The sequence below is a fragment of the Tenrec ecaudatus genome, chromosome 9, assembly GCF_050624435.1.
Source record: "Tenrec ecaudatus isolate mTenEca1 chromosome 9, mTenEca1.hap1, whole genome shotgun sequence".
NCBI lineage: Eukaryota > Metazoa > Chordata > Mammalia > Afrosoricida > Tenrecidae > Tenrec > Tenrec ecaudatus.
The window spans coordinates 37,321,305-37,393,393 of record NC_134538.1 but is presented as its reverse complement, the minus strand read 5'-3'; the positions used below and the strand labels follow the sequence as shown (position 1 = coordinate 37,393,393).

Sequence of the window (72,089 nt, the reverse complement as noted above, 5' to 3'; positions counted from 1 at the left end):
CCAAAGGCTGGATATTGATCCAGGTGAGCTTTTTGAGAGAAGTTTCAGGTTTACACAGGCCCCTCAGGGCCCCTCACGGGGCACAGCCTACCTAGAAGCTGCTGGAGAGAAAGTCACTCAGTGGGCTCCGGGATCCTTCCTTTTCTTTCTTTCTTTCTTTCTTTCTTTCTTTCTTTCTTTCTTTCTTTCTTTCTTTCTTCTTTTTATTTAGTCATTTTATTAGGGGCTCATACTACTCTTATCACAATCCATATATACATCAATTGTGTAAAGCACATTTGTACACTCACTGTCCTCATTATTCTCAAAACATTTGCTCTCCACTTAAGCCCCTGGCATCAAATCCTCACTTTCCCCCTCCCTTCCCGCTTCCCCATCCCTCATAAACCCTTGATAATTTGTGAGTGGTGATGCTGGGAGGGTAGAGGGAGGGTGGATTGGAAAGAGAGAACCGATTACAAGTATCTACATGTGACCTCTTCCCTGGGGGACGGACAACAAAAAAGTGGGTGAAGGGAGACATCGGAGAGGTCCAGATCCTGCCTTTTCAATTCCTCCATAGGGAGGCATGGTTGATGGTCCTGGTCAACCCCATTGGCTGGATTGAATTTACCTGGCCCAGATGGGCCAATCCAGGTGTAACGCCCACCTAGGTGTACCACCCCTTCCTGGCCGGACTTTTGAACCTGAGGATATGTAATGGATGACCCAGTCCTTATGCTAAGCTACCTAACAGTATTTGCAAGATGCCAAGAACCATTTTAATATTTTTGTAAATACTAATTCAATTATTCCACTCAACAGGTCTATGTGTGGACTCTATTCTTGCCTCATTTTACAGATGAAAAATCAGTGGCACAGGATGATAAAGTCATGAGCCTATGACCACACAGTGAGGAAGTGGGAAGGAGAGATTTAGACCCGGGCTGCAGAGCCCATGCCTTGGGTGCCTACAGCTGCCATGTAGGACACAGAAAAGCATGGAGCAGACTCGGCGTAAGACATTAGGGAGTTGGGAGGACTGTAGCATGAATGTATGTGCTATGACTTCATGAGAGTAGCTGCTACTCAGATCCAGAAGAAAATACAAGCCTTTTGCAAAAATTATTTTTGCCAAGAGAGAGTGGAAAACTGCATCTTGTGTGAAATCCCCCAACCTGCACATGTGCATAGCTACTTCAGAAGGTTCCAAACAATGTGTGCTGTGCAGCAAACCAAACTGAGCTCAGGGGGAGCTGGTCTGTGGGTTATGTTAGCCAGAAGGTGAGCAGTTTGAACTCACCAGCCACCACTCCAAGGGAGAGAGAGGAGGCTTTCTGCTCCCATGGACGTACAGTGCTCAAAGTGCGAGGGAGCAGTTCCATGCAGCCTATGATTAGGATCTAGGAGGGTGAGGGTGGAGTTGGTTGAGACCTGGCTTCAGGGCATTTCCCAGAAGGGCTTCCTCCAGTGGGTCTGCCTTCAGGAATGTCTGGTGACCCTGAGGGCAGCAAAGTCCTAAACACACTCAGGCAGTGGTTCTCAACCTTCCTGATACAGGTCCTCTTGTTGTGGTGACCTCCGACCATTAAATGATTTTCTTGCTACTTCATCACTGTAATTTTGCTACAGTTATGAATTGGGTGAGCCCTGTGAAAGGGTCATATGACTCCCAAAGGGGTTGCAACCCACCGGTTGAGAACCACTGCACTAAGGGTTCCCCTCCCGGGCAGCTCTACCAGTGTCTGGGGCGCATAGTTCTGTGAGGTGAGAGAAATGAACTTAGTGTCTGCTTCTGGTGACAGTTGTGGGTGGGCTTTCTCCCTATGTCAAGTCCCTCTCAAGCCATTTGTCACCACAACAGAGAGGGCCATGCACATAAAGCAAGAAGAGGAGGCAGCACAGCAGGACAGCAAGCAGAACAAAGACTGAATAAGCACAATTCACTTCAATCATGAATCGGGTCCCCTTGAGATGTGAGGAAGACCCCAGTCTAGTGACATTAGATCAGGTTTAGGGATCGAGTGAAGGGGCCCTCTTGGCTCCCCTCAGCCCCTATCGTGCTTTCCCATTGACCCTGACCCTTACATCATGATTGGTCCTTATTCCAGCATGATGGCTGGTTTCATAACCACGGCATATGGGAATGTGTTAGTCGACAGGTTATACAGGCACAGCCTCTGGAATGGGTAAGTGAGGAGGCTATTTGGGCTCACTCATGCAGACCTCTAGTTGCCCTTGACATCACTGGTAGAATGGATCATGTGAAGTGTTTTGAGATCGGTGTTCACACCTGATAGGTCATCTGGGCCTCTAGCTGATCCTGGCAGTACCCTAGTTCAAGGAAACAGAATGTTTGGCGTTTAAGTCGTATTTGAGCTTAAATTTTGAGCTATAGGCTGTGGCTCACAGTGACAGTCTATGTGGAGACCCTACATCCATTTTGAGGGGCCACAGATTCAGCCGCCATTGAGTTCTTTCCTACTGCTGACTGGCAGTGGAAAGCTTGGCCCTCAGGCAGTGTGCTTGCGTCCACTCCCCGGGCCAGACTCAACGATATACGGTAGTGTGCACATCCCAATGAAGGTCCCGCTCATGCTCTCACAGGCCCTCCTGAAACTCCATGAATTGATCTGTCTTCAGTCACAATTTTGTGACAAAGTTGTTTGTTTTCTATGTCTTATTTAAGTTTTCAGGAGCCCAGGTGGTAATGCTGGATAGTGTTGGACTGTTAAGAGCAAGGTCGCTGGTTCAAAGCCACTAGTCATTCCACAGGAAAAAGATGAGGTTATTGCTTCCTGTAAAGGTAGCAACTTCAGGATCCCTACACAGAGTCACTATGAGTCAGAGTCAGCAGGACAGAATGGGTGTCATTTTATTTATGTAACTATGGCTGTGGGTCCTTCTGACACCATTGTGGCCTCATGCAGATGCTCTCCTTCATCCAGAATATCGGTTTTTGCCTTTTTCTTGTGCAAAACATAGCAAGGAGTTCCTAATAAAATATAGTTGAAGGGTGGATGATACTTCAGGACCAAGGGTGTGAGGGACGATGCTGGGAAAGTGGAGGGTGAGTGGGTTGGAAAGGGGGAACTGATTACAAGGATCCACATGTGACCTCTTCCCTGGGAGAGGGACAGCAGAGAAGGGGGGAAGGGAGACTCCGGATAGGGCAAGATATGACAAAATAACGATGTATAAATTACCAAGGGCACATGAGGGGGGGGAAGGGGAGGGAGGGGAAAAAAAAGAGGACCTGATGCAAGGGGCTTAAGTGGAGAGCAGATGCCTTGAGAATGATTGGGGCAGGGAATGTATGGATGTGCTTTATGCAATTGATGTATGTATATGTATGGATTGTGATAAGAGTTGTATGAGTCCCTAATAAAATGTAAAAAAAAGAAAAGAGGAGGAAAAAAATGATTAGGGCAAAGACTGTACAGATGTGCTTTACACAACTGATGTATGTATATGTATGGATTGTGATAAGAGTTGTATGGGTCCCTAATAAAATGTAAAAAAAAGAAGAGGAGGAAAAAATGTTTAGGGCAAGGACTGTACAGATGTGCTTCATACAATTGATGTATGTATATGTATGAACTGTGATAAGAATTGTATGAGCCCCAATAAATTGTTAAAAAATAAAAATATAGTTGAATTGGGAGTCTTTTTCCCCTAAAACAAAGTAAATACATAGAAATGAGACTATGGTGCTAATAACCAGTTGGAGTTGAGAGAGCTGAACTCTCAATCCTGATAGAAGCCATTGTGACTTTGAGCACCTGCTCAAGGTCATCCACAGCCTATGAGGTTGAGTTGAGCAGACACAAAACAGATGTGTTGGGGAGGAATTGTGTACATTTAGTAAACAATTTATCTTTCTAAAGATTCTGTCTAAAACTTACTTTAAATAGTAAGTTTTCCCCTGGGCTAGGGAAAGGTCAGAGAGCTTAACCCCCTAGTATCCACCCCCTCTCAGCATTCATCGTGTTAGGCCAGAGGAGCCAAATCACACTCACTACCCAGGGAGCACTGTTTCCAAAAGCACATTGCCTGTGCTGTGGCAGAGGCCAGGTACCCGGACCAGAAATGCTCACGGAGTGGAACCAGAGAGCTCAACCCCCAGCTTCCCCAGGGAGCAGCTGTGGTCTTTCACTTCTGGATGAATGTGTTTGAGCAAATGCCAATGCATGACTTGGGCAGCATGAAAAGCAGATGTGCGGAGGTTATTTCCTGCATTCCAGAAGTTCACACACTCCCCAGAGGCTCCTTGGCTCAATGGCAGGAAGTCATTGGTGGCTTCCACCTTCAATCCCAAAAGGCCGCTGCCATCCAGTAGATTCCAACCACAGTGACCCTATATGGAGTTTTCAAGACTGTAAATCTTCATGGGAGCCAGCAGTCTCATTGTCCCCCTTGGGACAGGGAGCTAGCAGCCCGTTTCGCCGCCAGGGCTCCTTCCTCTCTACTTCTGGATCCAGTCCCCCAAAATATCCTGCCCTGCCCTTTTCTAGGCTTCTTAAATGCTTATGTTAGTCTGGGTACATTAGGGAAACAAATCCACAGAAACTCGTATGTATAAGAGAGAGTTGTATGTAAAGGGTGAGTGCACATCAAGAAAACATGCCCGCTTTTGCTTATGCACCCGCTTTGTCTTCAGTGATCATGTCGGGGCAGGCTGGTGTGCTTCTTCCATGTGGGCTTTGTTGATTCTTAGGTAGATGGCCCCTTGTTTATCTTCCAGCCTTAAAGACCCCAGATGCTAAATCTTTTGATAGCCGGGCACCATGGTGTTTAACTACTACACTCCCAGGGTTCATTAGCATGTGACTTATCTCCTGCCATTCACACTAGATGCTCCAAATAGCAGGAAACCAGGTTTCTCCTTTGTGGCCACAGCAGGTACTGACAGAACCAAGAACAGAGACACGCTTAGTTATATATCTTGACTATCATTTGCATATTATATGCCAGACAATCTGTAAGCCTTCGCTCCCCTGACCTCTCACAACCTCGGTAAAATGAAGCTAATAAGAGTAGTGATCTCACAAGCTTAGTAGGAGATTAAACAACTCACGTAAGGCTACACAACCCATCAACCAGGAGGCGAGATGAGGCAGTGTGCGGCTGCTGAACCCACACCCTTCACAACACCTCCATTAAAATGACTGAGGGCTATGGGGAATCAGACAGAAGCAGGTGCACACCCCAGATTTAGTCAATTAAACTGCCTATTGTGCCTGACCCTTCTATCTCCAATCTTAGAAATGGGGTTCACAACAACAAAACACTATAGAAGAAATGTCCAGCAGGTGCCAGGCACACAATTAAAAAACAAAAAATAAATCACTTAAGTTGACATTCTAACTCCTGGAAACCCCTCACATGCGTGCAGAGAAGGATTGAGCCCCATATGGTGTTTCCAGTCTCCCCGCCCTTCCCACCTCAAATGAGCAGTTGATATGGTAATGCCTGGATTGTTCCAAGCCCAAGACTGTGGAGAACTGAAGGAAAACCCAGCATTGTGAACCTTTGAGCACAGCCCTGCTGGGAAACCGCCCTGCAGCCACTTACTGTTGATGACTGGAGGAGGGACAGGGGTTGGGAGAAGAACGGGGACTGAATGTGACACATAAGCAGGGATGGCCTACATTCCATAAAGGAAAAAACGCAAGGTCTGCTTTTCTGGTGCCGGAAAGTTAGAACCCTTTCAGTGCAGTTGAAAAGGGGGTGGGTGGGTGGGCGATGAGTCAAAAGGATGAGCTCCATCTGCAATTGTGTCACCAACTGCTTTCCCCTGCTAGCCACACGATATTTGTGGCTGGCCTGCCCGGCTTTTATTATCAAGCCCAGAGAGGGCAAGAGACTAGCTCTAAGTCACACTGCAAGTTGGCAGCAGAGTCAGGCCTAGAACTCGGGATGCTTAGAAAGCTTCGCACAGACCTGAGAAAGTACCAAGGGAAGACCTGTTTGCTAACTGGGCAGCCCTCACTGCATACCAGCGCTGCTCCAGTGCCCCAGTCAGGGCACTGCTCCCTGTGTCTGTGTGTCTTCAGTGATGCACACAGGTGACGGATTGGCTTTTAATAGCATGCTTGGAAGGTTGAGTCCACCCAGCGGCACCTCGAAAGAAAGGCCTGCCAATCTACTTCAGACCAAGCAGCCTTTCAAGATCGTGGGGAGCACAGTTCTGCTCGGACACACAAGGGGGCTAGGAGTTGAAGTTGATTCCATGATGTAGTCGATTCCACGGTTACTGGTTGTAGCTATACCTAGAGTCACATCCACATTCATGTTTATATCTCTTCACTCCATGGGGTGCTCATGGCTGCAACTCTTCTGAAACAGACCACCAGGATTATTTTTAAGGGGCCTCAGGATAGGTTTGAACTGCCAACCTTTTGGTTTGTAGCTGAGTGCTAAACAAGCTGTGATATGCAGGGTGCTAAGCTCAGAAACTCAGTCGGTGCTTGATGATCTCAGGTGGAATTATAGAGAGGGTCAGTGATGACCCATTGACTGCTGGGTAATTGTTGATGTAGTCTCTCTGTGCAGACATGTAAAGTACCTGAAAACTTAAAATCCAGCTCATCGAGTGCATTATCCTGCCTTGCTCCAGCCCAGCAGCGTGCTCTGCAGGGGACAGTTGGCCATGCCTGGAGACATTCTGCAGAAGGGAGTCCCACTGCCATCTAGTGGCTTGAGACCAGGGATGCTCGCTTAGCATCCCGGTGGAGAGAACAAGACGGCCCCACAGCAATGATGTTGCCCAAAATGTCAGCAGTGCTGCCACTGGGAAAATGGTCTAGTCCAAGCCCTGACCTTCGTAGAGGAAGAAAGCCGATCCAGAGCAGCTAAGTGACGTGCTGTGGGTTGCACAGTCTGATTCCAAGCGCAGTACTCCACCCAAAGCTGTTACCACGTCCAAAATTAAACAGCAATACCTGCCCAAAGGCCTCTTCGTTTGAGGACCAAGTAAGACATTAATGAGAAAGCCCTTTGACAAAAGTGGCATGCTGCACAAACATGAGCTTTTATTACCCAGGATCTTTTAATATCTGTAAATGGATATTGTACCAGGTCAGTTAATTTTCTAACTGCTCTATCTGAGCTTTCAGATGGCAGCACCTCTGTCCAACCCAGTAAAGGTCTCCTGTGCAGGCTGAGCCACCCTGGAAAGCCTCATGCCTGGCTTCTCCACCCCTCAGCTAATCTCCAAGTGATTAATAAGGACTCTCACTATGCTGTGCCTCCCAGCTAACAGATGCTAGGCTATCAATGCATTCATATCACCTCCTTGATGCCTGAGAAGTAATATAGTTTAATGTGTAAGAGAAGCCACGAATATCTCCTTCTCACAACTGTGCAGCAAACGAGATCTCCCAATCTGATTTTCAGCCCTCCGGTCTTTCCAAGTGAAGTGGATGGTCCATTTCATGTTGTCTCACGTCTCTGCACATTGCATGCCAACATTGCGATACAGGGTGCGGCTGTGGGTCTTAGTAGACAAAGCCCCCACCAGGACCCCTGCCCCCAAAGCTCCTTGGTCACCCTGCACAGCGCAGGTCCAGGCCGGGCTCCACACTGCAAGGCGATCAACCCTGACCCTCCAGTGTGGCCGTCCTCACACCCTGCTCCCACATCCACCTAGAAGGACTGGAGATGAGAGATTTCAGGAGCTCCCTGCCTCATCTGCCTCCATCCTGAATGACAGAGCAGCTGTAACTGATGAGGCAGGATGCAGCCTCGTTCCCAGTCCCCACCCTCTCTGGGAGAGCAGGGCTGTGTGGCACCTCATCCAAGGCCTTTCCCCTGTGATCTCATTACTGAGGAGCTGCTCTTCTACCGCCCACCTCCATCACCTCATCTAAATACGGGGGAGATGACTATGTCTTATTTGCTGCTCCTTCCCTGACTCCATCCCAGGAGCTCCCTGAACAGATCATCAGTCACTTCTCATTACACCTGCAGCAGCCTTCAGATACTGCTGAAAAGAGACAGGCGAACCTCCCCTGCTGCTGCCAGGCTCCAGTGCACATGTGCACACACATTGTACAGGCACACTCACATGTACACACGTGTGCACAAACTTTGTTCAGAGGTGGGGATTCTACCCATTTTGCCTCTAATATTGCAATCAGAGAGTGGTAGAACAATGAAAGATGCAGGTGGATGAAGGAAGATCTATTTATTCCCTTACTTGTAACATAAACCATTCAGGGCTCTTTTTTTTTTTCGTACAAAAACACCACCACCACCATCAACAATGATCAAGTAGCTGTCATGTATGCAGTGCTGCCCTATTCAAGGCGGTGCTGAGTATGTGAGGAGGGTTCTCTCTAAAACACAGCTCTGAGGAAATCTGTCTCCTTCGCCCTTTTACACACGCAGGGAGAGGAGCCTGCAGGAGGCTCCGTGAGTTGGGTGAAACCACACGATGAGTGAGGAGACCGAGTGTGAAGCCAGGGGAGTGAGAGCCCAGAGTTCACCACTTCACCACCATGCTGGTGTGCACAATTATCGAAAGGGGGCTACCAACAGCAGGACAGGAAAAAAAACAACTAAAGCATGTAACTTGTGGTTTTAGCTCTGGCTTACTTCCAAAAGGAATATTTTTGTTGTTCTAGAGAGCTTTATACCTCTATAAAAACAAAAGGCTACTGCTGTCAAGCACCTTCAGACTCAAGACAGAGGAGAGCAGTCCCAGTGGACTTCCAAAGTTGTAAATCTGCACAGAAACAGAATACCTCCTGTGGAGTGGCTGGATGGTTCAAGCCAGCAACCTGGCAGTTAACAAGTACTTCCCTTGTACCTGTAATACCTGTATAAAGGGTATTAAATATGAACTACTCCTGGTGTGTGATTTTTTAATTGAATTAATGGGCCTGGAACTTTTTTTAATAGCTAAGAATGGTGAAATCAGACTCCTTTAGATGTTATGATAAGAATACACACTGCACAGGGCTTGGACCCAACCCATTTCAATTCAAAGGAAGACAGATTTATTTTCTTCTTCTTCCCAGAAGGTTCCTTAGCAGAACGTGTGTTAAACAAAATTGTTCAGATATGGAAAAGAGCAACCTCTTCTTGGGAAGGTTCTGGCAGAAAGGGGCTTCGGTTAGATATCCAGCTCAACCCAGCCCCAGAGGCCTCATCATGTTTTATTTTGTTTTGTCCTTGACACTGATTGTCTTGGGAACTTTGGCCCCCGAGCAATGGCCAAGAAGTCAGGTCTTCTTGATGTAAATCCACTAATATCCCCTACTATGATTTTCAGTGCCAATGGTAAGTCCCACCCAGTGGCTGCCACATGCCCCTGAGCAGACACGTCAGAGCAGATGAGAGCATGAGACAGCATTTAAGAGAATAGTAGGCTGATCCTTGACGTAGCTGTTTGGCCTCTCCTCAGAAATCATTAGTGACACTGACTGGCTGCAGTCATGGGTTTCATTAAGAACAAGTCTATCTTTACCAAAGAAAACTGCAAGGTAAGAGGACTTTCAGCTCCAGCTACATATGGCCCCAAACTTACGTACCTATTGTCCTGTTTTCAGAAGAAAAAAAAAATTTGCTCAGTGCCTCCCTGGCAAATAAAAACTTTGGTACTACAACCCACAATCCCAGATAAAGTGTAGGTATCTGCTTTGGCAGCTCCCCTGGATCAAGCTGCTCCAGTAGCTCTTCACAACAACCCTGTGAAGAGATGATCAGTCAGGATAGCCTAGTCTGTTCTGCAGAAAGAAGCTATCCCTGAAACCTCAGTGGCTTAAAATCTAGAAGTTTATTTCTTGTTCATGCAAATTCTGATGCTGGAAGGGCAGTTCCACAGGGTGTTTGTCCCGCACACAGTCACTCAGTGATTCGGGCTGCTTCACATATATGGTGCCACCAGATCAAAAGGTGGATTCCAGGTCATCACAGCAGAGGAAGAGAGAAGTGGGGGTTGTAGATCAGTCTTTGCATGCTTTGACACTTTAGTTGACATAGGTCGCTGGATACTGCTGCTTATATAAAGGTTATCAGTTCAAACCCACCTAGCTGTACCACGAAAGGAAGGGGTCATCTGCTTTCATAAAGGGTACAGTATAGACAACCTCATGCAACAATTGTACTCTGTACCACAAGGGGCGAGCATGAGTCAGAACTGACTTGAAGGCAACAGGCTTTTTGTTTGTTTGTTTGTTTGGTTGGTTGGTTGATTGGTTGGTTGGTTCATTGGTTGGTTTGGTTTGGTTTGCTGGTGGGAGGTGGTTCTACCTACAGCGTATTAATCTGAACTAGTCACTTTAGTTTTTTTGTTTGTTTGTTTTTTGAGAGATGTGGAAAAGCTCATTGGCTTTAATGGAGAGTTAACTCTGTCACAGACGGCCTCCTCAAAATCCCCCCCCCCTTCAGAAACTAGCAGAGATTTTCAATGAAGGAGCCCTGCTGGCACCCGCTGCACATCTCCCTGCAAGGTCAGTCCTTTGGAGCCACTGGGGGGAAGAAAAATGAGACTTTCTATTCCTGTAAAGAACTCCAGCCTCAGAAACCCTCAGGGGGCAATTCTACCCTGTCCTCTCGGGTCGCTGTGAGTCAGACTTGAATTTATGGCTATGAGTTGAGTTTTAATTCCATTCACTTACTGCTATTGACAGGTTTCTAGATTAGGACTTGTCATCCCAAATGCCAACACTAAATGAAAATGAGCTGTCCAGGCCACACTAAAGGGGTTGGAAATAAAGCAGGCACACTAATTAGACACCTATGGCAAAATTCAGAACTGAGCATGCCCTGACCCAAGTCATCTAGGCCCAGGTAGAAGGCACACAGAATATGACATCACACACATGCGCCTAAATCAGCCAGTAAGATCGACCAATGCCCTCCAGTGGTGCTGGGAGATGATCCAAGCAGGCCTGGGCTCTTTGTCGCCCTCCCTTGTTCACGTGCTCTGCAAGTGGAGGGTGAGGCCCTTGGGGGTTCCTGCCGGGGCTCCTCAGCTGGTTCTGCACTCCTGCTCAGGTATTCCTCCCATGGAACCACCATATTCAGCTGCAAACTTTCCCCACCCCTGCCATGCAGCCTAGCGTGCTTGTGGGAGAGAGCGGGTACTTTTTGAGACTGTGATACCTGAAACTTTCCTTCATAAAATTCACTTGGATTTACAAAAGTGCTTCTGCCATGTGAATTCTTTCAGTGTTGCTAAGCAAGAACTGAGGGCAACCACCCCAGAAACCTAAAACTATCAAGTCGATTCTGACATATCAATCGAGGGGATCCTCAAACTATGGCCACGGGCCACATGGCCCTCCGAGGACATTTAGCCGGCGCGCCGGGTGTTTTGCCCCGTTTTGTTTTTTACTTCAAAATAAGGTATGTGCAGTGCACATAGGAATTTGTGCGTACTTTTATTTTTAAACTATAATCCGGCCCTCTAACAGGTCTGAGGGACAATGAAATGGCCTCCTGTTTAAAAAGTCTGAGGACCCCTGAAAGGACTGTTAGGCAGCTTAGCCTAGGGAATTGGGAAGTCCATTTACGCATGCCCAGGAGAGCCAGCAAAGGACAAAGCTGGATTTTCCCGCCAGTGGGCGCAGATGGGCGTTACACCTGGAGCAGCCCACCTGGGCCAGGTGACTGCAATTCAGCCAATGGGATCAACCTCAGGTCGTTCACCACGCCTCCCCCGGGAATCCTTGAAAAGGCAGGGACCGGAAGGGAGAGGGGCTGGTCTGGTCGTCTTCGTGGGAGGAGAGAGATCCTTGCGTGACCCGGAGCAGTCTCTGCCAGGCCGCATGGTCAAAGGAATCCTATGGGTGCCGCGTAAAACCTGAAGTTTCTTTTAATTCTCATTAAATTCAATTGGATCAAACCAGCCTGGCTTCGGCGTGAAATCTTTCTCGTGTGGAGCCAAGGACTGAGGTTGGAATCTAGCCAGGAGAGAGACACCTTACAGGACAACGTAGAACTGTGCCTGTAGGCTCCCAAGGTCATAAGTCTTTACAGGAGCTGAGAACCTCACCTTTCTCTGTGCGCCACCAGCGATTCCAACTGGCTGGGCTCATGGTCACACACATTCCACCAGGCTCCTTGAGCCTTAACTTGATAATTTAATGAAACGACACTTCTCCCAGTCACATCGTATCATTGTCTATAATCTTGCTATTCTAATATCAAATTTAAAATAAGGAATATATTTAAGCAATCAGATCATTAAATCTCTTTGAACGCTTACTTAAAAAACGAAAAAACTCTGTCCAATTATTTTCAGCACAGAAAAGATTCCAGTGTTTACAGCTTAGTATTTAATTGCTTTTTCTTGTTTTCTTTTGCATTGGTGAATCATTTTGAGCTTATAATAATTTCAAAAATAAATATTTTTCAGAGCCTCCAGCCATTCAATGTGCAATGATCATTTAAAAGATTTCTTGGTTAGAGGGTTCTCAAAAGAATAAAAAGCTTGTCCGCATGCCTGGTCATTTCTGTATTCAAAAGATGAAATTGCTCATTAAATGCTATGAGTCAATTTCTTCCTTCAGCCAAACTGCCCATTTTAGCAAAGATTCCATCACTGAATTAAGCAAATGGTTCTACATTTCAAAGTCAACAACGATACTCTTTTCCCTTTAACATGAGCATCTTAAATAGCTCCAAAAGTAGTCAAGCTCTTTATTTTGCCTTTTCCTGAGAAAGCTGTTTTGTTGTTTGTTTTATTTATTCATTTAGACTTTCATTTTAAGATTTGTGTATTTTAAGTTCTGCTAGTCAGGACATTTTAAATGGAGCCAGATATTTTTTTTGCACCTTGTCTTTTAAAATATAACGAGGCTGATCAGTACATTCCATAATGAAATATAAAGTCTTCCTGTTTCTGTTTGTTTGTAATTTCCCTAAGGATAACTGTTAATGTAGTAAAACCAACCCCCCCCCCCTAATGAACTACATTTGGTCTACCGAGGGTTGTGGCCAACCTTTTGATAGAAAAGCCCAGTGACCCCCTTCTGCATCTCCTTTCCCAACCAAACCCCGGTGGCTGGAAGCTGGAAGGAAGAAAGAGGCTGGGCTGCTAGGGCAGGGTGAAGAAGGTATGACCTTGCAGATTATTTCAAATTCTACCCTGAAGGCAGAAAGTTTTCCAAACGCGATAGCTAGAGATTCACTTCCTTAGAAAAAGATTAAAATGTATTTGTCCCTTAGAAAAGCCAAAGGAAAAAGTTGTTATTAATTTAGGCAATTAAAGAACTTTGAAAGCTGTGTCTAGTACAAAAAAAAAATCTGTCCCTAGAGCCCATCGGCCTAGGAAAACGGAATTTTTATATCACGTAAAATAAAGAAAGGTTATTTCTTAGACTTGCTCAACAGAAGACTGTCATTTAAAAACGGTTATTGTAATGAGAAGCTGGGTTTTCTTGAGTCAGTTTGAAATGAAATTAGAGGTGCATGTTCTGCCCATGGCGGCATATCCGGAGGAGTCTGTGTTCCCGTGACTCTTGCTCTGTCTCGTGCCTTCTGGGAAACTCACAGCTTGGTGCCCACATCTAGTCTCTTGGACTTTCTTGCCAGCTTTGGAAAGGTGTTGAGTCTGTTGGATCTGCTGCACAGAGACAGCATGCATGTGGACCCTTCCCAGATTCCTCATAGAGCAGCCCCCCAGTGTAAAGCTGTGGGTGAGGTTTGATGACCTTTGCGCCTTCTATAAACCCTATATTCTTTGACAGACCCAAGCGCTCCCCCGAGGCATTACCGGAGAAGCAGCTACCCCATAGTTTCCAGATGGTGGGTATCAGCCTGTGTGCTCATTGGGATCGCCAGAGAGCTTTCCAAGAGATATCTTTGTCCCATCTCCATGGAGTCTGATTTTATTGGCCTGGAATGCAGCCCAGGTGCTTGGATTTTTTTCTCTCTCTCTTAAGTTTTTATTGTGAATTGGGTGAAGGTTTACCAAGATCATCAGTTTTCTATTCAACAGTTCATACACATTGTGTTTTATGCCACTTAATGCAATCTCCACAATATAATATCACTTGTTCCACTTCCTACTTGTGCCTTCCATTTCCATTCCTCCTCCCTTCCTACCCTTCTGAACTTGGGCCTTGGATTAATCCTGCCCTTTTGAGATCAAATGGTTTGCTGTTTTAAGGTTTGTGTACCTCACTTGTGTTATTGCTCCCATTGTAGACCGATCTATTCTTTGGCTGAATATTGAACCACAGGTATGGGTTCATTTTCAGACTTAGTGAATAAGGACCATCGTTTCAGAGGTTCTGTTAGTCCCTATCCAGCCAATAAACCTGGTCTCTTTTGTGACTGTGAATTTTGCTTCACTATCTAGGACCTTTTGATGTGATCTCTTTCAAAGAAGTTGGAATTGATAGTTGGAGATCATCTAGTTATTCTGTGCTCAGAGTCATGAAGTCTACTGTTCATGTGGCCCATTCACCGCTCTTCTTTCCTCCAGGGTGAGAGTGACAATACTTGCCCACTAATGGCCACTTGTGAGCTTCTAAGATCCAGCTGCTACTCACCAGCGTGGATGTCGAACATTGTCTTTACCGTCTAGATTATGACAATTGACCTTGGTGTCCCTTACAACTATAATCCCCAGCCCCCAAGCCCAGTAAAGCACTCCCTCCAGTTGTTTGGTTATGCTTAAGGAGTTTTTATGTCTTTATCCTCTGTGTGCTCCGGAATATTCAATTCCCTGCATGATCAGAATGCTCAGTCAGGGCTCAGAATCTTGGTGGTAAGGCTCCTGGTGAGATCCTGGTACATCAGACACAAAGTAGAGGGTGTGAGGCTAGAGGATGAGCAGAAGGGATCATACTGGGTCTAACAAGGAAAGAAAAGGAAATGAAGGGTATAAGTAATTAAAACCAAGAGCATAAATAGATACAAATACACAGATGTCCCTTGCAACATCATTCCCAATCTCGCAAATGTGTAAACAGTCTAAATACCCATCAGTAGATGAATGGATAAGTAAAACATGTTGCCTACGGTATATACAATGGACTGCTACTCAGCCATAAAGAGAAATGAAGTCCTGACACAGGCTACAAGAGGAATGAATCTCATAAACATTATGCTGAGTGAAATAAATCAGCTTAAAAAGGGACAGATTTTGTTTAATTCCACTTACATGAAATATCTAGACTAGGAAAATGAATAGAGACAAACATCTATCAATTGCTTCCAGGGATAGGTAGGAAGGTAAATATGGTTGTTACATAATTTCATGTCAATTGGATAAATAAGTGGGGTGGAGTCTTCCTTACACCTATATGAGTGTCCTTGGATTTATTTCTCTAGTCAACCCAGCCTAACCCAGTAGGGCCTGGAGGGGAAGTGCCAGCCCTGAGACGATACTGAGCTTCCATAAGGGTGATGGCATAATTTTGGAATGGGTAAGGATGATATTTGAACAACTTGCAGAATGCCACTTAATTATAATCTTGTAGAGTGTGGAAGTGTCAAGTGTTTTGATTCATGTATATTTACTACAATTTTTAAAGAGTGTATGCAAAAGAGCAATATGGCAAGTCTGCGTTACCATTTGCTGCTGCTCAGCTAAAAGCGATTCGGGCCTAGGTAGTCCAATGGGAACCGCAGAGGCTCAGGAGGAAAGCTGGTACCATCTGGAAACTAAGGCTTGTCTGACCAAATGCAGAGTCTCCCTTCAAGTAACTGACAGGTCAGAGGCAGCTCATCTCTGCTGCAGAAGCAACGATTTGTCTTAATTCCTAGACCACTGCCACAACCATGCCTTGTTGCCCTCGGTGCCCTCCTTCCCCACCACAATAAGTCACTAGAATGTTGTGCTTCATTGAAAAACAAACAAACACCTTCTGTCTCCATCCTGGCACTGTTTCCACTTATTTAACATCATAACATATGTCACCTGTTTCCGTAAACAATCTAACATGGACATGGCATGATGGGACTGATGATTTAGGCAAATGAGAAAGAGCCTGCCCTGCGAACACACACGACGGCATTTGATTTGCTGTCAGTAGATGCTATCGTGTTTCTGCTCCTCTTTCCTGGAAAATAAATACAGAAAAGAAAGAGGACATGGAAAGGGCTGCAAGATGTTTAGCTCTGGTCCTTCTAGAAAGTCTAGAAAAAGTATGTGAACCCTGCCTGCCTTTAGATGCCCCACTCATCTGGCAAACAAGGATTGCGCATTGACATCTGGATCTGGGGGGAGGATATGACAATTGCCCCCACCAGCAAAGAGCTTCTAGATTTACGGGAGAGCACAGGCCAGGGAGCAGCTCATAAAAAGAACAAGATTAATCACATAGGAGGGTGTGCTCCAGCACCACTTCGTCCAGCTGCAGACACATGAAGGAAAAGCTTCCTTTGCTTTGAGTCAAGTTTATGATTCCCACTGCATCCTTACCAACACCTTCACAAAGATCTAGGTTCTTGGGTTGTTTCAGTCCAGGGCTGACATCTCCTTGGTAAAGCCACACTTTATGGACAGGGCATGGTCCAAGAATTCCACTTATATGTTCTGAAAGGGGCCACGCTAAAACCCCTGGCTCAGACTTTCAGGACTGGGCACAACACAGCAAGCCCACCATGGGGACAGCGGGATTTGGTAACACTCTCATCTCCATCACAACCTGGAACTGGCAAACCTATTTTCTTCCACTCACCATCTTTCAATCAATAGTTACTCAGCTATTAATTGCTCCCAGCCTCAACATCAGAAAAGTGTTCAGACATTACCAAATTGTCCATCTAATGGTAGAGGTCTGTACAGAGATATGAGAGCAAGAGGCTCAAAGATGATCAGTGGGTAATGAGAGAAGGATTTGCCTTTGAAAGAAAGCCCCTGAGCTTTAGTCACATTGGCAGACTTTCCCTGGAGCAAGCAAATAAAGCTGCTCCTGGCTCAGCTCCATTCCTGATCTGATCTTGCCATGAGACTATCCAACCCCAACCCCACGTACTGGAAACCACAAGTGGAAGGAGGTGGGTCTTGGGGATACCATTGAAAAGAATGGGAATTACAGAACACTTCATTGTACTGATATGGAGCTTACACATAGACCAAGAGATAGGACAAGGTGAGACTGTGAACGGGACAAGGTGATACTGCATGGTTTAAAATCAGAAAAGGTGTGCATCAGGGCTGTATCCTTTCACTGTTCTTATTCCATCCGTATGCTGAGTAATTAATACAAGAAGCTGGTCTATGTGAAAAAGAACATGGCATCAGGATTAGAGGAAGGCGTATTTAATAACTTGTGATATTCAGATGACACCACCTCGCTTGCTAAAAGCAAGGATGACTTGAATTCATTTCTGATGACAACCAAAGATTGCAGCCTTCAGTGTAAAGAACACCAATATGCTCGCAACTCCATTTCAAGAATAGCACAATCCACAGAAAATAGGGAACATCATGACAGATGGAGAAAGATTACAGTTGTCAAGGCGTCCATTTGTCTCACATCCACAATGATGTTCATGCACATGTTATACAAAATATTGCATTGGGTAACTCTGTTGCGTATGACCTCGTCAAAGTGTCGAGGGCCAAGAACAGCACCTTGAAGACTAAAGTGGACCTGACTCAAGCCATGGCATTTCAATCACCTCGTGTACATGTGAAAGTTGGTTAATGAGTCAGGGAGATTGAGGAAGAATTTATGTAGTTGAACTCCGGCGTTGATAAAGAATCTTGAAAAGTACTGTGGACTGCCAGCAAAACAAATAAATCTCTCTTGGAAGACATGCATTTAGCATGCTGCTTAGAGGCCAAGAATGGAAACACTTCATCGCACCTACTTTGGGCATGTTATCAGGTGAGCGCACTCCTTGGACAAGGACATCGAGCTTGTTAAAGTGGAGGGGCTTGAAAAAGAGGAAGACTCTTACGGAGATGGATGAACAAAGTGGCTGCTTCAATGGGCTAAACCCAACCCAATTCTGAGGACGGCACCGTACTAGGCAGTGTTTGGCTCTGTTGCGCATAGGTTCACTAGGCGTCAGAACTTAATAACATGCACTTGTTGGACTAGCAGGGATCAGCAAATGCAGCCCAAAGACGTATGCAGCACTTTGAGCATGTACAGGTGGCTCTGAAGTAAAATGAAAATTTCTAAAGGATGTTATTCAGATAACGAGGATTTCATTTGTCTAGAAAAAAATATATTTATGGCTCCAGAATTCTTTTTAAATGCTTGTTAGGGACAGGATTAGCTCTTCCATCTCAAAGGCTTGCCAACCCCTGGTCTTGCCTAATGCTTCTCCCCTGCTCCAGGTCCTTAGTCATTCATTCCCACCGAAATATTCACTACTTGGTTCTTGTAGACCCCAAATTCCTCTACAGTCCCGAGACCCATACTCAGTAAATGTTTAAGGGTGCTTTTCCATTCTCTCGGGGGGAAGAAAAGATTGAACATAAAAATTGTCACTGTTCATGTTATTCTCAAATAAGTTCTCCATTTCTCAGAAACATGCAACGTTATGATGCAAAGTCTCTCACCATAAACGGTACAGGTCTCGGCTGTGTGTTCCACTAAAAGAGGAGAAAGCTGGAAAACAATTGGGCTCAGACTCGGGCAGATGGACAAAATCAGGGACAGTGAACACTGATCACAAGAAGACAGACTGTAGCCTAAAAACTTTGGAACAGAGTGCTCAGGCACAGAATGAATCGACATGGAAGGTGGTGATCTCCTTGGCCCAGGGGACATGCAAACAGCTAATAGATCATAAATGGGTGAAAAAACTATAAAAGGAATTGAAAGAAGACGAAGAACTTTGCTCCAGTGTCAATTACGTGTCAGGCACTCCGTTTGAACTTTGTATCTGTTACTTCATTTAATACCCACCATAGTGCTGAGGAAGATCTTGTCATTTGCACTGTGCCCACGAAGCAACTATAGCTGGAAGAAGGGGGACAACATTAAAATGCTATAACTGGTGAGTGGGCCTGATGCAAAAGCTCATCATTTTTCTATTGGAACATGCTGCCTCCTTAGCAGGGACCAGGGACAGTGTACAAGATTCATTTGTTCATATATACAAATATCTGGGAGTTTCCACAGACTGGAGTGGACCTGGGGACACAGGGAAGAGTGCCCGTGACACCAGGATCCTGGAAGGCAGTTCCAGCAGCTGCTGAGCTCACCACAAGAAGGACTTGCCAGGCCAACACTCCTTCTCCTTCTGTGTATGTTTAGATCATGATTAGAGCTGTATGAGCCCCCAGCAAAATTAGATTTCTTTTTAAAACCCAAACCATTTTATTAGGAACTAATCTAGATATCATACCATTCTATAGTTCAATAATATCAAGCAGTACTGTACAATTACTACCACAATCTATTTTAAAACATTTTCTCCCTTCTTGAACTCCTTGATATCAGTTCCCCTTTATCCCTACCCACCACCTCCCCTACTGCACCTCCCAGGGACCCTGATTCTAGTTGTCTCTGTAGGTTCATCAATCCTGGGTTTCATATACTGAAAAACATAGAAAAACAAAAAACGAGTCAAAGTTACCCACAATGTCAAAAGACAACAGAGATAAACCCCAATATGAAAAAATAGAGAGAAAATATTAAACATCAGATCAAGTCCAAAGTGTATCAGAGGGAAAATCAAGAGGAAAGGTTCTAACCATTAAAGTCAGATTTATCATTTTAATCTACTATATATAGTCTTTTTGTCTCCTAGTCTCTCTGTCTGATAACCAAGTGATTCCCAGGCCTCAGTTATGGTTCGAGAAATTACTGGATGAGGTTTATTTCCTGTGTAGATCCTGAAAATGTATTTTGGGATTCCACTGTCGTCCATAACCTCCGCACATCAGAATCTCACAATTTAAGCTCTGATACTATTCCCTCCTTCAGATTTGGATTTATAATCCTTGAATCATGGATGTTGCTGTGCTTCTTCCATGTGCCCTTAGTTGACATCTCACTTAAATGGCTGCTTGTTTACAAACAAGCCTTTAAGATCTCGTGCATTATTTTATCTGATAGCTGCCATCATCTAATTTTTTCACCACACTTGGCTATAGCACTCATTAGGAGGGTTTCCATCATGAGGGTGAGTATCAAGTACTAATGCTCCTTTTGACCAGCCTACTGACAAAAGCATACAAAAAATATGCCCCCTCCCCAATAAAAAAACAAACCCACTGCCATCAAGTCAATTATGACTCACAGCACTCCTGGGTGGCTGGTAGAACTTCTCCAGAACGTTTCTGAAACCATAAATCTATATAGGAGCAAAAAACTTCATCATCCTCTCCTGGAGCATTGATCTTGTGATTACAGCCACATATTTAACCCACTGTACAGCCAAGGTTCCTTGTGTCTAAACAGGGTTACCCAAGGGTGAATGTTCCATTCTTTTTCCAATTCATTCACCTAGAAGCAGTATTTCCCAAAGCAAGTCCCCAGAACAAGAGCCATAGTCTGCTGCTTAGACTAAGATGATGGGTCCAGGTGGTGAGCTTGCCTGCAGGTTGCTTTTGCCACTGGAAGGTATCAGTAAATGCTGGTCCCTAGCAGAACTTCTTAAACATTTTCCATTCTCCACCCCTTCTTGCCTGAGCAAATTATATTCAATCTCAGGTATATAGGTATGTAAAACAGGTAGACAAATCAAATGCTTGTAGTAGTTGTTGTGTGCCATGAAATTGGTTCCAACCCATAGTGACCCCAAGCACAACAGAGGGAAACATTGCCCAGTCCTGCATCATCCTCACAAGTGTCCCTGTGCTTGAGCCCATTGTTGCAACTATTCTGTCAATCCATCTCCTTGAGGGACTTCTTCACTGACCTGCTGCTTGATCAAACATGATGGCCTCCTCCAGGATCTGGTTTCTCCTGACAACATGGCCAAAGTATGTAGAAGGAAGTCTCCCAATCTTGCCTCTCAGGAGCACTCTGACCTTACTTCTTCCAACACAGGTCTGTTTGTCAATTTAGTAGTCCATAGTACTTTCCATAGTCTTCTTCAGCATCCAAATTCAGATGCATTGGTTCTCCTGTTTTCTTTCCAACTTTCATATGTATATGAGGCGATTGAAAATACCATGGCTTGGGTCACCTACACCTTAGTCTTCACAGTAACATCCTTGCTTTTCAGTACTCTAAATAAGTCTTGTGCGGTAGATTTACCTAATGCAAGTCTTCTTTTGATCTTTTTTTTTTTTGATTGCTGCTTCCATGAACATTGATTGTGGATCCAAGCAAGACAAACTCCTTGACAACTTCAACCTTTTCTCCATTTAGCATGATGTTACCTATTGATCCATTTGTAAGGATTTTGGTTGTTTTTACATTGAGCTATAATCCATAATGAAGACTGTCATCCTTGGTCTACATCAGCAAGTACTTCAAGGAATCCTCCCTTTTCTTGCACAGTGTTTGGAGCAAAATATTGAATGATGAGGAAGCATCCAAAGAAGCTGGAAAGAATACACAGATTCACTGTTCCAAAAAGAACTCGTCAACACTCAGTGAAATGCCTTGGCATAGTCAACGAAACCCAAGTAGACATCTTTTGGGTATTATCTGCTTTGAGCCAAGGTATGATATCAGCAGTGATATCCCTTGTTCCATGTCCTTTTATGAATCCAGACTGAATCTCTGGTAGTTCCCTGTTAATGTACTACTGTAACTATTGTTGATTGATCTTCAGCAACATTTTACTGCCATGTGGTATCAGTGATATTGTTTTATAATTTGAGCATTCTACTGGGTCTCCTTTCTTTGAAATGGGCACAGATATGGATCTCTTCCATTCAGTTAGCCAAGTATCTTCCAAATTTTCTGGCATAGATGAATCCTCATTCAAGTTTTTAATCAACTTAATGAAATATTTGGATTGGTATTCCATCAATTCCTGGAGCCTGTTTTTGGCTAATACTTTCAGTGCAGCTTGAACTTCTTCCTTTAGCACCATGGGGTCTTACTGGTATGCTACCTCCTGAAAATGATAGAAGGTTGACTAGTTCTTTGGGGTACAATGTCTCTGGTGCATTTTTCCATCCTCTTTTAACACCCACATTCATTCCACATCATTCAATATTTTATCCATAGAATCTTTCAACATTGCAATTTGAGGCTTAAATTTTTTTCTTGAGGTCTTTCAGTTTAAGATATGCTAAGACTGTTCTTCCCTTTTGGTTTTCTAATCCTAGGTCTTGTACATTTTAATATACTATTTATCTTTGTCTTCCCAAGTTACCCTTTGAAATTTTTTGTTCAGTTCCTTGGCTTCATTCTTTCTTCCATTTGCCTCAGCTATTCTATGATTAAAAACAAGTTTCAGAGTCTTCTGACATCCACTCTGATCTTTGCTTTAATGCTTGCCTTTTTAATGACCCTTTGCTTTCTTCATGAATGACCATCTTGATGTCCTCCCACAGTTCATCAGGTCTTATGTCATTATTGTTCAATGCAGTAAATCTGTTCTTGAGATGTTCTCAAAATTCAGGCGGGATAGACTAAATGTTGTATGTTGGATCCATGGTTTTGTTTTAATTTTCTTCAGCTTTATCCTGAACCTACATATGAGCAATTGATGGTATGTTCCAAACTCAGCCCCTAGCCTGATTTTAGCTGCTGATATTGAACTTCTCCATCATCTCTTCTCACAGATGTAGTTAATTTGATTTCTATGTACTCCATCTGTAGAAGTACATGTGTGTAGTCGCCTTTTGCATTGTTGAATACAGGTATTTGCTATGAGCAAGTTGTTGGTTTTGCAAAATTCTATTATGTGATTTCCAGTTATGTTTCTATCCCCAAGTCCATCTTTTCCAACTAATGTAATGTTCCTTCTGTTTTGTTTCTATATTTTGCATTCCAATCACCAATAATTACTAATGCATCTTGATTGTATGTTTGATCAGTTTCTGACGGAAATCATTGGTAGAATTCTTCAGTTTCTTCATCACTTACTTTTGTGGTTGGTGCATAAATTTGAATAATAGTTGTATTGATTGGATTTTCTTGAATGTGGATAGATAAAATTCTATCACAGATACTTCATGATGGATTTTGCATGTCCTTTTTTTTAAACATTTTATTAGGGGCTCATACAACTCTTATCACAATCCACACATATACATACATCAATTGTATAAAGCACATCCGTACATTCTTTGCCCTAAACACTCTCAAAGCATTTGCTCTCCACTTAAGCCCTCTGCATCAGGTCCTCTTTTTTCCCCCCTCCCTCCCCATTCCCCTCTCCCTCATGAGCCCTTAATAATCTACAGATTGTTATTTTGTCATATCTTGCCCTATCCGGAGTCTCCCTTCCCCCACTTCTCTGCCGTCCATCTCCCAGGGAGGAGGTCACATGTGGATCCTTGTAATCAGTTCCCCCTTTCCAACCCACTCACCCTCCACTCTCCCAGCCTCGCCCCGCACACCCCTGCTCCTGAAGGTATCGTCCACCCTGGATTCTCTGTGCCTCCAGCTCCCATATTGCATGTCCTTTTTGACAATGAATGTCACACCATTCCTCTTGATTGGATTATTCCCGACATAGTAAACCACACACTTTTCTGATTTAAAATGATGAATACCCACCCATCCACATCAGCTAACTACTGCCTAGCATATCGACCATTATGCCTTCCATTCAATTTTTGACCACCTCCAATTTCCCTAAACTTCACACATTTCAAGTTCTGATCATTAGCAAATGTTTACACCTGTTTCTCCTTGCCCTGAGTCGTGCCTTTTCAGAAATGAAGATCCTGAAAACTCCACTCACACAGCCTTTACTCAACCGAGGTCGCCCTGGAAAATGACTCTGAGAAAGCAGCTCTTCCTCAGTGACCTTTCTAATGCCTCTGACCTGCGGGACACATTCCCCAACAATCTCCCATAATGCTCTGCTTCCATTCACTACGCCTTCACTCTCTGACAATGTTTCTAAGCTGTGTACTAGATTTTCAGTGGCTCCTTCCTCTGACATGGGGAAATGAGTCCTTCTTTGTTGTTTGTTCTTGGTCTGGAAGTTCTGCTGAAACCTGTTCACTTTGGGTGACCCTGCAGGTCTTTGAAATATCAGTCACATAGCTTTCAGCATCACAGCAATACACTTAATTAATAATAAGTCCGAAATAAATGTATTCTAAAACATTCTTTGGTATACATATTATTTTACTATTTATTAAAGACTAAATTTTTCATAGTAATGAGATGTATGTGCTTGTTTATTTTTACATATAGAATTTAATCTTGGTGGATTATTTGATATTGCAGGGCACAGAGCATCTCTAACACTTTTCAGTTTAGCAATATTTTTATTTTATTATCATCAATGCTGAGAACAACATATAAATATGTAGTACAAAATTGCAGAAGTATGTTTAGGGCTATTTCAAAAATTGTTAGAAATTCTGTTATAGTCACAAGCCAGAATTTATTTAACAATTCTTTTAGGGAACTCCAGTTTTAAACCCGTGTCTCTTAATAATTTGGCAAATTCTTCATGAACTTTTAATGACCGATGATTGGCATTGTTTTATTATTTCAACTGAGTATGGTTAATGAACCCAATTTATTTTTTTAGAATCAAAATTTGAAGTCAAGTATTCTGAAACTGTATCTCCAGGGACTTCTAATGATCAATTTAACTCTTACAATTAAATATTTGGGAAGGTTATTTTCAATTTTAAAATAATCTGTAGCTGTAAACATTTCTGAAGGACTATTTTCCACCTTATTCTTCTAAATGCTAACTCTTTTAGTCAAATTTTCAATTTTTATCCTTTAACATAAACATGCTATACTTTTTTCTTCAAAGAAACATGTCATTGAGTTTTTCAAAAATAATTAACAGATAATATAGTTTGGAAAGTCATAATTCATTATAAAAATTAACAAATTCTTATTTATGCTCCATCAAAAATATAATTAGCTTCTCTAATCTGTTTAACCTTTGCCCTCTTGAGAGCCACCTTACTTCTACATGCAGTAAGAAGACTCGTAATTGGAGTCCATGGCTTTGCATAAGTTTAAAAACAAACAACTGTTAAGGATACTTAATGAAGTTAATAATCTTGATAGTAGCTTGAAGTACAACATCTAAGTCTGGTGATTAATTTTTATTTCAAATGCCTCCTGTTGGATTATGTGGTGAGTAAAAGTATGTTCATTGCCATGACCTTTAACTGTTGCTACAAGTCCAACATTCTCACGCATCGTGCTTCAGCACTGTACAGACTCCCATGCAAGTTTTCCAATGTAAACCCTTTATTTGTGGAAAATTCCTCGACTTTAAGATATATTTATATATATTCTTTTCTTGTGTGCCCTTTCAAAGGGCAGCCAGACAGTAATTCTTCGTGTATGCTTTCTTCAGAGACATATCTTACATAAAGTAATAGCTGTGCTATATTAGTTGTTTCATCTCACTGAATTGCAAATTTTGGCTTCCCTTAAACCTGATAAGAAGCTGACACAATTGGTCATCACTAATTTCAGAAATCCTTTTGGAAATAGTATCATTCAATAAAGGAATTTCATTAATTTCTTCCCATACATTTTCCCATGAACTATTTCTGACATTTTAATTGCAGCAGGTAACACAATATTTTCTTCTATCATATAGGTTTTTTAAAATAGAAATTAAATAAGAAGTTCCATTATGAAAGTAAATAGTTTCCATTAACATTAACAAAATTTTGACACATTATTTTTCTTTAATTTTTAAGGCATTTTAAATATTCCTTTGGTTTATTGTAGTGTGCTGCATAATTGCTATTAAAAGGTAATTTTCATTTTGCTGGTTTCATGCTCTCCACAGCTAAAATTTCACTACAAATTAAACAAAGAGGCTTCTCCACACCATCACTATCATTAGAAGTAAATTCATATTGCAAAAAGGCTGCTACCTGTTTCCTTTCTCTTCTTAATTTGGGTGCACTCGACCCACTAGTGAAGACTTAGCTGCCGTATCATCAGTATTTTTCCATCTTCTGTCTAAATTTAGCCACTTACCCATAATAAAAATATTTTATCTTAAGATATAGCTAAATATTGCTAATGCTTTCTACCAACAGAAATGCACTTGCTTACTCCAAAATGTGCATAGTCCCCTTCCCCTGTCTTGACTTGACTTTCCCCTCAGCATCACTTATCTTTCTGGTAGGAGTGTCTGTTCATTTCGGGTGACCTTAGCATAATTTTGTTTGTCAGCAATTAAAGGTCATCTCCCACTCGCCCAATCTTGCACATCTGACCCCAGCTGAAGTGAGGCCTCCTCTGTCAAAGTGATTTTTGAGAAATGCATACAAAGAGGATGCTGCATTCCAACACGATGCAATCCAGGGATACACTCTACTCATATGATATGTATATGCTGAGGAGTGACAGTAGAAAAAAATTAAAAGTCTGTCTGTCTGTTATTAAACTATTATGTCTCTGCAAGAAACCTTGCAATACACAACACAAAACTGTCTCGACTCTGAGTCGAGGTGCCTGTAGCAGCGCTTGGTGGCATTGCCTGGCGCGAGGGCACAACACGTGCAAAGTGAACGTGCTGTGTGCTCAGAACCAGGGCTGCAGTGTAGCCCGCAATACAACATGGATTAGCACTGCCTAAAACAGCTCAGACCCATTACGTGTTTGATTTTGGATTAAGTTTGGGTCATGGTGCATTCAGAAACTTTATATTGTTGCCAAATTTTCGTGACCCACGGGTTGAGATGTTTTCGACTACCTTGGGCCAGCCCCTGTGAAGGCTCAAGCTCATTTCCAACCCGGATCCTGAGAGGGTTCACTGCTCTCTTTATAACAATTGCTTCCCAGGACAGATGATCCCTTCAGGACCGGGGCTGAGAGTGGCGATACTGGGAGGCAGGTGTGGAAAGGGGGAGCCGATAACAAGGATCTACATATAACCTCCTCCCTGGGGGACAGACACCAGAAAAGTGGGTGAAGGGAGACATTGGACAGTGTAAGACATGACAAAATAATAATAATTTATAAATTATCAAGGGTTTATGAGAGAGGGGGGAGCGGTGAGGGAAGGGGGGAAATGAGGAACTGATACCAAGGGTTTAAGTAGAGAGCAAATATTTTGAGAATGATGAGGGCAACAAATGTACAAATGTGCTTGACACAATTGAGGTATGTGTGGACTGTGATAAGAGTTGTATGAGCCCCCAATAAAATGATTTTTAATTGCTTTCAAATTTATTTGACTGTGGCATTTTATATTCAGCCCTACGCAAATCACGCCACTAAAGCCAATGTATAATGAAACAATACTTATCATTATTGTGTGGGGCAAGTGCAAATAGTTTCTGTCCTGTTTTCTTTTTACCATGGCTCAAGACCTTCTAAATCAATTCATGACACCATGGTTTGAAAAAACTGATCTAGAAACCATCTTGATTTCTAGGTAAGCTGACCCCACTCTAAATCAGAGGGTCAAAGAAAAGGTCACAGAACTAAGAATCGAGAGACTGAGACTCCAGCCCCAGCATCCCTGCTTCCTGGCAGCAAGACCTCAATCCAGGGGCTTCTCCTCCCTGAAACCCTGATCACTTCCATCCATGCTGGTACAACCTGGAATCAGACAGGAAGTAGATAAGGTTCTCAAGGAGAATTGAAGGGACATAAGCATTAGTCGCTGGGTCAAACCCACCTGCCACTCCTCAGGAGAAAGTTGAGGTTATCTGTTCCTGTGAGGACCCGATATAAGCCAACATAAGTAAGAACAGATGGTAGGATGGCGGTCAGAGAGTCCAGAGATGAGAAGAGGAAGCATATGCGGGAACCTGGAGGGAGAGCTGTAGGAGGACCCCCCACAGAGCACAGCCAGTACCCTTTAAGATGTATCCATTGCTGGATGGATCAGATATCACATCTGATGAAGCAGAGGCAGTGTTGAGAGGGGGAGACCCCCTGTGAGGGGAATTAGCGAAAGAACTACAGCAATGACCTGGACATGATAACAGACTGAGCAGCATTTCTTTCTTGTACCCAAGGTCACCAGAGCCGGGCAACCTGAAGGCAGCCGACAACAACCCAGTTTCCATGGTGGTTGTCTCTGGGGGTCTTTGAATGGAAGGTACTGCAATAAATAAGGGATGAATTCCATAGCAGGGCTCCATCCATGGGGCGGACCCTCTAGGACTGGACAGAGGCAGTGGCCATCCACTTCTGGCAGTCAGGGGATCTTAGCAGAACCATGAAAGTTCAAGGTCCTGGGCCTGTTTCTATAGAGGAAAGCACTGGGATTTTCCAGAGGAACATAAAGAAAGGGTTGCTAACTTTTGGAATTCAGACTCTTGGAAGGATTTTATTTTAAGCAGGGAAAATGACACAGCAAAAGCTTTCTTTTTTAAAATCCCCCGAAGGGGTGTACCGTTCCTGAAAGTACTGCAATGCCAGGTCGATGCGTGGAGTGGACGGAGCAAGCTCCTATTCCAACTCCCTGCTCCAAAAATCCATTTAATCTATTGTCCTCAGATAGAGGACGTATCAGATATTAAACAGATAAGAACAGATACTACACTTGATCTTAGCCAAAAGGCTGAGAAGCGATTTAAAAAGGCTTTTTTAAAAAGAAAGAATTCCATCTGGCAGCTCTGTGGAGGATAGAAGGGAGAGAGATGCTGGAGTCTGTGAGAAGGGATTAAATTGGAATGCCCTGACCACTTCAGTTCCCTGCTGGACTGTAGGTAGCAGGGCTTGGGGGATAGAGAAGTGTTTTCACCTTCAATTTCTGCAAATTTAACGAGCTCCCTTTCAGCAATAGTGAAAGAATCTAAACATCACCAGTTTCCAGATTGGTTTGTGGGGCTCAGAATGGAACTACGAATCTCCTTGCCCTTGGCCAAAAGCACACAAAGGAAAGTGTTTGAGAACAGATGAGATGGCTGCTTTAAAAAACATCACACACAGGTGTCTGCAGAGGAAATTCATCCAATGTTTGTGGATTAAATTCCCCATCAGTCATCGAAGATTTAATTTTAATTAATGGAACAGACTGGTAGAATACCTTTGGTTTCACTAGGGGAAAGTATCTGAGTCTAGATTTGTTCAAGATGTGAGTATTTGCTTGGTGCAAAAGACCTAAGGAAGATGAGAAGCTCAAAGCTAGCTAAGTGTGAGTGTTGACCGACTCCCAGATTGCAATGTTTTATTGAACAATATTTAGTTCATTTGCCATTTGGGTGGAAAGCTTTTCATTCCAGCAGTACTCCCAATCAGCCCTCAGAAGGTACTCTGAACACCTTAATTAGCACCTATGAAAAGTGGCCCAAACTTGAACTACAAAAAGTGAAATAATAATTGGGGGATTTGCCATACTTCAAAGCAAAGCCCTTCCCTATCCCTAGTTGGCAAGGATGTCTGCTGGGTTTCATGAATGCTGCATGCCATGTGTAATTATGTTGAGTAATCACAGCTCTCCCAAGCTCCATGCCTGATGACAAATGGGCTGTGGCAGGCTCTTGTGGCAGGCTCTATTTCTGATCTTCGGGTGCAATTATTCAGTAAGTAGACTTTATGCTGTTTGGGCACATAAACATACATATTTATCACAACCCTTTGCAAATCTGACACCATATACTTGAAGACACTGTCCTATCTGTGGGTAACCAGTACTTCATGAATATTAGATTTCTGTCTTAATTTCACTACCGTGACTTTTTTCTTGGCAGGGAAAAGTCAAGACTCAATCATGTTCATGCCACTAGCAAGCAGCAGAACAAACTCCTGTTCCGGGCAGAAAGATGTTATCATGGAGGAGGTGAATTAGATCTTTCATCTACCTCTTTACCCTGACAGTCTCCTAGGTTCTCAATGAAACTCGCTAACACCTCGCCTCCCAGTCTCATTGTCCAAGACAAAAGCTACCAAGTCAACCTCAAGTCCCGGTGGCTCCATTGTGTGTCGAAGTAGACCCGTGCTCCACAAGGTTTGCTTTGGCAGCTTCTTTTAAAAGTAGATCACCAGCCCTTTCTCCCCAGGAGTCTCTGGATGGACTCAAATCACACTTTCCATTAAGAGCCGAGTGTCATCTGCCAACAACTGTAAGACACACTAACAAACTCATCACCATGGAGTCGATTCTAACTCATAGCGACTCTGTAGGTCCGAGTAGAACTGCCCCTTTGGGATTTCCAAGACTTTACATCTTTCCATGAACAGACAGCCTCATTTTTCTCCCACAGAGCACCTGGTGGGTGCAAATTACTGACCATGTACTGAGCAGGTCAGGGCTCTTTGCCCCACCCAGAGAGCAGTAAGTGATTCTTACTGAATGACACAGCAAAGATGTGCCAATGGCACGATGACTGGAGAATAAAAAACGATAAGGAAGTGGTGCATTGTCCAAAGGGCCCTGCATGGCAGCCCAGCTGCAGTTCCTAAAGACACCAAACCCACTGAGAGATGTCTCTGTTGCCAAGATGGCTCCAAGAATGTTTTCTTACAACTAACAGACACTCAAATCTTCCCCCTAAATCAGGCACCTTCAACAGATAGAAAAGGAGACAGAATTTTTTTTAATTTAACAATTTATTAGGGGCTCATACAATTCTTATCACAGTTCATACATATACATACATCGATTGTATAAAGCACATCTGTACAGTCCCTGCCCTAATCATTTTTTTCTCCTCTTTTCTTTTTGTACATTTTATTAGGGACCCATACAACTCTTATCACCATCCATACATATACATACATCAATTGTATAAAGCACATCCATACATACCCTGCCCCAATCATTCTCAAAGCATTTGCTCTCCACTTAAGCCCCTTGCATCAGGTCCTCTTTTTTTTCCCCTCCCTCCCCTTTCCCCACTCCCTCATGTGCCCTTGGTAATTTATACCTCGTTATTTTGTCATATCTTGCCCTATCCGGAGTCTCCCTTCCCCCCTTCTCTGCTGTCCCTCTCCCAGGGAAGAGGTCACATGTGGATCCTTGTAATCAGTTCCCCCCTTCCAACCCACTCACCCTCCACTCTCCCAGCATCGCCCCTCACACCCTTGGTCCTGAAGGTATCATCCACCCTGGATTCCCTGTACCTCCAGCCCTCATATGGACCAGTGTACAGCCTCTGCCCTATCCAGTCCTGCAAGGTAGAATTCGGATCATGGTAGTTGGGGGGAGGAAGCATCCAGGATCTGGGGGAAAGCTGTGTTCTTCATCGGTACTACCTCGCACCCTAATTAACCCATCTCCTCTCCTAAACCCCTCTATGAGGGGATCTCCATTGGCCGACACTTGGGCCTTGGGTCTCCACTCTGCACTTCCCCCTTCATTTAATATGGTGTATATATATACATATACATATACACATATATACACACACTTATATCGTTGTTGGTTTTTTTTTTGCATGATGCCTTATACCTGGTCCCTTGGCACCTTGTGATAGCACTGGCCGGTGTGCTTCTTCCATGTGGGCTTTTTTGCTTCTGAGCTAGATGGCCGCTTGTTCACCTTCAAGCCTTTAAGACCCCAGACACTATCTCTTTTGATAGCCGGGCACCATCAGCTTTCTTCACCACATTTGCTTATGCACCCATTTGTCTTCAGCGATCCTATCATGGAGGTGTGCAGTCAATGATATGATTTTTTGTTCTTTGATGCCTGGTAACTGATCCCTTTGGGACCACTCGATCACACAGGCTGGTGTGTTCTTCCATGTGGACTTTGTTGCTTCTGAGCTAGATGGCCGCTTGTTTATCTTCAAGCCTTTAAGACCCCAGTCACTATCTCTTTTGATAGCCGGGCACCATCAGCTTTCTTCACCACATTTACTTGTTCACACACTTTGGCTCCAGCCGTTGTGTCGGGAGAGTGAGCATCATAGAATTCCAATTTAATAAAAGAAGGTATTCATGCATTGAGGGAGTGTTTGAGTAGAGGCCCAAGGTCCTTCCGCCACCTTAATACTTGACCTATAAATATAGACACATAGATCTATTTCCCCATCTTCCTATATATATTTGCATGTACATGTCTTTGTCTAGACCTCCATGAATGCCCTTTGACTCCTAGCTCTTTCCTCCATCTCCCTTGACTTTCCTCCTGCCCTACTACCATGCTTCATTGCCACCTGGGCTAGAGTATACCTCTTCTCTAAGCAACCTTACCCTTGATCATTTCCCACCATGCCTGCCACTCCCCCTTCTCTACCATTTGGGGTCCCATGTTTTTCCCTTGTCCCTGGGTTTGTTAACACCACTTCCTTACCCCCCTACCCCCCCACCCCAAGTCCCCCCGGACAGAATTTTTTAAAGAAAAAGAAACATTGAGGGAATTAAGCAGTTGAACTCTGGGAGATGGTCCAGGGCTAGGCTAGGCCCTGATAGCTCCATCACTGTCTTCTGAAAAACTTCTACCCCATCAGGTAGCCTTGAATTCATTCGGTTCCCATTAGATGAGCACTGCCTATCTACCAAGCATGGCGTTAAACACTGACAAACAAAGATGAATTAGACGATCTGTCAGCCTGTGAGTCATTCATTTTATAATCATTAATTTACTGGTCTTCTCCTGGGTGACAAACACGGCCATGTTCTGGGTTTACAGTGAAGAACAAACCAGATGCGGACCTATACCCATGATGCTGAAAGTTTGTGTGGGTAGATGTGTGATTGTGTTTTTATTTGTTTGGTGACTAATTAAAAATTTTGCTAAGTATTATCAAATCAAGGAACTATATTTCACAGCAAGAATAACAGGAAAGATCTGATCTAGCCTGAAACATCAGAAAAGGTCATTGTGAAGAAGTGGCACTTGAACTGAGATGTAAAGAGTGGGATGAACATTCTACGCACTAGGGAAAGAGGTATAAAGACTTTGACATAGCAAGAGTTTGACATGTCCAAGGAGGCACTGCCAGAAGGACTCTGCTGGGGCAGAGGCCATGAGGAAGGGTGGCAAGAGATGGAATGGGAAGGTGGTAGAGCCTGACTAAGGAGGGTAAGCTGGAATTCAAAGACCCCACCGAGAATGGCTTTCATGGAAAGAAGCCATTGAGTCTGTAACCTTCCATGGGAATTTTTAAGAAGTGATGTGTCAGTTCTCTGGCTTCACAACTCAAGTCTGAACTCATTGCCATCAAGTTGATCCCAACCATAGCAACCCTGTAGAACGTCTCCCTATTTCTGAGGCTGTAAATCTTTTATTTTTATTATTTTCTTAAATTTTAATAAATCATTTTATTGAGGGCTCTTACAGCTCTTATAACATTCCATGCATCAATTGTGTCAAGCACATTTGTACATAGGTTCCCATCATCATTTCCAAACATTTTCTTTCTACTTGAGCCCTTGGTATCAACTCCTTTTTTGACTGCTTCCTCCCCCGATCCCTCCCACCCTCTTGAATCCTTGATAACTTACAAATTATTTTCATGTTCATATTTTATACCATCCACTGTCTCCCTTCACCCATGTTTCTGTTGTTCATCCTGCTGGGCGGGGCAGGGGGCAGTTGTTGTATGTCCATCATTGTGATCAATTCCTCCTTTCTCCCCTTCTCTCCCAGCTTCCCCCTGCCCTCATTGTATCGCTACTTTTATTTTTTGACCTGAGCGATTTATCTGTCCTGGATTCTATGTATTCGGAGCTCTTATCTGTACCGGTGTACATTCTCTGGTCTAGCCAGATTTGTAAGGTAGATCTGGGGTCATGATAGTGGGGGGAGGAAGCATTAAAGAATTAGAGGCATGTTGTATATTTTGCTGGTGCTGTACTGCATCCTGGCTGGCTCATCCCTTCCATGTGACCCTTCTGTGAGGGGATGTCCAATTGTCTACAGATGGGCTTTGAATCTCCAGTCCAACTCCCCTCATTCACATAGAAATGGTTGTTTATTTGGGGTCTTCTGATGCCTGATACCTAATCCCATCAATACCTTGTGATCAAACAGGCTGATGTGTTTCTTCCATGTGGCTTTGTTGATTCCCTGATAGATGGCCGCTTGTTTAAGTTCAAGTCTCTACGACCCCAATGCTATATCTTGTAATAGCCAGGCACCATAACATTCTTCACCACATTAGCTCATACCCCCATTTTGTCTTCATCAATCATGTTGGAAAGGTGAGCATCACAGAATGCCAGGTGATTAGGACAAAGTGTTCTTGCATTGAAGGACAACTAATACCTAACCTATAAATATATGTACATAGACCTATACCCCTGTCGTTATATATTAATAAATTTATACATGTACATGCCTATGTTTATACCTCTATAAATATCTTTTGCCTGCTAGTTCTTTCCTCTATTTCCTTTTACTTTCCTCCTGTCTCACTATCATGTTCGACCTTCATTCAGCTCTCTGTACTTCAAGGCTATAAATCTTCATAGGAGTAAAAAGCCTCATGATTTTCCCTTGGACTAACTGGTGGGTTTGAACTGCTGATCTTGTGCTTAGCAGCCCAAAATATAACCCACTACACCACCAAGACCCCTCTGGCTTCACAACTCACTGCCATCCTGTCAATTCCGACTGAAGGCAATGCTGTGGGACAAAGTAGAACTGGCCCTGTTCATTTCTGAGACTGTACATCTTTATGGAAGTAGAACGTTTCATCCCTCTCTGGTGGCTTCACAGAGGGGATGGAGAATCACCGCCATCCGCATCACCTGCTATAAGCCGGCTTCTAGGAGGCCGGGGTCTGACATGCCTCCGCCCTCCAACTGTCCTTGTCATTTCGAATACCAGCCATCCCTCCCACAGCACTCTCTAGCCTCTGTGCTGGTCATTCCCTGTCATGGCCACACAGAGCTCACAGACAACATTCAAGATTATGGGAGTTGTTAATAGGCTACAAATGCTCAGGATACAATTATTTAGCAGGGACTGCCTGCAGGCAGGCCTCTCTCTGGTCTTTGGTCTCTCAGCTACAGGGTCCCTTAGCCTCTACCCTGCTCATGCAATGTGACAAAGTTCTTCAGGGATGACAATAAATGCAAAAGGGCATGCCACTCCACTGCAAGCCTCAGTTCAAAGCCACTCAGCTCTAGCTCTGAGAATCAGCAAACCTAGCTCCTCTAATTATATGCTTGGCGAAATCTCATTCCACTAGGCAACCAATGGCACTCAGCTTGATTTCCTCCATGGGCTGGGAAGTCCACTGCCATGTCTCATTCTTTGACTCTTGATTCTGCTGCATCATTCCTCTGTCACTCATTGACTGCCCCTCCTGGATCAAGGAGTTTCAATACACAGGGATCTCAAGGTCCAAAGGACTCGTTTCTGGCTCTTTTCAATGGACAGAGGTTAATAAGATCCTCCCCCAACACCTTCTTATTCTGAGATGGTTCATTTTATACCCAACAAGATGGCAGTCACAATCAGCAGTCACTCATAACTGAATCCTATCAGCATCTCCCCACACATGGTCCCTTGGTCTCTACCCTGACTGAGACCCATCAGGAAGAGGTTTGGTGGGAATAACAAAGACCATGGCTAGAAATGCCGTGTTAAATAATTCACTGTGCTGAAGAAAATGGTCATGATGTTCTCTAACGTCTAACTGAAATGAAGTTGTCTCTGTGACTTTGCCATCAATAGAAACCACAGGTGTTTTCGAGTCACATTACAGTTGCTGCAAATTTAGTGCGATATCATTTATACCCACTACTACATTGAAATTAGCACAATGACCATAACCGCACCCATATCCTTTCTGTAGTGTGGTGCCAAAGAAAGACAGGAAGACATTGAATTGGCTCCCAGATCTTGGACACCAAAAGTGAAAGCATGACTGCGGACCCCTGTCAAATACGATTCATGACCAGACAAAGGAGGCGAGGCAATGTGCTCTGCTAAAGGAAATGAGGTTTGGAAGGGAGCCAAACCAAATGAGTCTGAATGAGAATCCTGGATTGGTGGAGGAAGAAGGGGCAATTGAGCAGGGTCACCAGGGCACCGCAGAGCCTTACAAGCCCCAGACAATGTCACCACCCCCTGTGTCTCTCGTAAGCCTTCATTGAAGAGGAGTTTTTCCAAAAAAGGTATTATCATGTGACACAGGTCAAAGCCTCTAGAAAGGTTTGTGGGAGTGATGCTTGGATCCAAAGGGGAGCCAGAGGTATCCAACACAGCAGATGCATCAACTGTAAGCCTACACAGCAGGTGCTTTCTCGGTACCACCTCTTACTACTGCTCCTGGACTGAGTGCAGTAAAGTTTCCCCAATGTCACTGAAGGAAATGGGTACACAGGTTGCTACTTGGAACAGTTTTGCATCTAGGCCTATGGTCCTTCTTGAACCCTCAAGCCATATGAAGATTCCTCGAACGGGACTCCAGGCTACTCCTTTCCACTAGACAGTGCAGAGAAAGTTGGAACAGAGAACTAGAGAGTGATCCAGTTGCTTGTTCATATGGTGGAAGTATTAGACACCTTGGTCTCTACCACACATTCTTTCGGCCTTCCTGAAAGCTTTACCCACCCAAACAGATCAGGAAACAGAGTCTTAAGAAGGTAAATACCATGTCTATAAACTTAGACAATGCATCGTCTCATGTGCAGCAGGCCTCATGACCCTCCAGAGGGCTGCGTTTGATCTCTTGGGAGGGTTGAGTCAGAGGACTAGAGTCCCTGTGAATGTTCCTGCTTTTAGTAACTGCACACTACCTACCCGCATCTTATTCTAGCCTTTCTTCTCAGCCAGAGGGACACAAAAGAAGAGGCAGTGCTTCAGAAAGCAGACATCCTAACCCAAGCCCTCCAAGTTCTCTACCTGTTGAACAGAGCTGATGAAGATACGAAGTTGTTCAGTAGATGGTCTGTCAAAAAGCACATCAGCGAATTTAGGAAGGGCCGCAGGTTGGGAGACAAGGCTAGATGAGGATGAGGTTTCTGATGACAGTGATGAAGTTTGTGACAACCTCGCCCTTTCTCAGATGACTGGATCATGAAGAGAAGCCTTCATTTTTTCTGAGCATAGTGACAGATGGAAGTGCAAGGAACTAAAATGATGGAGGATAGAGTAAAGGTCCTAAGTTGAAATGCTACGTGTCCTGGAAGATAGAAGAGATGAGACAGAAGGGAGGGGACCAATATGCCTGTGGAGCCCACCCCATTTAGGAGAGAGGGTCATGGTGTAGGTTTCTCAGAGGGGTTCCCCCTGTTCCTGCTTCTCAATGCTGAAAGAATTCACGGGGCAGAAGCATTTTTGTAAATCTAAGTAACTTTTAGGAGGGAAAGGGAAGTTTCAGGTAATACACTACAATCTGAATGTGCTACATGCAGATACACATGCTATCTCTAGAAAGTATGGAAGGCCTCATGGTGTGCGGGGAGAGTTCACAACTGAACATGGCCGCTTTGGAGGAGTTTGAAAAACCACGTGGGAAAATGGCTGGTTAAGAGGAGGCCCAGAACCCCAGCGAGAAGTGCTGGGACCCAAGGAGAGCGCCTGCCGAAAGAGAGCAAGCTGTGGAACTGGACAGGGGGCGAGGACGTGTGCATGCGTGCTTCACCTAAGGGAGAGACCCGGCCCTCCAAACTGAAAGAGAGGGCACCTGTCCTCCATTTCTGCTTCTTATCCCCTCCTACCTATACATGGCAGTGAAGACCCAATGTGACCAGCTTTCTGATTTTTAAAAAAGACCTGAGAGATCTGTTCATTCATGTGATAGCTCCTGGTTTTTGAATGCTGGCAATGAATTCCAATTATAAAACAAACAAACCCTATGCAAGGTGTGTGTGTTTGCACCTGAGAGCTGGATGTAGAGGCCACCATGGGGTCACCTGTGAGACTGGACTCATTCCCAAAGGGATTCCTGGTACGTTGGGCCCAGTGTCAGGATCCAGAGCCTCTTTTTGGGGAAAAGGCGCCCAGGTTCAGACTTGTTTTTAAAAGCTGATTGTAAATGAGCTGGAAAAGAGAGGAATAAAAACAATTACGGTCACTCTAAGAAAGCATTTCTAGTCCATGGATCATTTACTATTGATCATCGAAACACATGCAAGTGTGCATGCCCTATGGCTGACTTTCAAACCTCTGTATCTTTGGAGTTTTTGATTTACTTAGAAGCACTATAATAAGCAGCACATGACAATTACTCCCTTCAGTACTCCCTGTAATCAAGATAAATTATCTTGCTATTGATGCAAATGGGATAGGAAAACCTAGAGTTCTCTAGAGGAGGATAAACTCCACATTATGCTCACCACATTTGAATTTTGCAGCAAAATCATTTTGGGGTCAATCAAAAACTTATTCTCCCAAACTTTTATTGTCATTCATCCTAAGTCACCTCCAGAAATAATTAACAAACCATACCAACAAGTTAGTGTTTAGCCTAGCAGTGAATTGTTTTGCTTTTATCACTTACCCCTTATAGAGCACTATGCCCTCAGACCAGGGGCATCATTTGACACTCACAGGTGTATTATTACAAACACATTTACATATTGTTCATATTGATTTACAATTCCTTTCCTTCCACTGCCAAACCAAAATGGAAAGTACAATTAACCATATAGGAGTTTTTGTAAACCCAGTCAATTCAATTTGCATTCTCTCCCCTTTTATTTCTCCCTCTTCTTTTTTTTAAATACTTTTATAGGGGGCTCTTAGATCTCTTATCACAATCCATACATTCATCCAGCGTGTCAAACACATTTGCATATATGCCACCATCATCATTTTCAAAGCATTCTCTTCCCACTTGAGCCCCTGATATCAATCCCCCCCATTTATTCCCTCTCCCTACCCGACCCACACTCCCTCACGAACCCTTGATAAGTTACGGATTATTATTTTCATATCTTACATTGTCCTCCATAGCCCCTCATCTACTTTTCTGTTATTCATCCCCCTGGGAGGGGGTTCTAGATTGATCCTTGTGATCAATTCCCCCTTTCTCCCCCCACCCTCCCCTAATCCTCTTGGTATCTCTGCTCTCCTTGTTTGTCCTGAGGGGTTTATCTGTCCTGGATTCCCTGTGTTTCAGGCTCGTATCTGTAGCAGTGTGCATTCTCTGGTCTAATCTGATTTGTAAAGTAGAATTGAGGTCATGATAGTGGGAGGAAGGAAGCATTAAAGAGACAGAGGAAAGTTTGTATTTCATCCGTGCTGTACTGGCTCATGTCTTCCCTGGGACCTCTCTGTGAGGGGATGGCCAGGTGCTTTGCATTTCCTAGCTAATGTCTCTTTCCCCAGAAAGGGGCCTTCCACGGTGGTCCTTGTTCTTCCTGCCCTCCGCCCAAGCTTTCTGCAGGCCAGTGGGGCGCCCCCAGGGCAGACCCCTCCAGGCAACCTTGAAGCTTTTCGTGTACCTAACTTCTCCTGTGCTGCTGCGGTTTAATTTGTTTTCTTCTTACTCCACATCTTCATTACAAAAGCTCCTTCTTTTCAGCCATCTTTCAGTCATATCTTCCCAAGTGACTTCTCAGTTTCAGTTCACCCAATCCTCCCCCTGCCAAGAAGAAAGGCTGCGGGGAGGAAGGAGGAGAGGAGACCGGAGAGCGAGGGAGCAGCTTCATCAGCTAACACTCCCTTGAAATCACAGTGGTGAGCCCTGTGCGGTAGGAGTGTGAGTGATCTTATTTTATTGTGTTCTCTGTTTTTGGGGATTTTACCACTTGTTGTCAGTGAAGATATGCGCTTGGTCAGTGTCCCTAGAAAAAAAGAGTGCAGCAAAAGTTTGTTTCTTCGCACTTGACTGGAGGAGCATTCCCGGGAAAGCGAAAGTGCGTGTAGAAATCCAGACCCATTGCCATCAGTTGGAGGCTGTGGCAGGGAAGGTTGGGTGGAAATGGAAAGCTAATAACGGTGAGTGCCAGAATGAAGACAATGCACCTCCCCCCAAACTATCATGATCCCAGTTCTACCTTACAAATCCGGCCAGACCAGAGCATGTACACTGGTACAGATAGCAACTGAAAACACAGGGAATCCAGGGCACTCTGGACCCCTCAGGATCAGTGGTGAGAGTGGCGATACCAGGAGGGTGGAGCGAAGGTGGGATAGAAAGGGGGAACTGATTACAAGGATCTACATATAACCTCCTCCCTGGGGGATAGAAAACAGAAAAATGGGTGAAGGGCGATGTTGGACAATGTAAGATATGACAAAATAATAAATTATCAAGGGTTCATGAGGGAGTGGGGAGCTGGGAGGGAGGAGGAAAAATTAGGAGCTGATGCCAGGGGCTTAAGTGGAGAGCAAATATTTTGTGAATGATGAGGTCACCGAATGTACAAATGTGCTTTAAACAATGGATGTATGGATTATGATGAGCTGTATGGGCCCCAAATAAAATGATTTTTAAATGAAGAAAATGTTCTAGAACTGACTGTAGTGATGATTGTACAACTCTTCTTGATATGAGTAAATTATTGAATTGTGTGATTTTTTAATTATTTGCCAATAAAACTGTTTAAAAAATTGATCGGCTCATAGAGACCCCAGAGAATAGCCTAGCACTTCCCCACAGGGCTTTCCAGACAACCATATTTACAAAAGCAAACAGCACATCATTCTCCTACAGCGTAGCTGCACCGCCAGGGCCCCATAAACATATCCCAAATGGTGCGAGCTGTTCCCAGCTTCACCAGAAAACGTGCCTGATTACTCGCACACTTTCCTCACTCTTAACTGCTTCTCACCCGAGAAATTTGCAACGCTGGCTGCCACGCACTGCCAGAAACCCCTCACCTTCATTACAAGTTTGATTTTGAATTAATTTTTGGTCGTGGCATATTCAGAAGCCTTTTACTCTCGCCAAATTGTTCACAACCCCGCATCCAGTTAGGGGATCCCCAGATGGGGTTGCAGCCCACAGCTTAAGAAGCTTTGACTTGGAACATATCCAGAATGGCCACCGGGAACGATGTCACTTGCTGGTGCCTTTGTCTCTCCTGTTGGCTTGCTAACTGCCCCACAGGTGCAGCTCATGCTACCCAGCTCCTTGGGCAGCCCCTGGAGAAGCCCGGGCGTCTTCCATGCGCGGGCCCATGTGGTGCCCAAGGGAAGCCAGCCCTCCTTCTCTCCCTGCCATGCACAGGGACCCTCGGCCTGCAGAGCTGACAGTGGGAGCAGAAGCAGGAGCCAGGGCTTTGTGAGCACACTCGTAGCCTGAGCTATTTCCAGGGTTGCTCCAGCCAGGAAACAAGGCACACAGCCAAAGCCCACTGATCACATTTACTTCTATCTAAAACAGGTCATTACACTGGAGATCCCCTCATAGAGGAGTTTAGGAGAGGAGATGGGTCCGTCAGGCTGCGATGTAGTCTGATGAAGAACACAGCTTTCCCCTAGATCCTGGATGCTTCCTTCCCCCAACTACCATGATCCGAATGCTACCTTGCAGGACTGGATAGGGCAGAGGTTGTACACTGGTGCATATGGGAGCTGGAGGCAGAGGGACTCCAGGGTGGACGATACCTTCAGGACCAGGGGTGTGAGGGGCGAGGCTGGGAGAGTGGAGGGTGAGTGGGTTGGAAAGGGGGAACTGATTACAAGGATCCACATGTGACCTCTTCCCTAGGAGATGGACGGCAGAGAAGGGGGGAAGGGAGACTCCATATAGGGCAAGATATGACAAAATAACAATCTATAAATTATCAAGGGCTCATGAGGGAGGGGGGAGCAGGAGGGAGGGGAAAAAAGAGAGGACCTGATGCAAAGGGCTTAAGTGGAGAGCAAATGCTTTGAGAATGATTGGGGCAGGGAATGTACGGATGTGCTTTATACAATTGATGTATGTATATGTATGGATTGTGATGAGAGTTGTATGAGTCCCTAATAAAATGTAAAAAAAAAAAAAAAGAAAATGATTAGGGCAAAGAATGTACAGATGTGCTTTATACAACTGATATATGTATAGGTATGGATTGTGATAAGAGTTGTATGAGCCCCTAATAAAATGATTTTTAAAAAACAGGCCATTAAATTTAAATGTATCGATCCCTTTAGTCTTTTCTTATTGTTGGTCTGTTCCAACTCCTTTACATCCCAGGTCCAAACTAGACACAGTGCTTTGAGACAGAGGTTGTAAACCGCAAAGCCCACAGGGGCCAGACCAGTAGCATCAATAGCGACACGCGCTCAGAGGCAGCCATGCCAAGTGCAAGGGCTGTGGCATGTGGATTCGTTCATAGCTGCTCGGCTCCAGCCTAGCACTGTCACAGCTCATGTCTACTCTCCAAAGATTTTAAATTGAAAATCAAGACTGGTCTAGATTATCTTTTATTTTATGGTTGAGATCAAATAAAAGTGCCTGGTTCAAATATTTTGGATCAAATAAAGCACGTCAGTTGACACTAGATTTTTATCTAGCTGACCATCAACCTGTGACATTTGTTTTTAAAAGGACACTGTCAAACGTAGAATAACTTCACTTGTCCAGGCTTTGCATTGCCCCTAAATACTATTTCATACTTACTAAGCATGTTGCATGTACATAACATTATTCAATGTAATGCATGGATATCCTTCTTAATTTTCAGTACACTATTATTCTATATTGATCACATTGCTCATGTCAGGTCATCTTGGCTCAAAGCAGAGAATACCAGAAAGATGCTTACTTGCATTCCATTGACTATGAAAAGGCATTTGACTTCATGGATCATAATAAGCTGCGGAAAACCTTGAAAACAATGGGAATTCTAAAACACTTCATTGGGCTCATGTGGAACTTGTACGTGGATCAAGAGGCAGTGTGAAAACAGGTCAAGGGGATATTGCATGGTTTAAAATCAGGACAGTTGTGCAGCGGGGTTGCCTCTCCTCACCGTACTTGTTCAATCTACATGCTGAGCAAATATCCGGAGAGCTGAACTTTATGAAGAAGAGTGCAGCATCACAATTGGGGGAAGGCTTACTAAGAACCTGGATAAGCAGATGACACACGTTTACTTGCTGAAAGTGAGGAGGAACTGAAGCACTTGCTGATGAAGATCAAGGATTGCAGCCTTCAGTATGGATTGCAACTCAGTGTAAAGAAGGCCAAAATCCTCACAACTGTACCAGGAGGTGACATCTTGATAAATGGAGTAAAGGTTGAAATTGTCAAGGATTTTGTCTTACTTGGAACAACAATAAATGCTCGTGGAAGCAGCAGCAAGAGATAAATGCGATGTATTACAGTAGTTAAATCAGCTGCACAAAACCTTGCTACAGTACTGAAGAGCAAGGATGTTTCTTTAAGGACTAAGGTGCCTGACCCAAGCCATGGTACCCTCCACTGCATCATATGCATGTGGAAGTTGGACACTGAATAAGGAAGGACTAAGAAGAATAGATGAACTTGAATTGTGGTGCTAGAAACTAATATTGAAAGCACTATGGCCAAAAAAAGGTAAAACGGGCCTGTCTTAGAAATAAGGCCAGAGTGCTCATTAGAAGCAAGGATAGCAGGACTTCATCTTACATATTTTGGACATATTATCAGGAGAGACCAGGCTCTAGAGAAGGACATCATGTTGAGTGACGTGGAGGGATGGAAAAAAAGAGCAAGGTCCTCAAGGAAAGGTATTGTCACAGTAGTTGTCTCAATGCGCTCAGGCGTAGGATCAATTGTGAGGACAGTACAGGGCCATGCAGCATTTAATTCTGTTTTGAATAGGGTCACTATGGGTAGGAGCCAATTCAATGGCACCTCCCAACAATAACAACACTATCACCCTCACTAGACTACTTGTCTGTCAGTTGGTTTTACTGAGCTGTAAATTAACCAAAAAGTGTCCCTACCCATAATGTGCACAGAAATCCAATCTCTAGATATACTATCTTTTTTAAGAAAGAAAGAAAATAACTTTGTTGAGAAGCCCTGAGCAAGGATCCAAGAAGATTCCTAGGCTCTTTAAATACCTAGATATTTTCAGAATTACAGGGAAACAGAGAGGTAATTTATACATATTCACAAAAAATGGTGAGGTAAGACAAGGGATTGGGTGAATTTATGTGCGCTTCCATTTGTTAAAGAGCTATGTAATTTTTAACTTACTGTGCAGGTATTCAGAAAGCACTGGGGTTTGGGCTCCAGGAAACCAGGAAGTATGCCTGAAGGGTTTAATAAATCTGACATTAATCCAAGTTGCAATCAAGATATGTTGGTAATTATTGATTATTGGAATGTAAATGTGGCAAGCAAAGATGAAGGATAACTCAAAACTCACTTCTATCTAGTCAATGCCAACTCATAGTAACCCTTAGGATAGGGTAGAGTTCTCCTTGTGGGTTTCTGAAATTATAACTCTTTCTACAAGAAGAGAAAGGCCTAAAGCTGCTGTTTGGGACAGCTAGTGGTTTTGAACTGCTAACCTTGTGGACTGCACCCCAACACATAACCACTACACCACCAAGTCTGGTTTAAAAATAAGGCCTTGATGATAGAAATTATGCCAGAGAGCACATGATAAAACTTTATAAGATCAATCACTTATTCACTGCGATTACTTTTGTTCAACAACATAAATGACAGCTATGCATGCGGGTTCTTCCAGATGGAATAAACAAGAATCAAGTAGACTACATCTGTGGAAAGAGACAATGGAAGGGCTCAATATCATCTGTCTGAATAAAATCAGGGGCCAACTACATCAAACTTATTCCTGAAACAGTCTCTAAATTTAGGTTGGAACTTCCATATGGACAATTCATGGAAGTTTACACTGAACTTAAACAAAATCAAAACAAGTCAGGAAAGCCAAATTATAGTATTGAATCCATTCTATTTAAATCAAAGACTATTTCAAGAATGGATTCAACACATTGGATACTAATGACAGAAGACCACACAACTTGTGAGATGGCATCAAGGCCATCACACATACAGAACTGGAAAAGTCATTAAAAAGAAAGAAAAGATCAAAGCAGATGTCAGAAGAATCTCTGAAACTTGCTTTAGAACAAAAGAAGCAAAAGCGGTAGGAGAAATGATGAAGCAAAAGAACTGAACAACCACATGGCCAGCCCCACTATGAGATATGATGTCCCTCACTGACCCATGGCCCTGCAGGGGATAGCATTGGAGACACAGTGTGGGAATTGTGCCAAAACTGATCCCACCACACCGAGACAAAGCACTGGGGGAGTGCAGCAGAACAACAAGGGAATGGAGCGACAAGGTCCCCAGGGAATGCTGAAAATGGACTTTGGGGCCAGGGCATGGTGCCCCAACAGACTGGACTGGAGAACACTCCTAAAGGCCAACAAGCAATCCTTGAACTAACTACAAGCTTTTCTTTCTTGATGTCTTTTGTTTTGTTCTTTGTCAGTGGTTTGTTGTTGTTGTTTTGTTGTATACTGTTGCTTGGCTTTCCTCTGTCTTTCCTCTGTTTCTGTGCATGTTATTATCTCCACAGGTCTGTCTAAATAAGATAGGCAGGATGAAGTATCAGGAGGAAAAACAACAGGACCGACAGTTCCGGGGGGACTTGGGATAGGGGGACGTGGGAGTAAGGAAGTGGGGTTAACAAACCCAGGGACAAGGGAACAACAAAGGGTCCAAATTGGTGGTGAGGTGGGAGGGGGAGGCCTGGTAAGGAATGATCAAGGGTAAGGCAACGAAGAGATATAGCTATAACCCAGGTGGAGATGGAGCATGATAGTGGGGCAGGAGGAAAGTCAAGGGAAGTAGAGGAAAGAGCTTGGAGGCAAAGGGCATTTATAGAGGTCTAGACAAAGATATGTACATATGCAAATATATATATGAGGGTGGGGAAATAGATCTATGTGCCTATATTTATAGGTTTAGTATTAAAGTGGTGGAAGGACCTTGGGCCTCTACTCAAGCATCCCTCAATGCATGAATACTTTCTTCTATTAAATTGGCATTCTATGATGCTCACCCTCCCGACACAACCACTGAAGCCAAAGCAAGTGAACAAGCAAATGTGGTGAAGAAAGCTGATGGTGCCTGGCTATCAAAAGAGATAGCGTCTGGGGTCTTAAAGGCTTGAAGGTAAACAAGCGGCCATCTAGCTCAGAAGCAACAAAGCCCACATGGAAGAAGCACACCAGCCTGTGCAATCACGAGGTGTGGAAGGGATCAGGTATAAGGCATCATCAGAAAAAAAAAATCTTACCACAGTGAATGAAGGAGGAAGCGCAGAGTGGAGGCCCAAAGCCCATTTGTCAGTCACTGGATATCACCTCACAGAAGGGTCTAGGGGAGGAGATGAGGCAGTCAGGGTGCGATGTAGCACTGATGAAGAATACAGCTTTCCTCCAGTTCCTAAATGCTTCCTCACCCCCAACTACCATGATCCGAATTCTACCTTGCAAGTCTGGATAGAGCAGAGGTTGTACACTGGTGCAGATAGGAGCTGGAGGCACAGGGAATCCAGAGCGGATGATCCCTTCAAGACCAGGGGTGTGAGTGGCAATACGGGGAGGGTAGAGGGTGAGTGGGTTGGAAAGAGGGAACCGATTACAAGGATCTACATGTGACCTCCTCCCTGGGGGACGGACAACAGAAAAGGGGGTGAAGGGAGACGTCGAACAGGGCAAGATATGACAAAATAATAATTTATAAATTATCAAGGGCTCATGAGGGAGGGGGGAGCAGGGAAGGAGGGTCAAAAAGAGGACTTGATGCAAAGGGCTTAAGTGGAGAGCAAATGGTTTGAAAATGATTAGGGCAAAGAATGTACAGATGTGCTTTATACAATTGATGTATGTGTGGATTGTGATAAGAGCCTTATGAGCCCCAATAAAAAGATTTTTTTAAAAAAGATTAGACCTTTGCTTGAGTTTAGGGTTAGGGTTACTGGTAGCTTTAGGTTTAAGGGTAATGGTAGGGCTCGGTTTAGACCTAGGGTTATGATGAGTGTTAGGGACATTTAAGTTTTGAATCCACACAGGTGAACTTGTGTGGGAAACAGAACCTGGGAAAGAGTGCATGCGGACAAATTCTCAACATTCATATGTTAAGGGGTCTTCGAGGCCAGGGCTTCTGAGAAGGGAACCTTCACAATCGTAAACTGGAGATATGTTCCAATAACATTCTCCTAAAAAGTAAGTCATTCCCCTCAATGTCCTCCCATAATAATGCCAAATTTAAGGAGATGTTTGCAAACACATGGTCACTTACTAGGTGCTTGCAGGTCAACTGCTTGAAGGCTATCTGCCTGAAGGGTGTCTGTCATCAAGAGCAATCAGACCCTATTGTCTGCCCCACCCTAAGTACAGCCCACTCCCTTCTGATAAGGATCATAGATGATTCCCCTGGAGGAGAACTCAAAGACACCTAAGGTCAAGCCAGCTCAGAGACGACCAAGTTTAGGCTGCCACCTTGACTACAGTCCATCCATCTTGTTACATATGTACCGTCTATGTATCTTCCTGTCACATGTATACCTCTAGTCCCTCCCTTTCCTATTGTGTGTATACACCTAGCTCATCCCCATCCCCATTACGTGTATGTCTCCAGTACGATCCCTTCCTGCTATGGATGTGTTTACCATGGTTTGCATGCCGGAGATTATATAAACTCATGTGATCACATTACACTCTCTCTAAGAACCAGGACCTACAAATCAAGCCTGTCTCCTCTGAAATGTAGGGTTCCTATGTAATGGCAGCTCTGTAACACAAGATCCATGTTAAACCAAAATTTTATTTACCCCAGTGTGTTAGGCAGGGATCTCTAGAGAAACAAAATCAGGACACTTGTGATTAGATAGATAGATAGATAGATAGATAGATAGATAGATAGATAGATAGATAGATAGATAGATCTATGTAGTGAGAGGGAGTATAACAGCTAGTTAGCCCACACAGCAGTACAGAGGGCTCAGTTCAACTCACTTTCTTTGAACAGTTAATATACTGATAGCCCTACAATTCACAAGGGCTGCAGGTCCAAGGTCAAGGAAGCAAACAGCGGCATCTGCTCTCAGGCAAGACAGGTAGAGTTTGCCCACTGACAGCAGACAGTAGGGTGGGGCCGCCACAGGTAGTAGCGTGGGAACATGGTGAAGCAGGCCCCAATGGGGTCTCAAGCTCCAGGAATTTCTGAACAGCAACACCACCAGTAGAATGGCAAAGCTGGTCTCGAAGGAGCCTCAAGTTCTAGCAATGCACAGCCAGGCGACAGACACAATCCACAGGTTGGCTCAGCCCACAGGTAGTGCAGCACATGGTTGAGGCAAAGGATTAGCCCAAGCAACAGCATGCTGGTCCAATAACCAGGGAGAAAGAGAAACGGGAGGCCAGCCTTGGAAAGTATTTATCTCGGTCGCCCTCCAATCAAGCTGTGACCTGATTAAACTCCGTCCACATGTTCCTACAGAGGCCTAGTCTGCACAATAAACCTAACTATCACACTCAGTTTGTGCCCGTCATTCTATGATTTGTGTCTGACTGAAGAGCTATCCCACCAGCATGTGTATATATGTTATATACACAAAGGGACAAGGAGGCTAACATTTAGAGAGACACCCCCATGACTATCTCCCGCAGTCTCCTTTCCCACATATGTGAAAATAAAATTTAGAATCTTTCGAATCCACCTGTTTCTGTAACCTGGCAACAGTGACAGTGCAATATGGGGCCTCTCTGTTACCACCGTGCAACACAAGGAATTTAAGGATGTAGCTTAAAGGGTGTCTGAAGATAAAGGAAAAAAAGAATTTTGGAAAGTGTGAGGGAATGAAAATTCCCTGATCCTTTCAGAGAATTACATCCTGTTAACTTACAGACAACAGAATATTCTGGAGCCCAAGACAGGTAAAGAGCAATGAAGGGCTGACACAAGAGAACTTTGGGCTTAGACATACTTTGCTTTCCTTTTACATTTTCCTCACACCGCTGAGATCAGGTTTTCTCCATCACAGACTAACAGGCAGATAAATTCAAAATAATTACTCTACAGTGGCCTCAGAAGAAACCAGGGAGATTGACTTCAGTCCCTCTCTATTTATAATGGCAAGGATCACTCACATGCAACTTATTCTTCAGGCACTAGGGTACAAATCCACCTGCAGTGTCTCTGGGTTCTCCATCACCAGTAGTCACTGCTGGCCCTGCATCTGCCACTTTTGGGAAGGGACTTCAGTGGGTGGGACTCATATGCTATGATGGTAATACAAATTATAACCTGCCCTTCAAAAACCAACTCTCCATCACTACAGACACATCAAATACTCAGTTATTCCTGAAGCTGAGCTCCATGACTGCTGAGGACATGGTCATGTGTTACTGTGCAAGGTACATAGTGAGAGGAAGTCTGAGAGCCAGACACCAACCCACCCTGCAGGGAGGATGGCTGGGCAGCAAGGGGTGCACAGGACCACCCAGGATTTAGATACTGAAGCAGGTGCAGATGGCTTCAGAGCAGGTTTCATTTTGTGGTTTCTGATTCATATATATCTCACAGCTTCCCTAAGGTAGTTCTATTTTCTTAATTCTGTTTACTCCTGATATCTGGGAATTCAAAAGTTGTATTATAATAGGAAAAACTTTTCTGTCTTACAGCAGTCAAAGGAATGCAACCGGAAATGCTGGTGTGTTGTTGTTGTTGTTGTTTTTCTCCTGCAGGGGTGCAGCCAATTTACCCTCTCCAAGTCAAAGGAAGAAAGGAAAGTTTTGATTTCAAATGTATCCCAGTGAGGAAACCACAGCAGTCCAAAATAGAATGTCTTTGTGGTATTATGCTTGAAATCAGAATACAGAGAGAATATAAGAGGGTATGCAAAAACAAAACAAAAAATTATTTTCAAACTCTGTATTTAAATTTTTTAACAAAACAAGCTTACACTTAATACATTTGTCAAATCTGCAATTCCATTCTTGGAAACATTTTTCAAACTCAACTGTTTAGATGGCTAACAGCACCTCCCTCGTTTTTCTCTTCATGTCTACGTTCATCAAGTCACTGGCTTTTCATGTTCGTCTTCATTCATGGAAACAAAAAGAAGTCACACAGAGCAAGGTCAGGTGATTAAGGTCCGTGGGGCAAGAGAGGCATGCTGGCTTTTTCCACAAACTGGTGCACTGAGATAGCTACCTGAGCAGGTGCATTGTCATGGTTGCAAAACCAGCCCCCGTCTGTCACAAATCAGGACTTTTTTTGTTGCACTGTTACACAATCTTTTCCCCCATAGAAAGCTTAATTAACAGTCTGACCTGGTGGAATGAACTCCAAATGCACCAGGAGTCTACATTTTTGTCCGTTGGGGAAGGTGACAGGCCTTCCAAACAAGGTTTGTTATCAATGGACATTTCATCTTTTTTGAAATGAGAAAACCACTTGTACACTTCACACACACACCCATAGCGCTGTCCTTGTAAGCTGTGTTCAACATCACAACAGTTTCTGTGGCATTTTTCCTCAGCGGGGGGGGGGAGGGGATTTCAGAGCTGCATGCTGTTCTCTTAAATTGGCCATCACAAAAAAATGAAGTTCAAGTGAAACTGCTTTTAGAGAAAAAATTCACTGTGACCAGTGAGAACCTTCCCAGGTGAGGCCAGTGCCTGTACTAATTCAGAAGGAGTTGCTCACAGGAGCCAGAGGGAGGGGGTTGGGAGACGAGGGGGTTAATGGGATGTGTACTGTTGGTTTTTTCTTGGGGATACCCCTCATACATACTTTTGGCTTTGGAATTTACACTTTGAGGAGTCGCATGTAGATACTTTATATTGCCTGGGGTTTCAGGTCATTCACGTGAAACAACTGTTGCCCAGGAGAAAACATACAGAGCAAGAGGGTCCTGTGAGCCCTGGGCCAGTCTTGGGAAGTCTTCATTGACTAACTACGTAGCAGGGTCTACATTGTAATCACTCATAGTCTGGTAACTAAGAGAAAACTCCCAGTATTATGGACCCTTTTACTTGGCCATCCACGTGCAACCTGCCTACTTCTGAGCAATGTAGCAAGTTACAAAAGTTTCATAGAGACCCAAAGGAAGCGCCCTTAGGCTAACTGTATTTTATAAAGGAGGATTTTTGTTACAACGGGAATAAAAGGAAAGGTGTCTGTGAGAGGTTTTGAGAAGGTGAGGGGTTACTTTATGCTCAGCAGGTACTGAGAAGAAGTTACAGAGGCTGGCATCAAGACCCCTTCACTCAATAAACCTTAAATTCCTGCCTTTTAATAATATGGAATATGGGCAAAGCTCTTTGTCTTCTGTAATTTCTTCCTGCTGGATGCTTGGTGAAGATATGTATACTTTTCTGCAAGAAAAAAAAGGAAAACAATGAAACAAAATATACATACATATTAAAATGAGGCATCCTAGGAGCAGCAGGACCCATGGATCAATTAAGTCTTTTTTAATCCAGAAATTCCAAATGTATTTGATCAGACAATGTGTCCAGGGGTACATATTTTGAGAAAGTTTATTTTACACTTCACATTTTAAAATTTCACATGGTGGAATTAGATCAATGTGTTTCATTTTAGGCTGATTCCTCCCCACCCCCCACCCCCCGCCCCTTCTCTTCTATCTCAATAGAAGGAAATGTTTTCCAACATGGACCAGGCAGGGATTCTTTTTTCAGGATTTGTCACTTTCTCCCAGCCAGCTTGTTCTTGCACCCAGTCTCAGTAACTGCTATCTGGTCAACTCTGACTCGCCGCGACCCTGTAAGACAAGACTCTTTACGGGCATAGAAGGCTTCCTCTGTCTCCCTCGCAGTGACTGGCGATTTCAAACCTTTCTTCCTTTCTTTTTAAAAATCATTTTATTAGGGGTTCATACAACTCTTATCATAATCCATCTATATATCAGTTGTGTCAAGCACATCTGTACGTTCATTACCCTCATCATTCTCAAAACATTTGCTAAGCCCCTGGCATCAGCTCATTTTCCCCTCCCTGCCCATCCCCCCTCCCCCATGAACCCTTGATAATTTATAAATTATTATTTTGTCATGTCTTACACTGTCTGATGTCTCCCTTCACCCACTTTTCTGTTGTCCGTTCCCCAGGGAGAAGGTTATGTATACATCCGATAACAAGGGATATTCGGTCACCCAATTAGAGTTTTGTTGAAAGGATGTCATGCTGGGTGCTCTACAGGCCAGGAAGGTGTTCATCAAGCTTTACTGTTTCCTGTTCGTTTATAGGAATTAACATGCAGGTACACCCCTGTCCATCGTGTTCCTGTTCTTAGATGCTGTCCAGATGATTCTGACCCCTAGTGGCCCCTTGGGACAGAGTTGCCCCCTAGGGTTTTCTTGGCTCAAATCTTTATGGAAGCTGATTGCCGCTGGGTGGGCTCCAGCCAGCCCCCTTTTGGTTGGTAGCCAAACGCTTCACTACAGAGCCCCTCTTCTGGTAGAGAATTAAATTGTCATAGCGATTAGATCAGGGCCCCTCAGACAATTGGCACCTCCAGCTCCCTCTGCCTGCCTCTGATGGCTACCGACGGCGGTGGTTCATCCTATATCAGATCCCCTGGTCCAGCAAGAGCCCTGATGGCTGGTCCCCTTCCCCTCCCCCACTTCACCTGTTCCCGAGATGACAGCTGGCCTGGGATATTCCCTAGTGCTGCGATGTCCACACCCCCAAAGCCCCCAGGGAATTCTTGTGCTGTCACCTTGGTGCTTGCTACTCAGTGTGTCCACCCGGGAGTCCGTGAGGGTGCAGACCAAGTTCAGCTCTCCACTTACACAAGTCTCCCAGGTGACCTGCCCGGTCACCTGCTGTGAGATTGTCCTACCCCAGCTGGCCGAGGCCTCAGTTCTTGAGCCACACCTGGTGGCCAGGGACAGTCTGGAGACGAGGTGAGCCGCTGCTGCCGCTGTGTGGAGAGGCGCCTGGCCAGCAAATGTTTGTGGTGGCTAAGCCAGGATCAGAGAGGGACTCCTCTTTGCGCTGGTTGGCTTTGAACTTGCTGCTCTGTAAACTGTGCCTCATCTGACTGTGTGGGTGTTCTGACCCTGCCAACGACTTCCTTGGTTGATTGGGTCCCTCAGAGGGCTGTCCCTCCTGTGAGTCCCCACCCCCACTCAGCCTGAGTGCAAGCACCCTGGGGGCTGAGGGGGGGGGGGGGAGGGTCGGGTGCCCTTGCCCGCCTTGTCTGTGTGTCCCCGTCCATCAGTGACTGTGCCAAGGCGGTAATAAACATCTGTCAGCCGGAAAAAAAATTGGGAGACTTAATGGAGAATCTTGTTACCCACCCTGAATTCAAGATGCTGGGTGTGCGGACCATTCCTCAGATGTCTGAGAACCCACTGGCATACAGCACATTTACTTGGGCAGGCCTCCTCAAGCATTTGAGACAGATGCTCATTTCTAATGCAAACGTGGAAGAAGGTATCAACTGGCAAGTACGGCCACCTGTATCAGGACTGCCTCCTCTTGGCAAAACACCTTTCACCAGGGAGCTTCATTTGAACACTTCTATTGCTAACTTGGTCATCCTTCGTGGCAAAGATGTGCAAAGTGCAGATCTGGGGGGATTGAAAGATCCAGCCCTCTATACTTCCTGGTTAGCACCTGTTGATGCTTTTAATGTATGGAAAACTCAACGAGCCTTCAACAAGTATGAGAAGTCTGCCACATTGGTCAGCAACAGCCAGTTCGTAGTCAAGCCACTTGATCTGATTGTCGGCAAAGCGTGGAATGTGTTTGCTTCAAAAGCCTACATCCATCAATACACAAAATTTGGAATTGAAGAAGAGGACTTCTTGGACACTTTCTCTTTGTTAGAGCAGGTCATTTCCAGTCACTGTAACCTCTGATCTTGAACAAGAGTGTTTTGGGACTAAAATAATTATTGTTAATATCATTTCTGTAAGGGTTTCAACGTCTTATTTGTTAAAGTAACAGTGGAATGCTGGTTTCGTTGTGCACACTAGACCCAAAGGAAAGGAGGGACATCTTTATATTACAAAATAATGTTTTCAATGAAAACATCTTCTACTTACTTTTCATTTTTAGGGGAAAAATTGGTTCTTTTACAAAGAATATTAGAAACCCTTGCTGAGCTGTTGAGACTCGTGTCTGGAGTAGCCAAGGAAAAAGAATATTCCACTTGCCCTCATATTCCTAAATCTTCCGTCTTTTCTGAAAAAGAAAATTCATTCAATATAAAGTAAACCTCTGCTGCAAAATGTTAAGCAGAGAAATTCCAGTTGCATACGTAAATACAAATGTATTTATCTTTGAAGTGCACGCTTTGAGCCAGCAGAGGGAGCTGTTGTCAAAAGCTACAACGAACATTTAAAAGTAAAAAGTCATAAAAATAAGTTGTTGTTTTTTTAAAGTAAGATTTTTTTCCCACTTAAGCAACTATTTAAGAAATGAATGTCAGGATTTTTATAATAAATATACATCATGTATTTCTTAGGGCTGTCCTCTCTGGTGGAAACTGAATTGGGTATCAGGAGGGCTACGTAGATTCCTCTTTTCTTCTCCATCTCACTCGATGCCTTGTTGTGCCTTTTTAACAGCGAAAGAAGCAGGGTCCAAAGTACATAATTATACATATTAAACTAAGAAGTCCCAGAAGTGGTAGGAGCCATGGGGCTCAAGATTTCAAAATAGTTTTTAATGTTCTTTTCTTTTAAAGAAACCAAGGCAAATAACATCCACTTTCCTCAAACCTTCTACAATGTACTGTATACCTTCAAGTTTAGCCTACTGTCCATCCTCTGGTACACCCAGACATCCTAAGACAAGCTCCTCTTTTTGTGTTTTTGTTTTTGTAATCATTTTTATTGAGGGCTCATACAACTCTTATCGGAATCCATCCATCCATTGTGTCAAGCACATTTGTACATTTGTTGCCATCATCATTCTCAAAACATTTCCTTTCTACTTGTGCCCTTGGTATCAGCTCATTTCCCCTCCCTCCCCCACCATCCCTCCTTCAGGAAACCTTGATAATTTAGAAATTACTTTTTTCATGTTTTACACTGTCCAATATCTCCCTTCAGCCACTTTTCTGTAGCCTGTCCCCCCAAAGCTACTTTCTTTAACCTTCTTACATCCTCATTGTTTGCAGGTATTGCAAACCCTGACAAATACAGTTCACCTTTCCTCAATCCTTCTCCAACTTACTGCATACTCTCAAGCTTCGCTTTGCCCTCTTTCATCTTCTGGCACAGACGTAAAATTCACGTTCTTCTTCCTTCTTCAGCTTACCGAATCTTTTCCCCTAGCTGGCATTGGAACTTCACTTCTTGGCATCTATGATTTTTGCAGTTAACATAACTTTTAAACCTGCCCAATTGCGTATTGGGCAGAATAGTGGAGAACAGAGTGTAAGGGTTGGGAACAATGGGATGAATCGGCAAGACAGCAAAGTTGATGATGCTTTAAGATCTTGAACTAGTCTGTAGTTGCTACTGGTTTAATGACTGGCAGAATTGGTAAGTTGTAGGGAGAGTGAGTGGGCCTTAATAGGCCCTCCTTCAGGGGTTTTGACATTATAGGTTTCAGGCTTTTAAGTGTCAAAAGTGATAGGGGACTGAGGCACATTAGGAAATGTCAAGGTGTCATTTAACCTGATGTAAACAGGTTAGTGACGCAAAGTAACAGCATTTAAATGATATACCTCACCCGTGGGTTAACCAGAGCAGGTAGTAAAGGAGGGAATTGACAGGGAGGTACCAGGACACTAGAGCTATTTTGGGAGGAAGTGAAGGCAGGTAGCATTGTAAGAGAAGTAATAGGTTGGGAGGCTGTGAGGCTTCTGTCAATTGTATAGATATTCCTGTTTTGAATTGAGTACGGGGATGGGCAATATGGAATGGGTAGAAGCTTGTGTGAGAACTGCACATTATACCAGTGATATGAAAGTGTTCGTGTAATGAGTGACTCTGATACTACACTTGTGACTGCTGGAATAGTGGCTGGTGCTAAAGAAGTGTGTCCTACGTGTGTAAGTAATGTAGACTATGCAGAGAGGAAAGAAATGGGCTTACCAGAGATGACAGTAGTTACCCTGGGCATGAGGTGGGTGGTCTCCGTGGGCCTCAGACCCTGGACCCAGTTCTTGATTGCTGAGCCTACGAGCCCTGATGGTGAGGCATTTTGAGGAGGTTGCTCCAGAGACATTATGGAAGAGGTGATCCTTCCCACTTTCTGGCAGAAAAGGCAATCAGCATCCTAGAGTCCCCTTTTGATTGTATTCTAGGACAGGTTCTGGCGGAAATCAGGGTCCAAGTGGCTTACCCACTTGTGGTTGAGTGTTAACTGGTTCAGATATACCCATTGTGCTTTGAAGGGTAAAGGCCAGCAAATGTATAAGCTCTTTCCTCACCTTGGGAGATGTGAGATAAGATGTGGATGAGGTAATGTAGTGCCACCTAGTGTTGAAAGAGTAAACCTGGTGAATTTATGAAAAGTCTTTGAGAGGCTATATGACAGTGGTTCTTAACCTGTGGGTCACGACCCCTTTGGGGATCAAACGACCCTTTCAAAGGGGCTGCCTGATTCATAACAGTAGAAAAATTACAGTGATGAAGTAGCAATGAAAATAATTTTATGCAAAAAAAAAAGAAAATAATTTTATGCTTGGGGGGGTCACCACAACATGAGGAACTGTATTAAAGGGTTACGGCATTAAAAAGGTTGAGAACCACTGCTATATAAAAACTGTGCTGAATTTTCTCATGGGTTCTAGATATGAATTTCTATTGCTTCTCTGTAATGCCATATATTAGTTACATAATCTGTTGTCCATTTGAGAGGATTAAGAGCCAGGGGGTGGGGTGTAGCCTGTCAATCAGGTCACAGCTTAATGACCTTATTTGGAGGTGCTAAGGAGATAAATAGCTCACTGGAGGCAGGACATAGTATGACTCCCTGAAAGACATTCCACCTGAGAAGACATATGGAGCTAAACTAATGCCCTGAGCTTGAGGAGCCATGTAGAGACCCCTGCCAGTGCTGAGATGCTTACACACCACTGGATCCATAAGACTTTGCACCCACACTGGCCTGTGATATTTCTGCATTTGGCATCATTGCATGTGTTGTGTGAGTCTGAAGAGGAATTTATACACTGGAATCAGATATATGGCTAATATCGGACTTATGGATTTGATCTGGACTAGACTGGGACATTTTCTCAATATTCAATTACTCTTGCATGTAAAGCTCTTTCTTATTCACATATGAGTCTCCCTGGATTTGTTTTTCTAGTCTACCCAGACAAACCATGCTGCTACCCAGACACTCTTCCTGTCTTTTTTGTTTAATCATTTTACTGGGGGCTCATACAATTCTTTTTTTTTTAACAATTTATTGGGGCTCATACAATTCTTATCACAGTTCATACATATACATACATCAATTGTATAAAGCACATCTGTACAGTCTTTGCCCTAATCATTTTTTTCTCCTCTTTTTTTTTTACATTTTATTAGGGACTCATACAACTCTTATCACAATCCATACATATACATACATCAATTGTATAAAGCACATCCATACATTCCCTGCCCCAATCATTCTCAAAGCATTTGCTCTCCACTTAAGCCCCTTGCATCAGGTCCTCTTTTTTTTTCCCCTTCCCTCCCCTTTCCCCCCTCCCTCATGTGCCCTTGGTAATTTATACATCGTTATTGTGTCATATCTTGCCCTATCCGGAGTCTCCCTTCCCCCCTTCTCTGCTGTCCCTCTCCCAGGGAAGAGGTCACATGTGGATCCTTGTAATCAGTTCCCCCCTTCCAACCCACTCACCCTCCACTCTCCCAGCATCGTCCCTCACACCCTTGGTCCTGAAGGTATCATCCACCCTGGATTCCCTGTACCTCCAGCCCTCATATGTACCAGTGTACAGCCTCTGTCCTATCCAGCCCTGCAAGCTAGAATTCGGATCATGGTAGTTGGGGGGAGGAAGCATCCAGGATCTGGGGGAAAGCTGTGTTCTTCATGGGTACTACCTCGCACCCTAATTAACCCATCTCCTCTCCTAAACCCCTCTATGAGGGGATCTCCATTGGCCGACACTTGGGCCTTGGGTCTCCACTCTGCACTTCCCCCTTCATTTAATATGGTGTATATATATACATATACATATACACATATATACACACACTTATATCGTTGTTGTTTTTTTTGCATGATGCCTTATACCTGGTCCCTTGGCACCTCGTGATAGCACTGGCCGGTGTGCTTCTTCCATGTGGGCTTTTTTGCTTCTGAGCTAGATGGCCGCTTGTTCACCTTCAAGCCTTTAAGACCCCAGACACTATCTCTTTTGATAGCTGGGCACCATCAGCTTTCTTCACCACATTTGCTTATGCACCCATTTGTCTTCAGCGATCCTATCATGGAGGTGTGCAGTCAATGATATGATTTTTTGTTCTTTGATGCCTGGTAACTGATCCCTTCAGGACCACTCGATCACACAGGCTGGTGTGTTCTTCCATGTGGACTTTGTTGCTTCTGAGCTAGATGGCCGCTTGTTTATCTTCAAGCCTTTAAGACCCCAGTCACTATCTCTTTTGATAGCCGGGCACCATCAGCTTTCTTCACCACATTTACTTGTTCACCCACTTTGCTAGCTTCCAAAAAGAAAAAACCAATAGCCCACTTGAAAGGTGGGCAAAGTACTTGAACAGAAGTTTCACAGGCGCAGAAATCCGAATGGCCAACAAACATATGAGAAAATGTTCCCGATCTTTAGCCATAAGAGAAATGCAAATTAAAACAACAATGAGGTACCACCTGACACCCTCAAAGGTAGCCCAATTCAAAAAATCAGAAAGCAACAAGTGTTGGAGGGGCTGAGGGGAGACAGGAACTCTCATCCACTGCTGGTGGGACTGTAAGTACGTACAGCCACTATGGAAATCAATCTAGCGATACCTAAAACAGATGGAAATAGAGTTACCATATGACCCAGCAATCCCCCTACTGGGCATATACCCAGAAGAGGCAAGAAACAAACCAAGACCAGACATCTGTGCTCCAGTGTTCATTGCGGCACAGTTCAGAATTGCAAGGAGTTGGAAGCAACCCAAATTTCCATCAACTGACGATTGAATTAAAAAACTGTGGTATATACATACAATGGAGTACTAGGCATCACTAAAAAGCAGTGATGAACGTATGAGGCACATAGCGGCATGGGAAGAACTAGAGGAAATCATGCTAAGCGAGGTAAGTCAGGCACAAAAGGACAAGTACAACATGAGCCCGCTGAGGTAAGAATTAAAACATTTTTAAAAAAGCAAAAGTGGCATAGGGAAAAAAACTACTGTATACAAACATTTTTTTCCCGCCATATATACAAACATTTTAGGGGTGAAGACTGTGTAGTATGGAAGAGACCAGACCAAAACCAGGGATGTACATGGTAGACAATGGTGGAGGAAGCGGGGAAAGGAAAACAAAAGGATGAATACAAGGAAGAAAAGGGTAGTGGGGTCATGGGGCATTAATCCACCCAAGAGGAGGGTATTGTTTATATCTCATACAATTCTTATCACAGTCCATACATACATCCATTGTCAAGAACATATGTACATTGGTTGCCATCATCATTCTCAAAACATTTGCCTTCTACTTGAGCCTTAATATCTGCTGCTCATTTTCCCCCTCCCTCCCCACTTCTCCCCTACCTCGTGCACCCTTCATCATTCATATATTACTATTTTGTCATATATTACACTGTCTGACATCTCCCCCTGCCCTCTTCTCTGCTGTCCCTCCCCCAGGGAGGAGGCTATATGTAGATTCCTGTAATCAGTTCCCCCTTTCTACCCCACAGTCTCTCCACCCTCCAGGCATCACTACTCTCATCACTGTTTCTGGAGGAGTCATCTGTCCTGGATTCCCTGTGTTTCCAGTTGCTCTCTGTACCAATGTACACCTTCTGTTCTAGCCAGTTTTGCAAGGTAGAATTGGGATCATGATAGTGGGGAGGAGGAAGTATTTAAGAACTAGAGGAAATTTATATGTTTCATCATTGCTACCCTGCACCCTGCCTGGTTCATCTCCTCCCCCCAACCCCTCAGCAAGGGGTGTCCAGTTGGCTACCATTGGGCTTTGGGTCTCCACTCTGCACTCACCCACATTTTCAATGAATGGTGTTTTGTTCCTTGATGCTTGATACCTCATCCCTTCGACAGCTCATGGTCACACAGGCTGTTGTGTTCTTCCATGTGGGCTTTGTTGCTTCTGAGCTATATGGCCGCTTGTTTATCTTCGAGCCTTTAAGACACCAGACACTATCTCTTTTGATAGCCTGGCACCATCAGCTTTCTTCACCACATTTGCTTATGCACACGTTTGGCTTCATTGATCATATCAGGGAGCTGGGCACCCACTGATATGGTTTTTAGCTCTTTGATATCTGATAACTGGTCCCTTCTGCACCTTGGGGTCAGACAGGCTGGTTTGCTTCTTCCATGTAGGCTTTGATGGTTCTCAGCTAGGTGGCCGCTTGTTTATCTTCAAGCTTTAGGAGCCAGAGTAGTTATATGAATAATATGAATATCTTTCCAGGTAAGATTATAAGACTGAGTGATATTTTAAACTTTCTGGCATAAATGTCTACGTCAGAGGCAAAAGTTTCCAGACATCTTCCTAGAAAAAAATAAACCATAAATTTGAGAAAAGAATATGCATTTTTACCAGCCCTTCTGCTCCCATGACTTCTCGGAGAGGAAGGAAGGAGGCAGGGTTTGAGGATGGACTCTGGATTCAAAGAAGCTGCTTCTGTGCAGGGAAGAGTTGAACAAAAACTGGTGAGAGGAAGGAATGATGCCAGCAGCAGGGGAGAGATGTCAGATTGCTCAGAAGATGGTGCTGATGGGAGGGCACTCTGACACAGAAGGAGTGAGGGGAGAAACTTGTGGTGTGGGGAGGGAGAAATGACTGCAGAAGTTGTATAGATAACAGGGTAGGGGGTATGGGATTACAGAATGTCAGAAGGTGGTGGAGGAGATGGAGGTGGAGGAGATGGGATTACAGAATGTCAGAAGGTGGTGGAAGAGAAGGTGGTGGAGGTGGGAGTGGGAGGGGTTTAGAACAAAGGAAGAAGACATTCTTGAGGAGGGGGTGAAACAGCACTAAAGGAAGAGGCTGACTGAGGCTTAACGTGATCTGAAAAACTAGAAGGGCAATTTTACCCTGGGCTTGCAGGAATTGAGGAGGAAGGCAATCCTGATAGAGATGGGGATGAGAGCGGAGACTATAGAATGCTTGCAAGTATGGTTGTTGAAAAAAAGAATTTGATTTGCAGTAATCATTAGAATTTTTAAGTCAGGAGTGCCATCTAGTGGACATTTCAAATTGTGAGGATTAATTTGTAGTCGCTAGATTTTCTATAATCAGTTGGATACCCAGCAGTTCCAGGTTGCATTCACAGTACATCCTATAATCAAAGGCTGAATGAGTGAAAAATTGAGCTCGTGAGAGGAGCCACTGGCTGAGAAGGACATCTGACTGCAGATGACCCTGGAGTGGGGAGCTTTGGATTTTACACTCACAGATCCTTTCGAATTGGAATGTCTCTAACCGCAGACATACAAGACTGCTGTGATGGGTCCGGGAAGAGGCCACCAGAGAATCAGTATTAGAGAGGCTAATGTCTCAACAGTCCTGGCCACAAATACCTCTCTAGAGTTTCAGCACCATTATGTTGGAACGGGAATAAAGGAAAAGCAGAGCCAGATAATAGATTTTAATTAACAGGTTTTAGTAGAGTTAACGAACTGCCAGGGTGTTTAGATTGGAATGAGAGTAAAGAGGGCAGGTTAAAGGAAGTTTGGAAGACAGTAGAGAGAGAATATCTGACAGGAAGAAGGGAGAGCTAGAGAGAGGAAGAGACTGAGGGACTTGCGGCCACAGGAGAAGGTGCAGAAAGTCAGAGAGAGAGAGAACAAAGGAATCCCATGTTAATAATCTTTGGGGGCAGAAATAAATCATTATGTCTAAAAGGAGTCTACTATTCCCCACATTGCCTGTGGCACCAGGGGAATGGTGAAGAGAGGGGGCAAGGTCTCTGTGAGACTATTTTGAGAAGACGAGGTGTCACAGTATGGAGCTACCTCATGGGGGTGGAGAAAGGGTTAGAGACGCTGGCTATGGCTGAGAGCTGCCCCTTCGCTCAGATGGACCTTATAATTTTCTAAAAGCATTCAGTAAAATAACTTGAGGGATTAAAATCAATGAGTAATTTAATCAATGAATTTTTTCAGATGATAAATTTTATTTGGGTCAGTAATGGAAAGGATGAGAGTGTTACCGGATATGTATAGTATATTGTAAGCCTGTCTGATTATGCAGAATCTAAACCATAATGAAACTAAACCAAGAAAATAATCATGAAATAATTATGAAAAGTAATTTGATAATTTCCAAGCTGTATAACAAGGAGTATCTTAAAAGGAAAACACATAAATTCTTTGTAAGACCTCCAAAGTGAAAAATGCTACCATGTAATTTACAAAATTTCCAGTGATATATGCACTCAACCTCACTGCAGATCTATAAAATCTAAGTATCCCATTGTGTTGGACAGCAGAAGGAAACACTGCTTAATCCTACACTGTCCTTTAAACCAAAGGAGGAGGAGAGGGAAGAGGAGAAGAGAGAAGACTGTCATGGAGATAAAGTGACACATGGCTGGGAAAATTGGGCTCCAATATCAGCACTGTGAGGAGGGTACAGGGCCAGGCAGTATTTCCTTCTACTGCATGCAGGCTCTCAAGGAGTCAGGACTGACTCCAAGGCACCTAACACCACCACACTGTCTTAACAATATTTGCTATATTGGAGCCCAGTGTTGCAACAGCCACTGCATCAATCGATCTCCTGAGGACTTCGCAAAGGAAATGTCTTTCCTTTCCATGGTCCTTTCAGTCAGCACAGCCTGTTTTCAGATTAAGAGCCTGCCGTCTGAGGACACTGACACCGATGACCATGCAAGAAACAGAGAAAAGTCGCATCCTGAAAATGTCCGAGACCCACAGCAGAAGGTGGCTGTGCTGGACGGGGGCAGGGACTGGGGCAATTTGTTTGCAGACTTGAATTGACTTGCTGAATACAACTTTGTAAAACAGGAAACTTTCACTTCCTGTTAACTACTTTCAGTTCTGGGCCATTAAACTCATTCCACAAAATGGGAGAGAACATGCTTTCTGACTCCAATCATACAATCATACTCTGTCATTGAGTCTATTCCAACTCACAGGGACTTTATATAGGGTTTTCTGGACTGTAGATCTTTATGGACAGGTAATGTAATAGTTCTCCTTAGAAACTGGAGTTTCGATGGCCAGTGCTCTAATCACAGTGCCACCAGGATTTCTGTATCCTCATTGTATTAAAAAACAGAATAAAAACCAACCAGGTGTTGTTTTAGTTTGTGTAGAGGTGATTCTGGCTCAGAGTAAAACTGCTTCTCTTGTGTTAAAAGAGAAGAGCAGGGCTTATTCATTTGATTCAGCAGGGACCCCATATCGACCGATGAAATAAAACTTAAAGTACAAAATGAAACTTTTTTTTTCAGGAACACTTCCTTACTTTACTTTTCCCTCTTTTCTGCTTTTGAAAGGAGTGGTTGGTTTCAAAATATCAAATGACACTCAAAAGCAGATGTAGACAACACCAATCATTGGCATAGCATGGAGAAGGCCACAAGTAAGGACCAGATAGCAGCAGCAGGTGACAAATGGGAAGCGATTGAAGCAGTGGTTATACAGGTTCACACGAAGCTCAAAATATGCGGCAGGTGATGCCCTACTGTTAGTACAGGTTACATCAGTCACTACTTTAGTGGGTACCCTCAGTGTGTTTGTGTTTAGATTCTGTACATCAAAGCAATTTCCTCCAGTGAAGAGCTCATGGCTTACACGAAACACAGGGTTGCTGGAGGGCACTGGACCCGTCCATTAGTTTTTTAAGATGCTGTCATAAATCTGATAGATGTACTGAGAGACTTCAGAAGCTCTGCACTTCAGTGACAATATATAATTGGGTTTCCTGACTGGATAAAAAGTTTGGCCAAAATCCATTTCCCATGAGCTTCAGCGATTGGTACAGTATGTTCTGCTCTTCCATATTTTGCTTGGCAACAATATAAACATTGCTGTTTTGCAATTTTCCGGAAACAGTGTTGGCATTTAAATGACATTTCTTCATCTGAAACTGAAGTTCATTTTCATTAGGAATATCCTTCCATGTTGCAAAGAAGATCTGGCATTCCATTTTGCCATCTTCTACAAAAAGCATATTGAATGGAATGAGGTAGCTGAAGTAGAAAACATCTGTGTTAGTCTGGGTAGACTAGAGAAACAAATCCATGGACACACATATGGGTATAAGAAAGAGATTTATGTATGAGCAATTGGACATTGAGAAAACATCCCAGCCCAGTCAAGATCAAGTCCATAAGTCCAATATTAGCCCATATGTCCAAAACCAATCTATAAAGTCCTCTTCAGACTCACGAAACACATGCAATGGCACCGAATGTAGAAGATCACAGGCGAGTGGGTAGAAAGTCTTTGGATCCAGTGGCATTGGAAACATCTCAGTGCTGGGAGGTCTCTGCATGGCTTCTCCAGCACCTAGGGCTGCATCAGGGTGGGTCCATGTGTTGTGGCAGCTGCTTGTCTCCCAGGGTGTGAGCAGAGTCTCCCACCTCCAAGGAGGAAATAGTGGAATTCCCAGAATCCTTAGGGGAAGGCTATGCCCACACAGAAGCCTCATTGGTTATGACCTGATTGACAGGCTGGACTCCACCCCTACACGCTTAATCCTTAAATTGACTGTTATATAACTACCACGACATCCATATTATTTTTCACAACCACCTGCAGAAGTTCCATCTTCATGACTGGGTCTAAGGTGTTGAGAAGAAGGGAGATGTCAATGCTCTGGTTTGGCATCAGTGGTGTATAGATGGTCAGAGGTGTGCTGGGCATGGCACCAAAGTTATTCTTGTTTAACTGGATGGCAAAGTCTGTCATGTGCTGCAAACCTGTGTGGGTGAAGTTCATTTCCATATAGATGTCGCCTTGATGGTAAGTGAATGTTCCTGAAATCTCCAAGCCTTTAAACTTTGCTGCAGTCACATATTCTCCTGTTTCTGTGGAAAATTCAAAAAGGTCATTCAGCAGTAGTAGGTGGTCAGCAGTAGTAGGTGGAAGAGCAAATTTTGCAGGCACTGAAGATGGGATGCAGGACTGCCCAGCCAGACTATCTAGTTCCCCTGCCAAGAGATCCACTGCTCCCATTTGCATGGAAGACACCTGTGGCTCATTGACTGGGAGACTAAGATCAAGATTCAAAAGATCTCCTTGAGGAATCAAAAGGTTGCCTGAGTAAAGAAGCTGAGGTTGTTCCAAGTTGGTTGCAGTGATCGTGCCAACAGGGTTGTCACCAGAATCAGTGCTTCCATATTGAATGGGTGTTTGTTATGGATCCTAAGACTTCCTTCTACAAACGCATTGGGAAGCTGATGGTACACAGAGGCTACAGAGTCAGTGTGACAGATTAGTTCATCTAACAAGGTTGGCTCAATAAGGTCTGTTTCCTTGGAGATCAGTGTTTTCTCAGACAAGACTACTTCTTTGGCAGTGACGGAATCTGTTGACAGAAGGTACCAGTGAATGTAGCCCCAGTTGCAAAGTTCAGGGTTACCAGAGTCCTCGGTTGCCGAACTTTCTAGAATTCGTTGATTCCCTTTTCATGCACAGAAAACATCGTTCTAATACTATTTTCTCTTTTTACATGTCCAACACACACCAAACATACATCTTACCTAAACAAATCCACAGGTGTAGTGAAGTAAAAATCTATACATCTATGGAATTGTATGTTCTTGTCCCCTGAAAATGTATCACGATGCTTTTCTCACATTAATAAATGGTCCATGAGATATTAATTTTAAAACTTTACTCTTTCCTGTAATTACAAGGCATTTGAATTACCAATGATATTGGAGGTTTTCAGAATTATAGGGAGAAAAAATCAGAAGCAAAGTTCCAAGTCACATCATATCACTTGGAGACTGGGAGACTGGTGACAAGAAGCAGAAAGTTAGTGGAAGTAGCACTGTGCCATGGATCAGAAATACCCACTGAATTCAGAGACGTGGTGACATGATGATTCGGGGTGGTAGTAACATAATCTGTTGTCAATTTGAGAGAATTAAGAGTGAGGGAGTGGAGTTTAGCCTGTCAAGCATGATGCAGTTTGATGACCACATTTTGGAGGCAGGAAACAGGCCACTCCCAGAGAGACATTCTTGTTGACAAGCCACATGGAGACTGACTGATGGAAGTCAAAGCCTCAGAGGTGAAGGAACCACGTGGAGAACCCTGCCAGCACTGAGATGCCTCCTCCACCACTGGATCCACAAGACTTTCCCCCCACCAGCCTGTGGTCTTCCTACATTCAGCATCATTGCATGTGTTGCGTGAGTCTGAAGAGAAATTTATAGACTGGTACTGGACATATGGGCTAATATCAGACACACGGATTTGGACTGGACTGGGCTGCTTTCTTAATGTAAAATTGCTCTTGTACATAAAGCTCTTTCTGATACACATATAAGTGTCTCTGGATTTGTTTCTCTAGTCCACCTGGACTAACACATTTTGGTACAAAATGAGAAAGAATTAGGAAATTAGCTCTACTACTGTCTGCAACTCAATGGGACAGTTGGAACAAATTAAATCCATGTTGATAGAGGGAAGTGGAAGACTGTCGGCTGTTGATCAACTCTGTAAATGTACCATATTTAATTGAGATTTAGTTTGTTAAAAGGCATTTCCCATTGCCTCATTTGCATGTGAAAGTTGGACACTGAATAAGGAAGACCGAAAGAGAACCACTGCGTTTGAATTGTGGTGCTGGAGAAGGTCATGAAAATACCCTGGCCTAACAGTACAAACCAGTGTGTGTTGGAAGGAGTGAGGCCAGAGTGCTTCTGTGAGGCAAGGATGGCAAGACTTTGTCTTGCACACTCTGGACAGATTGTCAGGAGATAATTCCTGGAGAAGGGCATCGGGCTTGGTAAAGTGCGGGGGCAGCAAAAAAGAGGAAGGCCTCAGAGAGATGTATTGATACGGTGGCTGCAACGATGAGCTTAGACATAGGAACAATTGTGAGGTTGGCGCAGGACAATGTAATGTTTCATTCTGTTGTGCATAGGGTTGCTATGGGATGGAACCATCTTGATGGCACCTAACAATAAGGATAAACCAGCTCTACAGTAAATTCATTAGTAAATTCTATTGTAAATTGACACCTGTTAATTCTTGAAGATCTGGGCCTGTGAGAAAGTCTGTTCTAGGGGCTCTCCCTTACCCCACCCCTGCCAGTAGCATACTCTGGGGTGCTGTAGGAGTGGGGCCCCACCAGAATCATGCTTCTTGGGGGACCCCTGGCACCCCCCCCCACTGGGAGCATGCTTGGGGGCGGCTGTAGAAGTTGGACACCACCAGAAGTATGATTCTGGGGTCTCCCTCTAGCACCTCCTGAAAAAAGCATGCTCAGCAGGGTGGGGTAGGAGTGGAACCCCACCAGAAACAAGCTCTGGGGAGCTCCCCCTGGCACCCCCATCAAAAGCAGTCTGTAGGGAGGTGTAGGAGTGGTATCCTGACAGAAGCATGTTTCTGAAGGGATACCCCCCTTCTCCCCCTCCCATCCCACCCCCACCCCACCAAGCAGGCTCTGGGGGTATGTAGGAGTGGCACCCAGGCAGAAGCGTGCTTCTGAGAGGGGCTCCTCCTGCCCCCAACCCCTACCAGAAGCAGGCTCTGGGGGGTGGTGGCAGGGGTACACCACCAAAGCATGCTTCTGGGGGGCTCTCCCTGGCAGCCCCTCATGAGAGATATGTCTCTGGTGGGCCATGTGGGAATGGGAACCCATCAGAAGCCTGCTTTTGTGGAGCTTCCCCTGGCACCTTCCCCAGAAACATAGTTGGGGCAGGTATAAGAGTCGGTCCCAGTCAGAAGCAGGCTCTGAAGAAGGTATAAATGGAACCGCACCAGGAGAATGCTTCTGAGGGCTCTCGTTGCCCCACACACACCAGAAACATCCTCTAGGGGGATTGTAGGAGTGGAATCCTGCCAGAAGCATGTATCTGGGGGGCTCCCCCCAGCACCCACCGCCAGAAGCAGGATCTGGAGAAGGGATGTTGGGGTGGGACCCTGCTAAAAGCCTGCTACTGAGGAGCCCCCCTAGGACCCCTCACCAGAAGCATGTTCTGGGGAGGGGGTGTAGGAGTAGGACCCCATCAGGATGCTTTTGTGGGGCTCCCTCTGAATCTGCCTGCAGAAGCATCCTACAGAGAGGGTTGTAGCAGTGGGACCCCAAGAGAAGCATGCTTCTGGAGAAACCCCCTTGCATGCTTGGGGGGCTCCTTGAATCTCTCTCTTAAAGTATTCTCCCCCTTGCACTCCACCAGAAGCATTATGTGGGGGGGCTGAAAGAGTGGGGCCCTGCCAGAAGCATGCTTCTGGAGCTCCCCCTGACCCCCCCTACAAGAATTATGCTGTGGGGTGGGGGAGGGGTATAGGAGTGGGATCCCACTAGAACCATTCCTCTAGGGGGCTCACCCTAGCACCCCTCCTCAGCAGCAGCCTCCCTCCGGGGTTGTATAGGATGGGACCTGAGCCTGCTACAGAGGAGCACTCCCTGGAACCTCCCTCCCCTCCAGAAGCAGGCTTTGGGAAGGGGCGTGGGTGTAGGTGTGGGACTTTACCAGAAGCATACTTCTTGGGGATCCCCCTGCACTCCACACCAGAAGTAAACTCTTAGGGGGGGAGTGGGAACCTGCCAGAAACGTGCTACCTAGCAGGCTCGGTTTGGGTATAGGAGAGGGATTCCACTAGAAGCATGCTCTGGGGGGGGGGGGTGTAGGTGTGAGACCCCTCCAGAAGCATACTTCTGGTGGGCTCCTCCTGGCACGCCCTGCAAAAAAGTAGGCCCCACTCCCACACTCCGGATGGAGGCATGCTTTTTGCTGGAGCTGGTGGGGAGCAACCCTACAGGAAACAAAGATTTCTCCTGAGTTGCCTCCCCCAAATATATGCCAAACTTAGGTGCTTGCTACGTATGGTAAATGACTACACTTGGAGGCCAAGGAAAGTAGTAGGTCAGGGGTTATTCTCCCTGGGGGTTATCAGCCATCCAGAGCAAGCAGACAACACTGTTTATCCCACAATAAGTAGGGCGGAGAGAAGTTCATCGGTGGGGCTTCAAGCTGAGTGCCCTGTTCCTTGGGAAGGTCTGAGACTAGGACCAGCAATGGCCCTAACAGGGCCTTCCCTGAGCCACGGGGAGGTGAGTGCCCAGAGTAAAGGGCTCAGCACAAGGGCAGACTGGCCAGGATAAGCCGTGGACTCAGCCTGCGGAAGGGACCGGTGGATACCTTCTTAGCTGGAGCTTGGAACACTCACGGCTGGCAAAGTTGAGTTCAATGGCTCCGGTGAGGCACCCTCTCCTGGGGCCACACCCAATTCAGATAACTCTCTCCTGCCCTCTCCTCTTCCATCTCCATGTGGACCACCAAGTGGGGCTGAAGTGAGCATACTACCATGAAATATGTCTGACTCCTTCACTTTACTCTCTCTTCTATCTCTCATGACCTCAATGACTTTACTACAGTAATGTTTACTTATTATCTCTGTACAATTGGGCCTACCAGACCTGCGATGATTCGTTAGGGGCTGGCTATCCTGACACAACTTCGAAGTATGCTTCTGGCAGAGTCCCACTCCTAGACCCACACCCAAACCCACCCCACAGAGGCATGGCTTTCGACAGGATGCCAGGGGGAGTCTCCCAGAAGCATACTGCTGGTGTACACTCCTACACCCCCACACCAGATGCAAACTTCCGGAGTGGGGACTGCCAGGGGGAGCCCCTCAGAAGCATGCTCCTGGTGGGATCCCATTCCTATACCACCACCACCCCAGATGCATGTATCTGGAGGGGTGCTAGCAGGGGAAGCCCCCAGCAGCCTGTTTCTGGCGGGGTCTCACTCTTACACCCACCCCAGAGGCATGCTTCTGGTGGAGGCTGCCAGGGTAGCTCCACATAAGCTTTCTTTTGGCAGGGTCCCAGTCCTATACCCCCCTCCTCAAAGGAATGCTTCTGGTGGGGTCCCAACTCCTATATCGCCCCCAGTGGCTTGTTTCGGGATTGTGGGGCCTCCCAGAGGAGCCCTCCACTAGCAATCTTCTGGCAGGGTCCCTCTCTTCCATGTCCCCTAGCCATGCTTTTGGCAGGTGGTTGCCTGGGAGACACCCTCAAAAGCATGCTTCGCACGGTGCCCTACTCCTTCACCCCCGAGAGGCATGATTCTAGTGAAAGCTGCAAATGGGAGGCCCCCAGAGCATGCTCCTTGCGGGTCCCATTCCTACACCAACAGTGGGAGCCATCAGAAATAGACTTCTGGTGGGGTCCCACTCTTGCACTATTCCCCAGAGGTATGCTTCAAGAGGCTTCTGACAGGGTCCCAGTCTACAAAATCCCAGAGGATGCTTTGGCAGGAGGCAGCTAGGAGGAGCTCCCCAGAAACAGGCTCTTGGCAGCATCCCACTCTTATATGCCCCCAGAAGCATGTTTGGGGAGGGACCAGGGGGAGCTTCCCAGAAGCATGCTTCTGGCTGCAGTCTGACACTAGCCCCTCTCCCCTCTAGGCATGCTCTGGCAAGGGTATTCCAGAGGGTGTGTCCAAGAAGCATGATTTTGCATGCTCCCACTCCTACCTACCCCCACCCAGTGGCATGCTTCTGCTATAACCAACCCAAAAAGCAAGCTTCTGTTGGGGGGCTGCCAGTGGGTGTTCCCAAGATGCATGCTTCTAGCCCTCAAGCCCACCCAACTAGACTTCAAGGCTTCCAACTGGCTCTCAGGCCTCAAACTAATCCTCAAAGCCCCAAACTAGCCCTGAAACCCTCAAGCTAGCCCACAAGCCCTTGAGTGGCTGGTAGACCAGAACCACTGGCCTTCCTGGTCATCAGGGTGTAGCCATTGCCCCACCAAGTTGCCTTCCTTCGTCATTAGGGAGATGTTTGTAAATCACACACATAGGGTGGCTACAATAAAAAGACAATGGAGGTGTTTGAGAGGAAGTGGAGAAATTGGCACCCTTATTCAGTGCAGATGGAAATACAAGATGCTGCAGCCACTTTGGAAAACAACTTGGCAGTTCCTCAAATAGCTAAGTATACTGCTAACATATAGCCAAGCAAGTCCACTCCAAGGTATACAAAGGGGTTAAAAAAACTCAAAGGAAAAAACCCATTATTCATTATTTTTTAATTCCATTGATTCATTTTTTGAAGTCCCCTCTTATAATCAAAACTAAAACCCTGATAGCAACCCTATATGCAACTGGTGAATGGAAAAACAAACTAGTATATCCATACAATGGAATGTTATTCAGCAATGAAAATGATTTATGCTACAACTTGGATGAACCTTGAAATTATTATCCTCAGTGAGATTAAATCATTAAGTAGAAGATAACAGTCACAAAAGTCACCCCATCTGATTCCATTTAAGTGTAATGCCCAGAATAGGGAATTCTAAAAAGAGAGTAAATGAGGGGCTGGCAGACACTGGGGGAGGGGAGATGAAGCATGATCACTTGCTAATGAATATAGCTTTCCTCTGGATTGATGAAAATGATCTAAATTGATAGTGGTGATGCACAACTTTGTAAATATAGTGAAAACCCATTTAATTGTACAGTGCAGTTAGGTGAGTGTGATGTGTGACATCTTACTAAACTTGTTTTTTTAAAACCGAAGAAAAAGCAGTAAACACAGAAAGTAGGAACAATGTTATTACATTGTGGGGATTGCAATTAATGCCACGAATCACAGAGTTTATGAGCTGTTGAACAAAAAAAATCACTTTGCTCTGTAAACTTTCACCCAAATCACAAAAAGCTTTTTAAAAACAAGAAAATTCACACAAAGAATACAAGTGGAATGTGAATAGTTATACTCAACACTCATCTACCTTGATGTAATTTATTGGATAAAATGTAACCTACCTAATAAAAATCCCATGAAAAAGGTAAATTGTTTCTTGTCTAGCCAACAAAAGGCTATTAACTCTGTAAGAGGATGAACTGGTCGGGAACTTGGCTGAAACCTGCGTCTCGGTTATCTGTCAGCAGCTCTGAAACCTAATCCCTAAAAAATAAAAACGAAGTGAGTAAGGGCGAGTAACACTATTTGTGGTTGTCTCAGACGCACTTTTGGAACATTCAAATACACAGATCATTTGAGTCCTAACGCGGCAGTACTTT

The 72,089-nt window shown here is 44.4% G+C and overlaps 1 non-coding gene and 2 pseudogenes across 1 annotated transcript; 1 reads left to right on the top strand and 2 right to left on the bottom strand.

The window, feature by feature from the left end:
* Positions 1-28,318: 28,318 nt before the first annotated feature.
* Positions 28,319-28,509, bottom strand: LOC142457413 (U2 spliceosomal RNA). Its single transcript, XR_012786160.1, has one exon. It is a non-coding gene; the product is annotated as a U2 spliceosomal RNA (small nuclear RNA).
* A 20,563-nt stretch (positions 28,510-49,072) lies between these two features.
* Positions 49,073-53,605, top strand: LOC142457225 (tubulin delta chain pseudogene; annotated as a pseudogene).
* Positions 53,606-62,232: 8,627 nt separating this feature from the next.
* On the bottom strand, positions 62,233-67,186 carry LOC142457223 (AP-2 complex subunit beta pseudogene; annotated as a pseudogene).
* Between the last annotated feature and the right edge of the window lie 4,903 nt (positions 67,187-72,089).